The sequence below is a fragment of the Cupressus sempervirens genome, chromosome 3 (assembly GCF_028749045.1).
Source record: "Cupressus sempervirens isolate cs-2001-9-10 chromosome 3, ASM2874904v1, whole genome shotgun sequence".
Classification (NCBI taxonomy): Eukaryota; Viridiplantae; Streptophyta; class Pinopsida; order Cupressales; family Cupressaceae; genus Cupressus; species Cupressus sempervirens.
In genome coordinates this window covers 822,369,702-822,441,790 of record NC_143120.1, presented here as the reverse complement: position 1 = coordinate 822,441,790, position 72,089 = coordinate 822,369,702, and the positions used below count along the sequence as shown (strand labels likewise).

At 36.8% G+C, this 72,089-nt stretch overlaps 1 protein-coding gene across 1 annotated transcript; it reads left to right on the top strand.

Moving 5' to 3' along the window:
* Positions 1-33,383: 33,383 nt before the first annotated feature.
* LOC149569310 (protein STICHEL-like 1) lies at positions 33,384-68,898 on the top strand. Its single transcript, XM_089822027.1, has 6 exons — positions 33,384-35,654; positions 38,025-38,244; positions 41,791-42,441; positions 42,861-43,665; positions 68,087-68,156; positions 68,354-68,898. The coding sequence occupies exons 1-6, from the start codon at positions 33,519-33,521 to the stop codon at positions 68,432-68,434; spliced, it is 3,963 nt and encodes a 1,320-aa protein (XP_089678153.1). The 5' UTR covers positions 33,384-33,518; the 3' UTR covers positions 68,435-68,898.
* Positions 68,899-72,089: the final 3,191 nt, after the last annotated feature.

The following is a 72,089-nucleotide window of genomic DNA, read 5'->3' as shown; positions in this document are numbered from 1 at the left end:
AGAAAAATGGAGATTCATGCTACGAATCCAACAAGCCTATTCTAATAATAATTCAATGAGCCAATGTCTCATGATGACCAAAACTCTAAAATCTCCAAAAAGGTTTTGGAGCAAAATCTCAGTTTCACAATTCATCAAATAAGAAGTGAGTGTACAAACTAGCTTTTAGCTAATATAAGCACTTTAATTAAAAGTAACTTATAAATTATAATATTAACCACTTAACAAACTAATGGGCCCCTTTCCCAAATTAAATAAAATGATTCAATACATTTGGAAACCAACTACAATAAATTAGTCAGTAAATAAATAAACTAATTTAAATCATTAAAATTTCTCCTGCATATAACTAAATCAAAATTTATTTTAATATTTTCCGCCACGACTATGAAACCTAAATCCATAAACATGTTCAATGGTCTAGTCATAAAATACATTATGAATCTAAATTTACCAGTATTTACCAGAGGGATAATAATAACACAATAATATGGATAATTCACTCATACATAGGTGACATTGGCTCAACATAAATGGTCAAAGTCACTATCTCCTAGTGCACACTCATATCATGCACTCACAATGAATGTACCTATTACCTATTCAATAAACAAGAAAACATCAAGTGCAGATGCTCAGTATATAAATAACTTAAGTACAAACAAATACATAGTCACATTGAAGGAGAACACAATACCGTGTAGATTTCACAAGCAAGTGATTGCAACTCTGTTCCCACTTTGTACTTGTACCAACATGAAAACATTAATAGAAATGGTGTAGTATAATATAACAACCTATAATCACATGATAATTATTTAAATTAAAACATTTGATTAATCATTTACAACCATATGAAAATATATTTATCAAAGGTAAAAGATAGATATCAACAACACAAAAGCACAATAACAATGAATCTGATAAGATCCATTAGATATAATATGATCAAAGTCTAAATACAAAATAAACCAAGCATCATGTCACATCAATAGCATCATCAAACTGAATAGCAACACAATTTAGCACATACAACTATAATATTGGTACTCAAAATAATGTATAAACATTGAAGTATCTCATCATGGAGATAAAGAAGTAATAACCAAAGTATCTCCCAAGTCAAAAACATGGAATTAAATGCAGCCATAGGAGGCATTACATATAGTATCTCTTCTTGAAGAAAACAATGTTAGACCATAAAGTAGAACTTGTGTATGCACCTATGGAAAAGAAATTGCAGATATATTTATAAAATCTTTGTGTAAAGATACTTTTCAGTATTTGTAGGAGAGGTTGGGGGCATTACCCCTTACCCCTCCCTAGTTCAAACTACTAAGTTTTGGTAGCACTGCATTAGTCTAGGGAGCTTACTACAAATTCTTGGTTTGGACTAATGTATGGGGCTCTCAGGGGGGCAATGTGATTCTCGCCTTTTCCTTGATGTTGAAGGAAGAGAGAAAGTATGTGATGATAGTGTTTGGTTGTACATTTGTGTTGGTTGTTGATGGATGTCACCATTAACGATAAAGGGAGGAATTGCTGACAATTGAAGTTGGTTGTTGATATTGCATAATTGATGGAGTTGCAATGTTGATATCGCAGAGTTTTGATGTTATTGAGTTAATGAGGTTGTAGTGTTGTAGAATTTATTTTCTTTGATGTCAAATTGTTGTTGTTGTAATCTCAAGTATGGTTATCATTAATGATAACATATTGCTTTGGTGGATGGTATAATGATCAATATTCTATTTTGTTTCTATGCTTCTAAGGTTGTGTTGATCTAGAGGTTGGTACTTCAAAAGGATATTGCTTTAGTAAATGTGTTCTAGTGGTGTGTTTTATGATGTTCATGTGTGGACATGGTTTGATATTCCTTTTTGTTCTAGATATGGTTTGTGGTAGTATGGTTTCATTATCTTTCTATTTTTTATTGTGTTGATGTGATCTAGAGGCATAATTACTAGTGTAAATTATTTATTATTGAGCTCCAAATATTATGACATTTGAGCAATGTGTTATTTTGTCGAGGCAGTGTGTGATGTGGTCCACTTTTCGTTTCTCTGCATTGAGGGAATATTTAGCCTAGACCTATTTCAAATTGATGATGGTCGACTTGGTGATATCAACTTAGTATGAGTAAGAGATAATTTGTGATAGATTTGAGTGAGGTTGATTAAGAAGAAGATTTATTAAATACAACATGGAGCTTTGGCAAAAGTGTGAAGTGACATTGGGAGTGTTGTTGTTAGACACTAGAGGCAGTGAGCCAAGGGTTTCTTTTGGCAATTGCACTACAATAGTAGCTTTCTTTTTTCTCTTCTTTCTTAAGGAAATGAAGCCTTTTACCCATAATGACCATTCAGGCAATGACCCACCCTATATAGAAATCACCTTAACCAATGTTTTATTCATAAGAGTCAACATTCTTCATGGTTTTTCCTTTCCACATAAAAATCTTGTTTTCTTTATGTATGATTCATGTGTGTGCTCTTTCACGTTTACATCTGATTAAAAATAAATATTTGATTACTAGTTCATGCGCCCCCCCCCCCACGTAGATTAGGACATTCAACATCATGTTTATATCTTAGATATTATATTCTTTAATACTTATCTAACTTCATCATTACATTTAGCCTATACGATCTATTATAGAGTGTTTTTATCTCTAAATTTCTCAAAATCCCATTAATAGTTGTTAGATTATGGTGACTGATCAGGAAAGTACTGTACATAATTCATAATTAGTGGGGTTCAGGGCATCGCCTCGAAAAAAGTTTTTGGGCCGTGGTCGACGTTGTAGCTGACATATAGCTGACATGTTGTAACCCTAAAATGACATAAAATACTTGTATAAAATGGTTTAGGGTTAGGTATTTTTTATTATGGTGTGATGCAAAATTGGTTCTTGCAGTGGTGTTGAGCTGTAAGGGATTACAGATTGTAATCAGGTTGTAATCACTGGATTGTAATAAGATCGAACTTGTTGTTTGGTGGACGTAGCCCAGGGATTGGGTGAACCAAGTTAAATCTTGGTGCCTTGTGTTCATTTCTGTGTGATCTATTATTTTTCTGTTATTGGTTATATTTGCATGTAGTTTTTATTTTTGTCCGTAGTTTAATCTTAACAAGTGGTATCAGAGCGAGGTTGCCTTTCAGTTATCCTTTGCAGGAAAGTCTCACGATTAAGTGGGAGTCTCACGGTTGAGTGGGAGCGATGGAAGACGAGGGTAAGCTGAGGGTTGATAGGTTTAATGGGTAGAACTTCTAGTTATGGAAGATGCAAATGGAAGATTATCTTTATCAGAAGGATTTATGGAAGCCGTTGGAAGGCAAAGCCAAGAATCAGGGAACTATGTCAGATGCTGAATGGGATCTTTTGGACAGAAAGGCACTCAAAAGCATTCAGTTACATGCCTAGCACCATCGGTGGCATTTAATATTACAAAAGCAAAGACGACAGAAGAGTTGATGAAAACCCTAGCGACACTGTATGAAAAGCCCTCCGCTTCAAACAAGGTATTTCTCATGAAGCGTTTATTTAATATGAAAATGGCAGAAGGTAGATTTGTTGCAGATCATTTAAATGAGTTTAATACCATTACTAGTCAGTTATCTTTTGTGGGTATCAATTTTGATAAAGAAATTAGGGCTCTCTTGATTTTGTGTTCTTTGCCTGAAAGCTAGAATCGCTTGGTAATGGCAATGAGTAATTCTGTTCCTGGATCTAGTACCCTAAAATGGCATAAAATACTTGTATAAAAGGGTTTAGGGTTAGGTATTTTTCATTATGTTGTGATGTGAAATTGCTTCTTGCGGCGGTATTGAGCTATAAGGGATTACAGATTGTAATCAGGTTGTAATCACTGGATTGTAATAAGATCGAACTTGCTGTTTGGTGGACGTAGCCCAAGGATTGGATGAACCGCGTTAAATCTTGGTGCCTTGTGTTCATTTTTGTGTGATCTATTATTTTTCTGTTATTGGTTATATTTGCATGTAGTTTTTATTTCTATCTCTGATTTAATCCTAACAATAGTTAAGTCCACAGTTCCACATATAAAAAGCTTTACATACTAGTTTTCTTTTGAGTAGACATGTGAATAGAATTTGTTCTCACGTGTAAGAAATATATCATGTTCTTAATAAGACAAAAAAATATTAACATGATGATGACATTAAAAAAAATTAACTTGACTTATTGATTGTGATTATAACCATTCAAACATTATACTATAAGTGACTAGATAGTTAAAGAACTTTTTATATATCATCTGACATTTTCTAATATATAATTGTCCACTTTAAAGATACCTATAACTCTTTTGAAAATATATTATGATAGAAATAAATAAATAGTAAAATGTACGTTAACACACAAAAATAAATCCTAACAACAATGACAAATATCATTTTTATCTTTCTACTTTATTTCAATAATAAAAATAAGACAAGCCTATATATACCCAAACAATTCAGCTCAAATACCTACCTAACCCTATAAGCCTATATGACTACGTATCTTCTTGCCCTCTAGGATGGTCTAATTTAATTCATAAAAATCATGGAACACTTGACCCACCCTCACATTGTCCAACACAATTTTTCTAAATCTGGAAAGTCTCACTACCGGTCCTAGTTACAAGTTACAACCGATACAGATTTTATTTCGATGGATATTTTATTTTATTTATTTCTCCGTAAAACCAAATCCGATAGAAGTTATTAGGCAGCCATTATACATTTATGTTTTGTTGCAGACTTTTGTCATGTCTAACCTTTTTTAATTTCTTGTCAAACAAATATTGGTAATGTCGATGTTTTTATGGAGGGAACAATTTGAATGAGAAGTAGTGCAACTGCTACGTGTCTACTCGAAAGGTCAAGTAAAGCAAATAAAAACTATTTGTTCCCTGTCATTAGTTATGTTTTTCGTTCCTCGTGATACCTATGTTCGTTATAGTTCAGCCCTAAGCTCACTCGCTTTTTTCGGCATCGTATACCTAGTGGCTTCCCCCTCCCGACGACGCCATGTTCGAGCAACTCATTAACTCGAATTTTTTTTAGAAGAATTGAGAGTTTATTAATGTAATATTAAGAAGTCAACTATGTTCACTATTAAACGTTTGAAAGAGTAGGATGAAGATTTCAACATTTTGATCATATGGAGTCTACTATTTCTATTTATTGATACTATTCAAAGTAGTGTATTATGGTCTATGGTCTATAATGAAGATCAAATATTACTATTTTTATTTTTATTTTTATTTTGATAAAAAAATGACACGTGTCTATTTTGTAAACTCTTCATCAAATACCTTGAATATAGCATGCCTCTTATGGAAGGAGGCTTCTCTTGATCCCAGATCCATAGATGATGAGCAAAAAGAAAGATTGCTATTATCAAAAGTGAATTGGTCAATAATTACAAAGAGACATCTCCTTATAAAAGAGACCAAAACTCTAAAAAGGTCTAACCTAGGTTGATATCATAATATAATTGTTAATATGTTTACGAAATCTCTAAGATTGTTAATTCCATGCAACACCGCCTTTTCTTATCTAGTTTTAGTCTTTTCTTAACCTAGCTAGGTAGTCATGAAATTATTCTTATCTAAATATAGATCTAAATAATTTGTCATTGAATTTGCCAAGAAAACAAAAAAAATTGTCATTGAATCTCTGTTATCTTCTTTAGTGAGGATATTGTTATCTTCTTCTTTGGTTTTAGTCTTTTTCTTTTTGTAACATACCTATTATGGAATTCTTCTTTTCTAGATATGGTTCTGAATATTTTGTCATTCGACTTCTGCTGTCTTTTGTAGTGGGGATATTGTTTTGGTTTTCCAATACAAATTGGGGGATGAAACGAAACACATACGCATGCTCTATGTTTGTTTATGCTTTGCTTGTTTTCGTTGCCAAGCTATATATGTGGTTGGTTTGAAAGCCAACACGGTAGCCCTGATTTTTTTTAGATGTATGGATTATAACATAGGTTTTTTGGATAATTATTAATTTACTAACAATTTTTTTTATATGGCTATGTAAATAATAAATAATACTGTAATCTGAAATATTGATGTTAAAGTCCCACTTACAATCTAAACTACAAATTACTATATGTTAAAATTTTAATGGATTGGGGAAAATTGGTAAATCTATTGTGCATCTCTTGTTTTCTTGATCTTTTATATTTTGTTTACTTGATCTTTTTTTTGTTGTTGTTGTGCATCTCTTGTTTACGTGCATCCTCATCATGGATCACAAGTGTGATCTTAAATGTCAATGTTAAAAATTTGCAGTTAATCTGAACCTTAGACTACTATATTTTAATATTTTAATGGATTGTAGAAATCTAATAATACTTGAATAAACCTGTGGTTAGAAATGTAAGTGAAAAAACACTTTATCAAAATAGACAAAATGTTAAAATTTTACTTTCCATGCTTTCTTAGATTTTCAGTTTAATTCTTTAATAAATATTTCAAGCAATTAAGTCATCCCTTCACTTTTACTAACTAATCTATATTGATAGATATAATATATCTTATTTTACAGATATTGGTTAGTTTAATATTATTTTCTAATTAAAATTTTTAAGCCGATAGGCTTATATGTGCAGATTGTCCTCCATATTCCCAATTCAAATTATTCTATTATCTATATTTCTAATTCAAACTTTAGTTTCTATTTTGTGCCTCCACATTTAAAAGATTTTGTTTACACTTTTATTATAAAAAACATAGAATGCTAAGTTTTTTAACAAATGATTGCTAATATATAGTTGTTAATATGTTTGAGAAGTCTTTTAAGATTTCTCTATAAACATTAGTTTCATCTTTATTTTTCATCTGCACAAAATTGGAATTTTCCCTCTGCCAAGTGTCATCCCATCTCGCTTTTTGTTTTCCCAATATGCTGATGTGGTTTGGTTGTGACCTCAACATTCCCAAATATGGTGCTCTTTTCGGCTTTGGCAATCAAATTAGGTTTTGATCCGATTTTTTTTTCAATTAACTTCTTCTTCTTGGATGTGGCATCACCAAAATCTCTTACCTCGTGCCTTATGGTAGTTGAGAGTTATTTTATCGATAAGAATTTCTATTTTCTCTTCTTTTCATTGTACAAAGCCTTTGGACATTAATTTGCATGCGTCGTGGGTTTTGAACAACACATTATAATTTGGCAGAAGCATGACATAATTCATCCTTAAGAAGTAGTATATTAAGGTCTGATAGAGGCTCATTTGGGAGGAGTTGCTGGTACTTTCGCTAGGAAAGGCGTTAGAGCTAAGAGACTTTTGCTTTCAACAAGCTTTGAGAGAGAAAGAATTTGTTGATAATTTGTTAATGGCAGGGTTGTTGATTTCAAGAACATCTTCTCCCAGTTGTACACCCATAAATTGTAGCACCGTGAAGAGGAGTGGTGGTTTGTGTAAAGGCATGTTGAAAGGTGAAGACATCAAGCACTGGGGGCAGAAAGCATTGATTTCTCCAATCATTTTATACCTTTAAGAACTTAGATCTTTATAAGTCTTGTAAAAAATCATTGTTGGTTTTTAAATTGTTGAAATTTGGGAGTTTGTATTTTTATTTAACCACCGACCCTTTGTAATTTATTGTCTCTTTTGTTTTTTTTATAATTATAAGGGAAACTATATTTCTCTATTTACATTTTGGCTATGGAATGGAAACTCGATTGATGAACTTTTACCCATGCTTATTTGGAAATATGAACACATTTCTAATGTTTGGAGACGAATGCCTACAATTAGTTTGATTCTATGTACAATAATAAAAATTCTAATCTTTATAGTCTAAATGTTTAATCAATGTATGATCTCTTATGATACTCTATATTTGTAGGGTGTTACATATGTTTTTCTTTATTTGTGTGTCAATACAAGACTATACTTCCAAATAATTGTAGGTTTATGAGTATATTGATTGTGCTTCCATCGTGTATACTATAATATACTCTTTATCAACAAATAAAACTTCCAAAGACTATGATCTACTGTTTCGAAACTACTATCAGCTGATTGAAATTAGGAGAAATATTTGTTTAGTTTTAATAATTGGGTAAGTGCACAAAGTTGTGGTGCCAAAAAGGGGGTATAAGTGGACACCTTTTTCCTGAAATCTGCAAATTTTGAACTTCAACAAGAATTTGAAGATAGTTACGCTCAAAATTTTCAGATATGACAAAAAAAAAAGTCGTAGTCCCTTGAATCTAGTTTCTAAACTACTATTTTTTTTTTCAAAATGGTTTAGTTTTAGGTCCTCAAAAAAGGGGGCCACAAAAAGTGGTACTGTTTATTCCAAAAAAACATAGCACAGTACAAAGTGTGGCCCTCCTAAAATTTTAACTTTTTTTTTGAAATTTTTTAATCGCTCTAGTCAAAAGTTACTTAACACTATGTTGTTTATCCCAGATTTTTCGAGTAATTTTATAATGTCTATTTTTTTTTTAACGAATTTTTTAACTAGACACATCCCAAAAAGGTGAAATATCTAGGTGCTCCCCCTAGAAATAATTGAAAACTAATCTAAAATCAAAACTTTTTTTTTTTCAAAGTGTGTAGAATGGGGTCTAGTTTCTAAAAAACTAAGTTGTTACAAAATTCGGTGAACGAACTAAAATCTATAGCCCAATTAGTACGTGGTGGTTTTTGACAAAAAATGAACATACATTCAAAAGAAATTATAGATGAAAGGCTTGAAATAGTTCAAATTAAAAATAAATTATATGGTTAGATAGCTAACACAGAGACCTATAATGCTATGTAACCTGATCTTATTGATACCCAAGCACGAGAAATCTTGAAGGGGAGCACAGAAGAAAAAATAATCTTTTTTGTATGTTTGCTGGAAAACACGTCTTGGGCCTGTTCATCAAATCCAAACCTTTGGGTTGGATCTCCAAGGCAAAACCAAGCCTTAGGCTTGGGTTTGATTAAGGTTTAAATAGCATGTGCGCCCTATAGCGTGCACGCGCTATTTAGACCTCAACTCTTAATAGCGCGTGCGCACTATAGGGCGTAAGCACTATAGTGCGCACGCACTATTAAGATGTAAGTTGCAAAAGAGAACTAGGTGGGGGGGGATAGGGGAATGGCTATGTGTGTGCATGAAAGAGATAGAGAGAAAGTAGGGGATAGGAGAGGGGAGAGAGTACAGGATGGGAGAGAGAAAGTGAGAAAGAGTAGGGGTGGCAAAGAGAGTATAGGATGAGAGAGAGAGAGAGTAGGGGTGGCAAAGAGAGGAAGTGTGAGAGAGAGTACGGGTGGAAAAGAGAGAGTGCGGGATGGGGGAAAGAGATTTGAAGTAGGGTATGGGAGAGAGAGGAAGTGTGAGAGAGAGAGATTAAGAGTAGGGGATGGAGGAGAGAGAGAGTAGGTGATGGGAGACAGAGTGGGAGAGGAAGAACTTGAGAGAGAGGAGGATGGGAGTGCATGTGTGTGAAAGAGAGAGAGTATGGAATGGGAGAGGAGGAAGACAAAGTAGCTCAAGAGAGAGTAGGGGATGGAAGAGAGAGTAGGCGATGGGAGAGGGAGTGGGAGAGGGGGAGATTGGGGGGAATAGAAATGTGTGTGTGTGTGTGTGAGTGAGAGATAGAGAGAGAGAGTAGGGGATAGGAGAGAGTGTGAAAATTTAAGAGAGACTAGAGGGTAGCACAGAGAGAGAGAGTGGAAAGGGAGAGAGTGAGAGTGAGAGTGAGAGAGAGAGAGTAGGCAGTGGGAGAGGGAGTGGGAGAGGGAGTGGGAGAGGGAGAGCAAGTGAGAGAAAAAGTAGGGGATGGAAGAGGAGAGAGGGGGGATGGGTGTGTGTGTGTCAAAGAGAGAGAGTCAAGAATGAGAGAGGGGAGAGAGAGATAGAGAGAGTAGGCAATGGTAGAGGGATGAGAGAGAGAGGGAGAGAGAGAGAGAGAGAGAGAGAGAGAGAGAGAGAGAGAGATAGTAGGCGATGGGAGAGGGAGTGGGAGGGAGAGAGAGGTGGAATGGAAGCATTTAAGAGAGATAGAGTAGGGGATGGGAGAGAGTAGGCAGTGGGACAAGGACTGCGAGAGAGAGAGAGAGAGAGAGAGAGAGAGAGGGGGGGGGATGGGAATGTGTATTTATTTATAAGAGAGATAGAGTAAAGGATGGGAGAGAGAGTGAGAGTAAGGGATGGGAGAGAGAGAGAGAGAGAGAGAGAGAGAGAGAGAGAGAGTAGAGAGGAAGAAAGAGAACTTGAGAGAGATAGATAGTAGGCAGTAGGAGAGGGAGTGGGAGAGGGAGAGGGAGAGGGAGAGAAATAGGGGGGATGGGAGTGTGTGTGACAGATGTAGAGAGTAGGGGATGGGAGAGAAGAAGAAGAGTGGGGGGATAAGAGTGTGTGTATCTATGAAAGTGAGAGAGTAGGGGATGGGAGAGATTGTGAAAGTGTGAAAGTAGGGGGTGGCAGAGAGAGAGTACGATGATGGGGGAGAGAAAGTAGGCGATGGGAGAGGAAAAGAGAGAGGGGGGATGGAAGTATGTGTGTGTAAGAGAGATAGAGCAGGGGATGGGAGAGAGTGTGAGAGTGTGAGAGTAGGGGGTGGATGAGAGAGAGTACGACGATGGGGGAGAGAAAGTAGGCGGTGGGAGAGGGAAAGAGAGAGGGGGGATGGGGGTGTATGTGTAAGAGATATAGAGTAGGGGATGGGAGAGAGTGAGAGTGTGAGAGAGTAGGGGATGGGAGAGGATAGAGAGAGTAGGGGATGGGGGAGAGAGTGAGAGTGTGAGAGAGTAGGGGATGGGAGGCGAGAGAGAGAGCAAGGGATGGGGGAGAGAAAGTAGGCGGTGGGAGAGAGAGTGGGAGAGGCAGAGAGAGCTTGTACAAGATGGGAGAGAGAGAGAGAGTAGAGAGGGAGAGAGAGAACTTGAGAGAGAGAGAGAGATAGTAGGTAGTAGTAGTGTGAGGGTGAGAGAGAGTAGGGGTGGTAGAGAGAGTACGACGATGGGGGAGAGAAAGTAGGCAGTGGAAGAGGGAGAGAAAGGGGGAATGGGAATGTGTGTAAGAGTGACAAATTAGAGGATGGAAGAGAAGAGAGAGAGTAGGGGATGGGGGAGAGAAATTAGGTGGTAGGAGAGGGAGAGAGATAGGGGGGATAAGAGTGTGTGTGAGAGATCTAAAGAGTCAGGGATGGGAGAGGAGAGGGGGTGAGAGAGGTAGAGAGAGTAGGTGGTGGGAGAGGGAGAGTGAGAGAGAGTAAAGGATGGGAGAGAGTAGGAAGAGAGAGAGGGAGGGGATGGGAGAGAGAGTAGGGAGGATGGGGAGTGATGTGTTTTGAGAAAGTAGGGGGTGGCAGAGAGAGAGTACGACGACGGGGGAGAGAAAGTAGGTGGTGGGAGAGGAAAAGAGAGAGGGGGGATGGGAGTGTGTGTGTAAGAGAGACAAAGCAGGGGATGGGACAGAGTGTAAGAGTGTGAGAGTAGGGGGTGGAAGAGAGAGAGAGTACGACGATGGGGGAGAGAAAGTAGGTGGTGGGAGAGGGAAAGAGAGAGGGGGGATGGGGGTGTATGTGTAAGAGAGATAGAGTAGGAGATGGGAGAGAGTGAGCGTGTGAGAGAGTAGGGGATGGGAGAGAGTGAGAGTGTGAGAGAGTAGGGGATGGGAGAGAAGAGAGAGAGTAGGGGATGGGGGAGAGTGTGAGAGTGTGAGAGAGTATGGGATGGGAGACGAGAGAGAGAGAGAGAGAGAGAGAGCAGGGGATGGGGGAGAGAAAGTAGGCGATGGGAGAGAGAGTGGGAGAGGCAGAGAGAGCTTGTACAAGATGGGGGAGAGAGAGAACTTGAGAGAGAGAGATAGTAGGTAGTAGTAGTGTGAGGGTGAGAGAGAGTAGGGGGTGGTAGAGAGAGTACGACGATGGGGGATAGAAAGTAGGCGGCGGGAGAGGGAGAGAGAGGGGGAATGAGAATGTGTGTAAGAGAGACAAAGTAGGGGATGGGAGAGAAGAGAGAGAGTAGGGGATGGGGGAGAGAAATTAGGTGGTAGGAGAGGGAGAGGGAGAGAGATAGGGGGGATAAGAGTGTGTGTGAGAGATCTAAAGAGCCGGGGATGGGAGAGGAGAGGGGGTGAGAGAGGTAGAGAGAGTAGGTGGTGGGAGAGGGAGAGTGAGAGAGAGTAAAGGATGGGAGAGAGTAGGAAGAGAGAGAGGGAGGGGATGGGAGAGAGAGTAGGGAGGATAGAGAGTAGGGAGGATGGGGAGTGATGTGTTTTGAGAAAGTAGGGGGTGGCAGAGAGAGAGTACGACGATGGGGGAGAGAAAGTAGGTGGTGGGAGAGGAAAAGAGAGAGGGGGGATGGGAGTGTGTGTGTAAGAGAAACAGAGTAGGGGATGGGACAGAGTGTGAGAGTGTGAGAGTAGGGGGTGGCAGAGAGAGAGAGTACGACGATGGGGGAGAGAAAGTAGGCGGTGGGAGAGGGAAAGAGAGAGGGGGGGATGGGGGTGTATGTGTAAGAGAGATAGAGTAGGGGATGGGAGAGAGTGAGAGTGTGAGAGAGTAGGGGATGGGAAAGAAGAGAGAGAGTAGGGGATGGGGGAGAGTGTGAGAGTGTGAGAGAGTAGGGGATGGGAGACGAGAGAGAGAGAGAGAGAGCAGGGGATGGGGGAGAGAAAGTAGGCGATGGGAGAGAGAGTGGGAGAGGCAAAGAGAGCTTGTACAAGATGGGGGAGAGAGAGAACTTGAGAGAGAGAGATAGTAGGTAGTAGTAGTGTGAGGGTGAGAGAGAGTAGGGGGTGGTAGAGAGAGTACGACGATGGGGGAGAGAAAGTAGGCGGCAGGAGAGGGAGAGAGAGGGGGAATGGGAATGTGTGTAAGAGAGACAAAGTAGGGGATGGGAGAGAAGAGAGAGAGTAGGGAATGGGGGAGAGAAATTAGGTGGTAGGAGAGGGAGAGGGAGAGAGATAGGGGGATAAGAGTGTGTGTGAGAGATCTAAAGAGTCGGGGATGGGAGAGGAGAGGGGGTGAGAGAGGTAGAGAGAGTAGGTGGTGGGAGAGGGAGGGTGAGAGAGAGTAAAGGATGGGAGAGAGTAGGAAGAGAGAGAGGGAGGGGATGGGAGAGAGAGTAGGGAGGATGGGGAGTGATGTGTTTTGAGATAGTGCGTACTTGCTTTATAGTGCGTACGCACTATAGTGCGTACGCACTATCTCAAATCACCAAAAAATGGTTAAAAACCAACCTTGGGGCCCATTTCATCCATTTTTAACTTTTGGTCTGTTATGCTCTCTGTTATTCTGACAGAAAACATGGGTTTCAACATCTAGCAAACACTATTTCAACACTTTTGGAAGCTAGTAAACACCAAATTCAATCATTGGATACGTGATTTGAAGAATTTTTGAATATTCTTTTAATAGAAAAGGTTAGTGCAATCCATTTTAAATATTGTTTGTTGACATATAAATACAAATTTGATTATAATTTGATATGTTATGCAATATATAGTGAATTCATTAAAAATTGTATGTTTGAATGAAATGTTATTTCGAAATGGTTAGAAATTTGACAAGTTGTTTGATATATATTGTGTATTCATTCAAATAATTATAATTTTTATATGTAATTGAATAATTTGTAATTTACACATTTTAAGTAATTTGGATGTTTGAATAATTTGACATGTAGAAATCATCATCATGCCAAGGAAGAAACCAAAGATTCAAACAAATGCAGATAGGGAGAGAGATTTGACAATTAAAAGAGATAAAATGAAATTACTACATGAACAAAAAAAATTGCAAAGCAATGATGAAGAATTAACTTTTGAAGAGGATCAAGAACCACCAGTACAAAGAAACAAGGAGGAAGAATTAGAAAGACAAAGAGAACGAATGAGATTGTTACGCTCAAGAAGACAATTGAATTGTGAAGCTATGCCATCCTCCAATGTTGGAGTCATATCGTCCGCTACACCATCTTTGAATGTTGGAGTCATATCATCCACTACACCATCTTCCAATGTTGAAGTCATATCATCCTCTCATGTTGAAGAGACACTGATTTATAGATCCGACGATATACACACTCCATCATGTCATGTTGAAAGCACAACATCAACACATCAAGTAGGTGATATTCCATCTTTTACATCTTATTGCCAAGGCACATCATGTTCAGTTCAAGGTACACAATACACTCAACCTTATATTGATGTTCAAAATGTTTAGAGAATTGAAGAGATTAGAACACCTTCTAGAATTTGTTTTAGAAAACCAAAATATTTGATTGATATTGATACTAACATTTTGAAATCAATGCCTAACAAGATTAGCAAGCGTACTTGTCAAAGAAAAGTTAATCATATGTGGAGATTATTTTTTGAAGAATTAAATATTATAGGTCAATGCCAATTATTTGTTGAAATGATGAGGAATTTGAAATTTAGGCCTATCATGAAGATTCTTGGGCTAAGAACGATGGATGATTCAAATGAAAGAAATATTGTAAAGAATCTAATGAGTGGTTATGATGAAGTGGGTTCTAAATCACGCACCAAAGATAGTAATATCACAAGACGGGTACTCACATCGACAATAGTAAGTAGCCAAATGAAGAAAGCTCGACTCATGAGAAAGACAAGCAAAACATTAAAAATTGGTAGAGGTACCTTAAGGAGAGCCATGCTAAGGTGTGAGAGATTAGAAGATCCAACAAAAAATGAGTTATGGACATTTAGCGGTAGACTACCGTGAAAGGATAAAGAAATTAGTGAAGCCTTGAAATCATTGATCGAATTTTTTTGAAAAAATAACACATGTGTTTCTCCTAATCAAAGAGATGTTGTAAGGAGGATTGGTAGCCGAAATCGCGAGCCACATGCGAAACATTTTTTGGACTCAACTCAGACACAATTTTTTGCAAAATTTATTGGTATGTATCCTCAAATTTGAATAAGTCAAAGATTTTTTGAGATGGGTAAACCTTTTTATGTGAAAATAAATCACACACGCACAACTTGTTGTTGTAGGATATATATTGAATTTTCTAACCATTTTGATGTTTTTAGGCACATATGCGTAGTTTTGCATTCTTAGTTTGTTTTGCAGGATTGTGACATAAAAGAGCCACCAAGATCTTCAAAGGAATTCATATCCAACATTTTATGTGAAATAGGGGACGGCCAACAATTTTACAAGACATCATGCTTGGATGGTACGTGCTTATTTTGTGGTTCTTTGCAACTTTTATCAACTTGTCAACATATGGATAGTACACATGCAATTGGAAATGAAATAGTAGATTACAGAAAATTCAAGACAGTGACATATGCTCTAAAAGATGGGAAACATGGTAAAAGATGTGATCTAGTTATTGAAAAGATTCCAGTGTATGAGTTCATGAAGATTTTTCGTGAAAAGATTATGTACAAGTATGCAAGGCATACCCATAAAGCTCGATGGTTGGATTTGCAATTCAAGTTGTGCAAGGATACGTTTCCATTGGATACCATTGTTTCAATTGTAGATTTTACAGAGAACTACACACTACAACTACAAAATGAGGTACAAGCAAAGTATTATACATCTCAACAGGTTTCTATATTTGTTCACATAACATTCATGCATTCACCTACAAGTACAAAGGATGACAGGAAGATTTTGAGGGAGTACCATTTTTACATCAGTGATGATCGATCACATTCTACAGAGTTTATACATGGTTGTTTTCAACTATTTTATGGAGATTTGGCTAACAGGGGCATATCATATCGTCAACACATTATTTGCTCAGAAAATTGTGCATCTCAATTCAAGAATGCACGGATGTTCTATTGGTTGACCAGGATGCACAGGTTGTGTAGTATTCAATATATGTGGAATTTCACAGAGGCTGGTCATGGTAAGGGAGAGCACGATGGTGCAGGTGCATACATTAAAAGAGCCTTGGCTCGTGAAGAACTAAAGTACAAAGATGGAGCAATATTGATAGATGCAAAATCCATCGTCCAATGGTGTAACACTACAATGGGTCTAGGTAAGGAAGGTGAGTCTACAGTTCATAGATTTTTTTGGTTGATAGATAATACTAACATTGCACCATATCAAGATTGTTGCACACTAACAGGATCTAGTGAGTTACACTCTTTTAGAAGCTCTTATGTAGGTTCGTGGAGTATCCACACACGAAAAATGGCATGCTATTGTCCATCATGTGCAGAGGAAAATTGGGATGACTGTGAGTCAACTGAATGGGTGGACAAATGGGATAGATGGGTTTTGGACCCAATTGACACCTATCGTTCCCCACAAGCACTGGAAATGGTAGAGATGGATTCATCTATTGACTTTGACTGCTTGTCAGATTTAGTGCAACCTGGTAATATATATATATATATATATATATATATATATATATATATATATATATATCTTTGTAATTTCAATATTTAACTTTATAACTTTTACCCAAGTATTTTCTGAATTAATGACCGCATTTTGTACATTTGTCATTGCAGGCCATGTTTTTGCTGTTATTGCACCTAAAGACAATGAAGAAGGGACAGATTATTATTTGTGTCGTTGTGTTGAAGCCAAACAAAAATTGGATCACTCGGTTATAGATGGTGAAGGTTTAGAGTACCATGTCAGTGCAGTGGTTGTAATAGGCACATGGCTTAGACGATATCCTATGAAGAATCCTAACTTGTGGTTATTTGAGGATTGGCAAATAGAGAGGAAGATTCTTCATTATTCAAACCTTGTTGTCACATCAAATGTCCACTTGATAAAATATGGTGGAAAACCACATAATAAGATTCTGTGGAAAGTTCGCAAGTCAGACCATGAGGCAATACTTGAGACATTAAAATGTCGAGCAGATCCAGTTGGCTCATTAGATTGAATTGGGAGAGAGAGAACAAGTGATCAATTGGATCCAAATACAATGTTACAACCTCTTCCCCAAGACTATCACATGACTAAGGTGGACCGTATTGTTATGATGTGTAAGTGATGAGATTTAGTTTTGATTTTTTTAGAATATAGATACATTATTTGAATTTATATTAGATTCTTTAATAGGACCCTTTTTTTTAATCTTATCTTAGATTTGTTACTGTGCTAATTCTTCATTTGTAGGTCACCAAAGAAGAGGGCTAATAAAGTTGACGCACAAGTGATAAAGGGTGAGATGCCAAAATCATCTATGAAATGGTATTATCAATTCACATCCTCAATATTTATTAGTGTTCTTTGTTCAAGTACCATTGTATGCTAATCATCTTATGCTTGGAATTGCAGAGGTTAAATTATGTCAATACTAAGGTTTGTAGCATCAATACTAAGGTTTTTAGCATCAATTGGTCATGCTAAGTATAGTAGTTGTATCATGAATCCTTTTGAACCAATATGACTAAGATTCTCGAAAGAAGACTAAACCATATCATCTGTCTACTCCCTCTTTCTATAAGAGTTTGTCAAACAATGAGAATGAAACATTGATTATTACTCCCCCCTCAATGTAAAATTCTCATTGATTGCATTTTGTAAAGTTTTAAGTCACTATCAACCTCTATATCATTGTATTCTTCTTATCATCAAATTACACAACAATGAGAATATGAACGATGACTTCTTCACATGAACCTGACAATTATAAATGCTACACCTTAATAAATGTTTGGGCTTGGTCTTTACCATTCGAGCTTATAATACAATACATTTGCTTCATTTGTATTTGGAAGTATTTATTATGTTTGTTCCAAAAGTCATTCTTCATTTGCCAATATGAAAATGCGACTATCATGAAAGGCATAGTCTTATAATTTGTAATTTGTATAATGGTATAAAAACTTGGTTGTGGATTTGAATCCATTGCCCCCATGACCCTCCTTCTCATGCATTTATTCTATTTATTCTTCTACCTCCTCCTCCGCTTGGCCATTTTGCAACACCATCTGGATGGAACTCTAGCCTTCCTCAAAACCATTATACATGACCTCTCCTTCTTCAAGATATTCTATAAAAAGTTCCTCAACCCTTGAACCTTTCAAAACCCCAATCTCAATGGAAGGCTTCTAGACCAAAGGAACTAGTAGATCCGGTTCTTTAAGAGAAAGAGACAACAAATCCAATTTTCTAGTGACTAGATGGAAAATTGGGGAAATCATTTCAATTAGTTGTAAATCGAAAGGAATTATAAGTAAACTATATCAATATAATAAGTAACTTAGTAATTATATCGATATAATTTAATTACTAAGGAAATGAATTTATTACTCTAACATATAGTACATTATTTTGCAGACAAAGGTGTTGAATTTGATGCTTAACAGATTTACATACATGTGTAATAAATAATAAGTGTTGTAGCTTTGGGATCAACACTATAAAATGAAGGATGTCATACTACATTCACAGAGGTACCAAAATATTTTATTTGATACGGAGACAAAAGAAAATGTGTATTCTTCATAACTACATTTGAGTCTCATGTATTATCATTTTTAGCTATTGACATCAGAGATACCTTTACATCTTCATCATTGTATTGATCAACGAGTCCTTATTGCACTCACTAGTTCTAAGCCAATGACTAAGGTATTGTCATGTCCCCTTTTCAAATAATTAAAAAATAATAATCTTTGCTAAGGCAGGCAGGACCAAGAAAGTGAAGTTTCGGAAAAAAGGGGTTAATCTTTGGAAACCGTTGGACTAATAAATGAAAATTATTATTAAAATATGTTTCATTAACCTCTCTTGGACATGAGTTACAGTTATGCCCTCTTTTAAGGGGTTTGGAGGCATTTTGGGTGGAGGGGAGAACTTGATTTTTGCTCATTCTTTGTTATTCTTCAGAGGCTGCCAAACCTATGGAGAAGGAGACCCAAGAACGAGAGTTTGCAGGTTTCCAGGGAGACCCAAGAATGGGAGTTTGCAGGTTTCCAGGAAGGCTAAGAACGAGAGTTTGAAGCCATTCCATGTGCATGCTCATACAGAGTTTTCCTTTGTGCTGAACAGTGTAGATTTGTGGGTTTTTGGGTGTGTTTTTTGCATGAGTTTGGTGTTTTCAGTTGAGCATTTCATATCAGTTTTGGTTGCTACTGTATTTCAGACTTTAAGCTGTTAAAATAGAGCTGAATATATGTATTGGGATGTGATTAAACTTTTGAGATAGTTTATTAGTGTTGTGTGGTGTTTCCGGGCATTTTTGTGTTAATTTTGGGAGCCCGATGAGCATAGTTTTTGTCCTACATTTGAGGACCATTGTGTAAAGGTTATACGGATCTGAAAATGTCATTTTGTAGGCTGTTATGCTGCTAAAATTTCTGTAAAAATGTCCACTTTCAGATTTATTAATAATTGGTGAAGCTGTGAAGCTTTTGGCACAATTTCTGGCATACCCGATTTGGGGTTTCTTGAGAAATTTGGAGGATCTTTGTGATATTAGTTGTTTGATCTTAAAGATCTGATTAAAGGTTGGAAATATCATGTAAAATCAGAAAAGGGACATTTCAGTGGTATCAGAGCCATGATCTTGCCAGCCTGAGGGTTTGTAGAAGTTTGCATTTCAGTTTTGACAAGTACCCAGATCTTGCATGTCAATTTTGACAACTACCCAGATCTTGCATGTCATAATTTGGTGGTTGCATGTTGCTTCTAATCAGTTGCATGTCCAAATCTATGGTTTCATGCTACTTCTAATCATTTGCATGTTAGTTCTTGGTGAATTTTGTGGTTGTAGAAGTTTGCATGTCAGTTTTGACAACTACCCAGATCTTGCATGTCATAATTTGGTGGTTGCATGTTGCTTCTAATTAGTTGCATGTCAAAATCTATGGTTGCATGCTACTTCTAATCATTTGCATGTTAGTTCTCGGTGTTTGAAGAAGTTATATCCTATTGGGGTTACACTCTACTTTATCCAGAATGGACAGGTATAGTATAGAGTCTCAGAGGACATGATCTTGGACAATTGATATCCAGAGTCAAAATAGTAGAAAGGATGGTTATTTAGACATTCGAGATAAACTTATGAAAATAAGCCATGACATGTCTAAACAGCTGGTTGAGCACCACCGTATAATGAATGACATGTTATCTGACCCAGCTAAGGTGGATAAGTTGACTGGATTTCTATTTGGCAGATTTTCTCACAGGACAGATGACACAATTCCCAAGAACTTGCATGAGGAGTTTGAGAAACTAGCTGATAGCCAGGTAGAGGTCTCAGATTCTACTCTGCCACAGGAGGTGGTGGGAAAGGATATTACATAGATTGATAGTAACGGTCAACTTGATACTCAAATTGAGACAATTGTTTACAGGTTGTCAAAGGGTGATGCCACAAGTATTCAGGATGGTATAGTTACAACAGGCAGTGACTATAGTGTAGTGGGTTCAGATGATGATTATGAGGATGTTGTTGTGCAGGATGGTGAGATACCTGGTAGAGATGAGAAAACATTGAGCATTCATGACTTTGCTGAGAAAGAGTACCAGGCACAGTTAGATGCTTCATCACATGAGGTTGAGGCAGGTAGTACTTCACATGATTTATCCCGCCAGCTGAAGGTGAGTGAAGATAGTATTTTGACTTCATTATCTCATCATGATAGGTATGTGGAGTTAGTTGGTATTGGTCATATTACTCAAGTGAGGATTTTGATTGAGTTACCAGCTGATTCTAGTTTACAGATATGGACTCAAGATTGTTATATTGGCATTTGGGATTCAGTTGACAGGAGATCTTTAACACTTTTTGGTAGCAGTGTTTCTTTGGGTGCTATCATGGATTTGATTAGCAGATTACACGGTGTTGTCTTTTCTTGTGCTAGCAGCTTGTCCAATGTTGGTATTAGTTTTTATACACCGATGTTGGGCTTTGTTCATATATCCAGTCGACCATACTTGCTAGAATGTGTTGATGATATTTCATATTTGGCAGTGTGTATAGATGAGTCCCAGGATCATATTGGCATTGATGACATCCAGGAGGATGCAGTGGGCAATTTTGAAGACTTAGTTTCCTTGGGTATAGAGGAGTTGGACAGCAATGCTAATGTTTTTGATACTCTATATGTTGATATGAGTTTTAGATTTGATTCACAGGATATGGATGGTAATACTCTAGAGACTAGTAACTTTGAGGATACTCCTTTAGACAGTGCATCAGAGGAGGTTTGTAGGAGACAGTCAAGCCAGTGCCATCATGTGTCTAATCAGTTGAGAGTTAGTGACCAAGACATTGCTATCACTTGCCAGCATTTCGATGCTGCTCGTCAGTTGTTAGCAATTTATGGATGGGGTTCTCCTACTAGTGATGAGCAGGGAGGAAATTATCTTTCCTTGACAGAGTTCCACTCTTTATGGGAGGCTATCCAGATTCTGAGACAGGATTATATGCAGTTGGTAGCCGACAGAGATTATCTTATGAAGTGGGGCAGTACAGCATATGATGCATTGTTGGCCAAGGAAGATGAGGTGAGTGAGCTTACTGAGCAGCTTGTGGTGACTTCTGAGATTCTTGAGAGTACACAGTTGGCTTTCAAGGAGTCACAGTTTCATTTGGCTAAGGTGACCATGGAGTTAGAGCGACTACAGTCTTCACCTGATTTTATACAGTCACAAGCAGTGGTGTTTGGTGATCCGAGGATGTCCATGGCCGAGATTTTCAGAGACAGTGGAGATGGGGATGCATCCATTCTTGATACTAACATTGGAATATCAGGTTCATTCCCACTAGAGTTAGGTTCAGTTGAGTTGGGTGTTGTAGCAGATTGTTGTATGCCTGACATGGTGGTGGCCTCTAGTATTGATGGCACAGAGACTAGAGATTTATCAAAGATCATGTGTGATGTTGGTGAGTCGGTAGTTGGCATGGTTCCTACTAGTAACATTACTCCCTTGGTGATATCTTCGGAGGTAGTAGTTAGTTCCAATATGGTTAATGATCAATTGCAGTTAGTTTCATCCGGATTATAGTCTGAGCCACTGAATGAGATTGGTGCATTCTATCGGCATTACACTGTGAGGTATGCTCATCAATTTACCTTTGATGACCATGTTGATGAGATAATGATACAGAGATGTACTTTGGTTCCTAGTGCTTATCATCAGTTATGGGACAATTTGATGCCTCAAGATGAGAGTTGTGATGGGCATGACATGGCGATAGGTTCTACAGCTGACAGCTTGATAATACATGACTTAGAGCAGGAGTTTTAGAGTGATGCTTCAGCGGGTGTTGTTATTGATTCTACTCCTTTGGCTATGACATCTCCTGACTTAGCTGGTGATCAGTCACAGTGGGTTGTATCACTTGTTCATGGTGAGTTGTTGACTAAAGTTGGTTTTTTTTTTTATCAACATTATATTGCAAGGTATGTACATCAGTTAGCATTTGATCCTTGTGTTGAGGAGTTGATGGCAGGAAGATTTGGTTTGGGTTCCAATTCTTGCTATTTATCTTGTGATGGCTTTTCACCATCAGGGGTGCATGGTAGTTATGGTTATGAGATAGTGGCCGGTGATTTGCAAAGTTGTGTTGACTGCAGGAGTTGTACAGTGTGTGGATTCTCCATACTTGGTACAGTTTCATTCGAGAGCATTCACCATTGTTGCAGAGTTAGATTGTGCATTCCGTATAGGCCAGTGGGATGCGTTGATGGTATTTACTGTGTTGGTAGTCTGATTTGTCCACTTTGCTTGGGTTCTGATGTTCTAAGAGTTTGTGCCTCATGGGTTTTTGATTGTGGTAGTGGTGATTTCGGATTTTGGTTGAGCTATAATTGTCAGTTTGATTATGGATTCCTCTTGGTCATATTGTAGAGGATATTGCAGGAGCCTGTGTTAATTGGTAGTAGTATAGTTCATGACTACATTTGGGATCCAGGTGGATTGATTGGTTTATTGTTCAACCATTGCTTGAGGACAAGCAATTTTTGGGAGGGGAGGACTTGTCATGTCCCCTTTTCAAATAATTAAAAAATAATAATCTTTGCTAAGGCAGGCAGGCCCAAGAAAGTGAAGTTTCGGAAAAAGGGGGTTAATCTTTGGAAACCGTTGGACTAATAAATGAAAATTATTATTAAAATATGTTTCATTAACCTCTCTTGGATGTGAGTTACAGTTATGCCCTCTTTTAAGGGGTTTGGAGGCATTTTGGGTGGAGGGGAGAACTTGATTTTTGCTCATTCTTTGTTATTCTTTAGAGGCTGCCAAACCTGTGGAGAAGGAGACCCAAGAACGGGAGTTTGCAGGTTTCCAGGGAGACCCAAGAACGGGAGTTTGCAGGTTTTCAGGAAGGCTAAGAATGGGAGTTTGAAGCCATTCCATGTGCATGCTCATACAGAGTTTGCCTTTGTGCTGAACAGTGTAGATTTGTGGGTGTTTTTTGCATGAGTTTGGTGTTTTCAGTTGAGCATTTCATATCAGTTTTGGTTGCTGCTGTATTTCAGACTTTAAGCTGTTAAAATAGAGCTGAATATATGTATTGGGACGTGATTAAACTTTTGAGATAGTTTATTAGTGTTGTGTGGTGTTTTCGGGCATTTTTGTGTTAATTTCGGGAGCCCGATGAGCATAGTTTTTGTCCTACATTTGAGAACCGTTGTGTAAAGGTTATACGGATCTGGAAATGTCATTTTGTAGGCTGTTATGCTGCTAATTTTTTTGTAAAAATGTCCACTTTCAGATTTATTAATAATTGGTGAAGCTGTGAAGCTTTTGGCACAATTTCTGGCATACCCGATTTGGGGTTTCTTGAAAAATTTGGAGGATCTTTGTGATATTAGTTGTTTGATCTTAAAGATCTGATTAAAGGTTGGAAATATCATGTAAAATCAAAAAAGGGACATTTCAGGTATGAAAGAGTTTACATTAAAATTTCATTAGTACTAAAATTCAATATAAAATTCATAGGCACAATCGAGTGGTAACTTTGATGGTTTTTGTAGGGTCTTATTATTCCTGACCATCGGTGTATCCCTGAGGTGTATATACAGAGGAATTATCAGCTAGCTGTAAGAAAATATTAAGTTTTATGTGTAATTTTTTTTTTTATATATATAAAATAGTTATTTATTCATATATAATTTTGATTGTAACATGTCGAGTTACAAAAGATTCTAGATTAATGGACTAGTGAGCATGTTAGGAAGACCTCGTTATATACACTGGTCATCTCCCACTTGTTGGCAATTAAAGACAATTAGGGATTTATTTTGTTCCCCTAGTTGGAAAGAGTATATATCTAATGATGTACATTTTACACCTATATGGCATTATTGGGCATATGTTTTGTATAATTTTTTCTATGTATGTCATTTTTTACATATATTTCATGTATGACATTATTAGACATATGCTTATGATGTTTCAAATTATTGATAAATGAATTATATGATATTGTTAGACCTTATGGAATCAACTTTGATTTTTTGTTATCACATTGGTTTGATGCTTGTATTCAATCAATCAACATATTTTCCTTTTAATTCTTCCACATTTGGTATATCCATCTAACAATGAACTTATGATACTCCCATCAAGAAGTGCATGATTGCATGGTTTTATGGTGGATGTCCCTCTCTTTTTTAAATTCCAATTTTATTCATCTACACGAGTAAGGGAGATCAATTCCATTTCTTTCAATTGTATTTAAAGGTCATTAAAGTTTTTTCAAACAATGTGATTAAATAAATATTATTCAGCTTTTACCTCTATCATCAAGGTTGATTCATTCCTCCTCTTATTTTACCAAATAATTTGGATGAATCACCCATGGCTCCTTACATTTCTTGAAGAAAATTTTCAAAGACTTTGCAACATGTCTTCTCTTCTTCCATATAGTTCATGTTCATTGAAGACATTTGGTCAAACAATATATATGCTTTGTATATTCTCACAACACCAATAGTCATGGTACAATGCTTACAAGATCCATAGTTGAAGAGAAGCTATGTGAAGCTTCTAGAACCATTGACCTATACTTAATTTAGTATTATTGCATCCATGTTACTTATGAAAGTGGAACTTTCACATAGATAAGTAGGGAAACCAAAATTGAAAGCCAAACTTAACATAGAAAAGTAAAGCAAGCCTCAACTATATTCTCATTAAACACTGTGAATTCAAATATCTTTGACGGGGCATATATCGGAGCTCGTGCAAGATATGGATGAGGTTCTAGTTCCTACATGACCGTGTTGCAGAGACCTACAATAACTTCTCTCGCTTTTTGGAGATTGCATTCCATTTTCATTCTACAACGCCATCTCGGGTGATGTTGAAACTTGCAGTGTTGGCGAGTACAAAGTTGCCAACTGCCAAATCTCTCTCATCTTTCATCGTGGGATCAAACTATCTGCTCCATTAGCTCTGGGTGGTCGGGTAAACCCTATCCCCAACCTCATCTTGTCCCTTTCAGTGCTCGAACGTTCTCAGGCACGTTGAACCAGAATGTCCCTAAGGGTCACTAAATGCCACAGGGCTGCAATCTTTGACGGGGCATATCTCAGAGCTCGTGTGAGATATGGATGAGATTCTAGTTCCTACAGGACCGTGTTACAGAGACCTACAATAACCTCTCTCTCTTTTTGGAGATTGCATTCCGTTTTCATTCTACAACGCCATCTCGGGTGATGCTGAAACTTGCAGTGTTGGCTAGTACAAAGTTGCCAACTGCCAAATCTCTCTCATCTTTCATCATGGGATCAAACTGTCTGCTCCATTAGCTCCGGGTGTCTGGGTAAACCCTATCCCCAACCTCATCTTGTCCCCTTCAGTGCTTGAACGTTCTCAGGCACGCTGAACCGGAATGTCCCTAAGGGTCACTAAATGCCACAGGGCTGCAATCTTTGACGGGGCATATCTCGAAGATCGTGCGAGATATGGATGAGATTCCAGTTCCTACAAGACCGTGTTACAGATACCTACAATAACCTCTCTCTCTTTTTGGAGATCGCATTCCATTTTCATTCTACAACGCCATCTCGGGTGATGCTGAAACTTGCAGTGTTGGCCAGTACGAAGTTGCCAACTGCCAAATCTCTCTCATCTTTCGTCGTGGGATCAAACTGTTTCCTCCATTAGCTCCGGGTGGCCAGGTAAACCCTATCCCCAACTTTGTCTTGTCCCCTTTAGTGCTCGAAAGTTCTCAAGCACACTGAACCGGAATGTCCCTAAGGGTCACTAAATGCCATAGGGTTGCAATCTTTGACGAGGCATATCTCGAAGCTCGTGTGAGATATGGATGAGATTCCAGTTCCTACAGGACCGTGTTGTAGAGACCAGAGATCAGCCAAGGATAAGGATAGCATAGTAAGAAAATGATTATTTATTTGGTGGATATAAGTCTTTTATATAACAAACCATTTATATGCATAGTAAAAGAACTGAATATAGATTTGAGACATATTGATCACCTGCAGTCTGATCATCTTCACAAGTATGCAACTTTTGTTTCTTTATTTCATGCGGGTTTATTGAACTTTCTTTATGAGGTCATTTACAGATGGGATGTTCAAAGGTTGAGTTCCTATGGGTTGTCAATACTTTGACTATACTTTAAGTCAACGATTATCAATATGGGAAAAAATGGAACTTGTTGTATTTTCAAGTACTGAGAAGATGGCCTTGCCCTTCCCCAGGAGTTTCAGAAATGGGAGACATTAGGTAAAAGAGTGAAAATGTTACTATCGCTTCAACGCACATGACACAATTGGAAATGCAAATTTTGATGGTAATCATTTTGTGATGAGGGAGAGACTAGGGATGATCATTGTTACTATCTCTTTAGTAGTGGATTTTTGTTTTCTCTTGAATTTGGTGGTGGGGGATCAATGGTAATTCTCCTTGGATATTCCTTCTTATGATGTTAGTGACAAGTGTTGCTCTTTGAAAACACTTGTACAATCTTTTTTAAATTATTAGATAAAAACAAAGAATTGTAAGTATTAAACATGATTAGCCTTTAGTTCCTAGCAAATCTTTATTTTCCCATCAATGCATTTAGAAAGTTAAGTTTTAAAAAGATCATAAATAGAAAAAATTAGAGAAGCGATTTAAACATTTATATTGATTGGAAACATGTGAGTCTTGAGTTTCCTCTGCCTTTTAAAGAACGTTCCTTAGCTAGCATACCTAATTCCACATTCCATTAGAGTGTCATTGCGCTAAAGATTTAAAAAACCAACTGCTCTAAGATAAAGCTTCCCGGTCAATAATAATCTAACCTGTTGAGGTACATAATACTTCTCAATTAAACTTGTGTTAATTCAGTATTAATTTTGTAATTAACTACAATTTCAGTATCTGTGTACAGGGGGTGACTGAGAAAACTATTTGAGGTCCAATTTGAAAATATATTTGTAAGGATCTCGACCAAGGTTCACAACTTCGATGATTAATACATTCATTCAGGCTAGAACCTCACTACAAAAAAATAATATATAAAAAAGGTAGTGAATAACATCATGTCTAGACCCAAATTAACCAATGAAAGTCAAATCAGCACAATGTGGAACAACAATATATGCATTAAGTGGGTTGTCATAGAAAAGCTTCAGAATAAAATTCATGTCTAGAATTAAAAGACCTTGAAGAAAATTTATGCTTGTAACACAAATGGCCATTCAAAATTGAATATGATTACAATATGTGAAATAGCATTACAAGAACTTGTAATGCTCTTGTGAACATCGTGTTAATTCTTGTAAGAATCCCTAAGATGCTTGTTATACTCAAAATTTTGTTGAAATTGAATTAATTTTTATCTTGTCGGTTAATTGGCTTAGGGTGATATATGCTTCTTGGATGGAATAATGAGTTCGCGATTAACTCTGTATTAAGATTCATAGCATCTTCTAGTTATTTGCAAAGGAAATTTATAAATTAAGCTAATGTCATATGGCTTGCTTGAGAAAGATGTTCGTGTTCTTATTGATGGGTACTAATGACTGTCCACATTTAGTTCTTCAATATCCTATTTGACAAGCTTTCCATAGACATTTCTTTGCCATGCTAAGTATTTTTGAAAACATATTTGAGTAGAAGCACTATAGTAGATACTACATGATGTTTTAACAAATAAAGTAATGGGTTAAAGACTATTATTTCCAAGGTATTATGTAATAGTATTTTAATTGTAATGATCTTAGACTAATGATATTCTTGAAGGTAACTTTGACATGCAACAAGAAAGACAACCTACAGCCAAGGCTATATTGTGCCTACAACCAAAGCCATAAATGCTCACAGGCAAAGCCACTAGTGCACATAGCCAAAGCCATGGATGCTTATAGCCAAAGTTACAAGTGTTCGCAGCCAAAGCCATGAGTACATGAAGTCGATGATCACAATTGTTTACAACTATTCACCAGAAAAAGCTTATTTGCAGTTTTTGAGAAATACTAATAAAGCAAAAAATAACATCTACTAGTTGGTAGACATAATGACAACTCTCTAGCAATTGAATTTAATTTTATACATGCACATATCTAATTTAATGTCATAAACGAAAATATCTAATTTAACGTCATACATGAACAAACATATAATATAAAATGATAACCAATAATGTCATATACATTAACAAACACATAATATATTATGATAACCAATAATGTCGTATATGAACAAAAATATCATATATTAACCAATAATGTCATACATCAAATATAGAATGTCATATGTACATAAAATGTATGTTGAATATGTCTCTCTGATGCCTATATATATACATGGGGAAGGAAATAAGTCTCTCTCTCTCTCTCTCTCTCTATATATATATATATATATATATATATATGTATCAAATATCTCAACTACATCTTTTCCTTCCCACGAGGGGAAGGAAACAAGTCTCTCAACGTCCTCTGCCGTCGTGTGGAGGGAGACAGTGGAGATGATGGGGCCCTCTTGACACGCTCACTTGACCTCTTGTTGAGGCTCTTCTCCAGGTCCAACTAATACAAAGAAATTAGATATGAATCAATAATTATACGTTGAAATCAAATATATGTACACAAAAAATCAATTATTTTCTTACCGCCAACAAATAGTCACTCTGTAAGTCCACCTCAAATGCTCGTGGACAATTAGGCATGACAAGACCCTACAAAAATTCAATAAATATAATCACTTATAAATAACATTAGAAATGTTGAGATTAACTATTATAAACAACAACTAAAATGAAGAAAATTCTTTCATACCTCCGTCAGTGGCTGTGAGCTAGCCACAGCTGCGGCCACTCCACTATCAACAGACTGTCGCAGATGAGGAGGTGTGTTCGACATCATGAGATGCATGTCATACAATACACGTTATATCTAACATGAAACATAAAATAAATATAATCAAATGAATTAAATTAACATGAAACAACTGTACTTGTGTGAAGCTCATATGATGTCTCTGCTCTGTGTCTATGGTAAAGGTTGAGGGTCTTGTGGAGAACTGATGCACATGCATAATTTTTTTTGTCAATCCTTAATATGATTACATAATAAATATATGTATTAATTAAAATGATTAAATTGATACATACCTCAGGACTCGTCAAAGGGACAAAAAATGGGCCTGGAGGATCGCTGCTAGGCCCAACAACACTTTGACCCTAAATTTTGAACAATGTCAATAAATGCTAATTAATTAATCATTCACTATACATATGAAATGTGATCAAATTAGTAATTTACTTGTGTGTCAATGCCAAATGTCTCGTTCAGGAACTCATCGGTGACAAGCCCATCATCCGCAGCATCTCCGGCATGAGTGCCAAATGTGCATAGGGATCTGCATGAAGTGCTCATGTGACCACGACACATAGAAGGCTCCCCCTCAACTAATGGGCTCGTGGAATGGATGAGGGTCTGTGTCAAAGCATTAATGGTCCCTAGAGTGCTGGCCTCTACATGTTCCTTCACAACTGAAGGAATAATCACATGCTTGTGCTGTGGATGGACCACAGGTGCCCTAACTACATTAGGGTCACGACGTGCTCCTGACCTCTCAAATGATGACCCCCCACCTCTACCCTGGGAGTCTAACATATCAAAATAATTGGGGATCTCCCCAAGGACAAACTCACAATATAATTTCTTCAAAAAATACATGGGGACCTTGTGATTGTTGCAAGGAAGGGCATCAAAAACCATCCACCATCTATCCCAAAAATTATTTCTAATAGCATCGTGTATGCACCAATGGATGGGGAATCGTTTATTACCCTCTCTAACAGTATTTGACTCACCGGATTTTCTAAATAATGCACATATACTACCTTTTGATATTTCTTTTTTTTAACATCTTCATATGACAATTTATTTGCATAAAATCTTTTTTGTTCATCCCTCTTAGCTCGCCAAATATCTAATTGACCACTAACTGAGGCTATCTGAGTGTTAATGGATTCGAGGGATGATGCCAATTGAGCCCTCATTGGATTGGTTTCTCCGAATTCTTTCAACTGAGCAATGAGTCTTTCTAATTCAGTTTTGCCTCTCTGTATTTCATTTCTTATATTTTCTTGTGTGCCTGGCGAAGGTCTTGCAATTGGTTCGGGTTGTGGAATTTGTTGTTCTTCTTGAGGAGGGTTTTGATTTTGAGGTTCTTGAGGGTTTTGTGGATTTTCCGGTTGATTATGGACATTTTCTGATAAAAAATCAATTGAAATCCAACTAAATAAACAAATCTAAATGAAATTTGTAAAAACCCTACAAAAGAATATCAAAAATCAATAAAACAATATAGAAAACATATTAAACAATGCAAAGTTAATTTTATATCACTTACTTCGTCGTCATGGGTGTGCTCGTTGTCTTGGATTTCATCGGTGAGGAGGCATTTTGGCAAATAGTGATGAATTTTTGCTGTCAAACCCGCGTACGCGTTGTTGGAGAGCAAAAAAACAAAATGAAAATGATGGGCCGCGGGTCTGCAGCCCATCATATAGCTTTTTGGACATCAGAATAGCGCGTACGCACTATGGCTTGGGTGACCCAAGCCATAGCGCGTACGCGCTATTGAAAATTAAAAAAAAAAAAAAACTTGTCATCTTTTTGGCACCACAACTCGGTGCATATGCCCAGTTATTTATTAAAAAAATTGCATTTACAAAACAAATCACTCCTATTGATACTTTTATTATATTTATGCATTCATGTCACTCCTAATATGACATTAATACTGACCAATCAAATCAAAGAATTTAAAACTTATATGAAACTTCAAATATTTATATTATTTTCTAATTTTTCATTATTTTATAAATTACATTTTTTATCCATTCTATTGGTCCATATTATTTTTGGTGGGGAAAAAAATTAATTTTCTTCCACAAAAATACAAATATTTTCTAACTTCATCTTGTTGCATTAATGAATGCATTAATTACAACTTTATCTTTTCCACATTTGTTGATAGGAAAAAAATTTCAATCATTTTATTTTCCATCTCACACAACATGTCTAATGTCTAAGCAATATTAGTTCTCAACAATATAATTTCAATATATTATATCTTTGTATTTGAATTTCTAATTTTTTTAAAACTTCGATTTTTATAAAACTAAATATTCAGGCTCGTCAACTATCTCATAGAATATCAGTAGCTCCTTAAATCTTTAATGTCGGCGACCTTTAAATTTCCCACGTGAAATCGACACTCATTTTGCCTCTGGTTTAATCGAACACCGGCACGCAGATATTTTCACGTGTAAGCATACTCCGCTATCCACGTCAGCAGCTCCACAAAGCAGTAACTTTCATTGCTGTTCGCCACGTCAGCGCGCAAACAGCAAGAGAGCACAATAACGCCTGTACGAGAAGTAGCAGCCTCTGCACTGCGCATGCTCTGTCAGCAAGCATGCCACGAACAGGTTATGGAAGCGCATCTCTGAACAATGCTGAATAGTAATAGTTATAGTAATAGCTCGCCTTCCCACGCGGTCACATGCACCAATTTGTCATGGAAATCGAGGCGCCAAAGAAGCAGAAGAGCCAAAATAGATGATGCATTTTCCCTCTGCATGGGAGCTCCACTGCATTGTGTTATCCCCGAAAAGAAAAATACTTCGTACTTTGCAGTTTTGCTGCCATGTGGTCCTGCCGTTGAATGCGCTGTTGTTGAGAATTTAATGCACTGTGCAGAAGCATATAAGACGAGCTGAAAATAGCGTAATTTCGGCATCTGGAACAGTCGGAGGAAAACACTTCGAATCTCTGTTTAATTTAAGCTGCTCAGAATGATTCGCTGCTTCCTTTCTTTCTGTCTACTCGCGGTTTGTTGAAATTTTCGTGCAGAGCGTGAAATTTTCCATTATCTGACTTTTGTTAGGGTAAGTAAATTTAAAGGCTTTTAATTGCTTTTAAACCTTGTTCTTGACGGATGCGTAAAGTTCTGTTCAGGGTTGTAAATTATGCTTATGGATGATGTCTTTTCAACGATATTTTAAGGTTATTTAACGCATCTTCACGTTTTATGTTGTAAGTTCGTATGACAAAATGTCAACGCAATGTTTGGTCGATTTAAAATGACTCTTCCACTGTGTAAAAAGTTATCTTTTAGCTTTGCACTTTTTTGCTTGTTTTTACGGAACGTTAGATTCTATTTTGGTTTGGTGTAATTATAGACATGAGCGTTTAATCATGTGTCCGACTGTCGCAAAAGGGAATCTTGAGCGCTTTTTATATTTAATTAATGGTGGAGAATGTACACGGACTGTGTCAATCTGTAAAATGAAGGCTCGATTGGCGTTAAAGAAGCTACCAGTCAATGTTATATGAGTTTCAAGAATATTTTTTGGAGTCTTTTCAGTGTTTTTTCTGGTAGTTTTACAGAGTGGCTTGACATTTGGTTTTTAGGCCATGTTGCGTTCAGACGCTTGTAAATCCGTTGTGTAAAATGACGCGGTTCGGTTGTGTTTATATAATGTCAGAAACACAGTTTGAAAACATAGTTTAACAGTGACTTAAGCTTTGTCGGTGAGGCGTTTATCAACTGTGATCTGTTTCGTGATAACGGCGTTGTTAATTGGTTTTTAAATAATTATATCTGGAAGAGTTATAGAAGATTTTCACATTCTTGCTGAATTTCCTCCACAGAAGATACAGTTGCTCACTCTTATTGCGCGCCATTGTTTTTGCAAACATTTCGAAGTTCATTTTGTTGTACTTTTCTGCTAACTTTGTCTTCTGTTGCTTATCTTGTCAGTTTGGTCATAAAGTTCAAGTAAATTTTTAAATATTTGGCGCCTTTATGCAGTCAATAAGTTGAAAGCGAACTTCGCCGTATCCTGCTTCAGCAAATTATAGTGCTTGTGCTCTTGCTAGGTTATTTCTTTGTCAAGGATTATGCCTTGTGATGATTTGAAAGGCACTCCAGGGAAATCCTTGTCTGGAAAATGTTTCGGATTTAGCTGTTATTTTGTATTTTCACAGTCTTCTGTTTGTTCATTTTTCTGGATAGTTCTCTGTTTTAAGCGATAAAATCCTAGAAAGTTCAGGCAATATGTTTAAAGACCAGTGCTAGTGTGCAGGGTGACAATGTTGGATGTAGGTCAGCCTTTGACAAGGCGCCTTACTGCTCTGAGAAGAGCCCGGTCTTTAAGGGACCCTACAACTTCTTTGCTCAAATTCAGCCCCCCTGCCGCACGTTCTACTTGGGATTTGCCAAATGATACTGAAGATGAAGAAGAAGAAGTTGAATGTGAGAGTAGTCATGATGGTTTTGTTTATTCAAAGAGGGATTCTAAGAAATTTACAAGTACTCGGGGAGCAGAGAAAAACAGCGTGTCTTGCAAGATGAATGGTAGATTAAGTGGTGATTTTAAGAACTTGAGGCAAGCTCTAGACCAAGAAAACAGCACAGAGGAGAAAGGCATAAATAGGAGTGACATTGGGGTCAGTCTTGAAAATGGCTTGAAGAGAAGAGATGAAGGAGAAAGGGCCGTGCTTCATAATTGGCCAAATGAATGCTTTGATGATGAGTGTAGAGATCCTGTTAGAAATGATAGAGACTTCCAACCAAGGAGATCTGTTGATGAGTCAAAACTTAGTAGTTCAAGGAGAGAAATAGAGCACGGCAATGGGGAAAGAACAGCAACTAAACAAGGCAGGAGAGATAGGCTATTTAAGGGTGGCAAAAAGGATTCTGTATCAAGATCTGCCAATGTTTCCCCTTCTCTTCATAATTCTGCAGAGGCCTTTTCACTTTTCTTATTAGATCAGGAGGATCGATGTGAAGATGGAGATGACACAGGTGGTTTGTCTTGGATGCATAGAAGTAGAGCTTCAGCTGTAGATTGTGATTCTCGCTCAGGTTCTCCCTTGTTAACAAAAGGTGATGTGAAATGTAGAGAGTGGACAGGTAAGAACAACAAAAAGATATGCTCCAACATTTCAAAATATATTGGGAAGCAAAAGGAGGATTCACAGACCCCAACATCGGTGCGTTCTGTCAACAATGATGGCAGATCCAGCATTCGTGGGTCTTGTGACGGAACAGCTTTTTCTGGTGATGACGAAATGGACGGTTTGGATCTACCACGACATGGATGTGGAATTCCCTGTTACTGGCCCAGAACTCCTAGACATAGAAGTAAAAACTTCATGGCTTGTAGAGGAAGGAATCTCTCTTGTGGACCAGCCAACTCTGCGAGGAGGAAAAGTAGCAGTATTCTTCCCCGAAGTAAGATTGCAGCGCAAAAAGACTTAATAACATCTGTTTATGACTCCAAGAGGTCAGAAGAATTGAGTCTTGACATGGAAGTTTTACCATTGCTGACTGATGTGGGTGAAACTGCTGCATCCTCAGCAGAGGATGACTGTGATGGATTCTCTAATGACTCTAGAGATCTTTTCTCGGAGGAGGCTAGTCTTAATAGGAAAAGATCTAGGCAGAAAGGTCGAGAAAAACTGGAGCTTGCTCTAACATCTGAAAGTAGGGAATTGACAGTCTACACAGACATGCACAGAAGTTTGAGTCAGAAATATAGGCCAAGGTCCTTCGATGAATTGGTGGGACCGAACATGGTTGTGCAATCTTTGGTTAATGCTGTTTTAAAAGGGAAAGTTGCCCCTGTCTACCTTTTCCAAGGTCCTCGTGGTACAGGAAAGACATCAACAGCTAGAATATTTGCTACAGCTCTGAATTGCATCTCTCTTGAGGAACTAAGGCCTTGTGGACTCTGTAGAGAATGTACTGCATTTACATCTGGTAAGAGTGGAGATGTGAGAGAAGTGGATGCTACAAATAGCAATGGGCTAGAGAAAGTCAAATCTCTGCTCAAGAATGTTGCTTCAGCTCCATCTTTCTCCCGGTTCAAGATCTTTATCATTGATGAATGCCATATGCTGGTATCTGAAACATGGACAGCACTTCTGAAGTGTCTAGAGGAACCACCAGCTCATGCTGTCTTCATACTTGTTACTACAGACCCAGATAAACTACCTGACACTGCTGTTTCAAGGTGTCAAAAATATCTGTTTCCAAAGATTAAGGAGTCAGAAATAGTAAGTAGGTTGCAGAAACTTGCAATTGAAGAAAACTTGGATGTTGACACTGACGCGTTGGATTTCATAGCCATTAAGGCTGATGGTTCTCTTCGAGATGCCGAAACAATGCTTGATCAATTGAGCTTGCTGGGACAAAGAATAACTCTATCCATGGTGCATGACCTTGTAAGTTGTTTCAAAAGTTTCTTCTTTACGCTGATGTGTATCTGTCCAAGGACATTATGTGGCTATCATTAGATGAATGTGAGTTATATCAAATAATATTAATCACATAATTTACAATGTCCAAAATATTTCCTCTCTAATTTATTGAAATACCTATTTACCAACAAGTAAAATGGTATGTTAAAATAGTTCCTTTTCTGCACCATTTATGCTTTCTGAAACTTATATTGCCAACTCTTTGTTGAAAGGATGTTTGTTTATTGACTGGATTTCACAAAGAAATTATATGAGCTCCTTAGTTATAATTTTATTTCATCAGGAAATAGAAGGGAATGCTAGTAATTGAGACTATTATAGAAGAAAGACATTTTTTGCATTCTTCTCGATTTTTAAACACAATGGAGCGCACGACTTCACCAGGATGAAACAGATGGAATTAACTTTATCAATATTTGCATGAAGTAGAATTATTGTTGATGAAAACTTAAATAGATACAGATTGATCCTTCTGCAGGCTGGATAGTTTATTTATGCAGAAAATTGAGAAAATGAACTATGATTAACAAATAAAGGGTAAAGGGGATGGACATTTTTATTCTTCTTGATATATATATATATATATACATAGTCATTCTGATCCTCAACCCCAATGCTTATCAGGTCTGTAACTTGGGCTGTTTTATTTGAATTGTTTGAGACCTCTATGATTCATGATCTTTTTGTTTCTTGTTTAGCTCCAACCTTCTCCTTCATGCATTTTTTGAGCTACAGTTTCAAATTGCTATTTTTTATTGTTGTGCTGAAGATGATGGAGGCTTTTACAGCTGTCTTATTGATCCCTGAATGTGCATGGTTTAAATTGTGGCATAGCATAAGACCTAGTTCTTTCCATTAATTTTCTGCAAAAGAGAATCTTCTTGGTGAAATATATTCCTGTATATGCTCTGCTATCTGTCTCTCATTCCTCCACATTTTACTATTTGAAATTTTGAAGTGTAGAAAAAGTGCTCTTTGAAATGTTCACTAATTTCTGATTGAAAATTATACGAATTCAAGCTGAACCATAAGATTTCAGTAATAGCTTCTTACAATAAATGATTTAACTGGAACCCCCAATTCTCTCAAAAATTCCTTTTGGTAGTTGGTCATTTAGTAAATATAACACATCATCCTGACTTTGCATGTGTAATTGTTCCTTGCTTTCAACTAATTTCAATATTATAGAATGTATATTCCACATTGCAAGGATATTGAGTCCTTTGTTTAGGCATGCAAACTTGACCCATGGATAATTTAGTCTGTGTTTGATTCACCATCTATTGACTTCATCAATCAATCTCTATGTGCACTATGTTAATGAGGCATACAAAATCTGAGATTAACTAGTGCCACTCTTCCTCAGCTTAACTCTGACTGAGAAAAATGGCCTCAGGATGTGTTATAATATTATGTTAACTATTACTGAAAATCAATCTTTCAAATTTTGTTCACCTGGGTAACTGTATTGGCTATTGGAGGACATTAGTGTAAACTGTAAACGATAAAACAAGCATGCTTCGCAGCTTTGTTTATAGAGCCCAAGATGGAACATTCTTTTAAACCACATAATTGGAATAAGTTTTGACTTTCCAGTAACATAGTGAACTTTCATTTTTTTATGATGTCTGACGTTGGCATGTAAGTTTTTTGTCCTCAACGAGGTGTCATGGATTTGAGACAACAATCATCATTTGGCTGGGGGAAAGAGTCTTCAAAATTTTGGCAAATGCCAAGTAATAAATACTAGAATGGAATATAGCAAGCAATTTCTGACTATATGCATGAAATAAACCAATAGCAACAAGAAGGGACAAAACATTTTGAATTACGATTTATAATTAAACCTGTGAATTAGCCAAAACCACAGCTTTGATGAATGCTGGCCTGTATTTATTGCTTTGATGAATTAGCCAAAACCACATATAGGGAGTTGTGAAACTTTCACTTAGGCATCATTTTTATGGGGAGCATTCTTTTATTGTGAAAACATGCCGGAAACATACTTATGCAGTCAATTTAAAGATTTAGCTTTGTACATTCTGATGTACCAGAACGTGAAGTCCATAAAAACTGAAAATCTGGGGCTTCAGCTCTCTGAAAGGATGAAATATAATGAATCCTTTAAATTACAAATTGCATTTTTTTCATTGTGTGGGCTCATACCAAATCATCTGTGCTATCCCAAAAAGTTGTTTTGCATTTTCAATGTGGATGCTATCATTCCTGAAATGGATGGATGGATAATGACTACATAATTTTATTATTGATTTCTAAGCTACACTTTTTGTTCATTGTTCTGGATTATGATATTTTTTATTTGATTTTTCATAGGTTGGAGTTGTATCAGATGAAAAGTTGTTAGATCTATTAGATTTGGCTTTGTCAGCTGATGCAGCCAGCACAGTAAGAAAGGCCAGAGATTTGATAGGTTCTGGAATTGAACCTATGGTTCTAATGTCACAATTGGCAAACCTTATTATGGATATTCTGGCTGGCAGCTGTAAGACAAGTGATAATAAACACAAAGGAATATTCTTTCACAGACATGCTTGTAAGTTCTACTTTCACTTATTTTTATGGACATGAAATCCTTGCTGGAAAATACATTTTACCACACTGTTTATGCAGGCCTTTGTATTACTAGCTCGTGTCTGGTGCTATAACTCTTGTGAAACATGAATCTTATATTGTTGCTGTTGGAGCAAATGAGTTTTTACCATTTACTCATGCTTAAGTTTACTTAGGCATAGTTTATTAAATTTTTGGTGCATTTAGTTTTTTAGTAGTTGTACAGTTACTTCTGCCTACTGGTTCTTTCCTTGCCTTTATAAGAAAGGCATATATGTACATTATTTTGCATCTCAACACATTTTTCATCTTCTCATGAAATATTTCTCCATGAAGGTTATAATGCTGGTTGATGCTCCTGGGAGGTTGATTTCTCCCACATGTCTTTTGTTAATTCAATGCAATGGTCCTGTTGTTTGGTTTTAGCAGTAAACTTGCTTTCTATCATTTCATTTCTCATATCAGTTTAGTAAAGATATTCAAATTTTGTAGCACAGATATTGTAGAGTTTGAAAATCAACATATATTAATGTTTGTGATGCTGCTATCAGGATTCAACTGTGTAGTTTGACTTGAAAACTGCACAGTTGAATCCTGATAGCAATATCACAATTTGACTTTCTGTGGAAAATATCTCCTCATATATTAAATTTTTTTTTTTATAACACAGAATTTCACCAAACTGTGTTTGTATTTTCAAGGTGAGGTTATTTCGCTAGTAATATTTGTTTTATGAAAAGCAAAACTTAAGAAGATCCAAACATTTTATTCAAATGCTATCTGAAATACATCCACCCATACCTTTTCCCATGTATTTTAAAGCTCAGGTTGTTTCACTAGTAATAGTTGTTTCACGAAATGCGGAAATCAAGATGACTCCAAGCATTTTTTATAAAAATGTCAGACTGAACTGCAACCATCAATACCTTTTTTCAATTTAATTGGGATTTTTGGAATTCATCCGTTGTTTTGAGTCACTTCTTGTAATCCAGAGTTTATGAAATATGTGTCACAAGAACCACCTTACATGAGCTCAAATGATCCACTTGGCATCCACTGCACCTTCGTAAGTGCAAGTCCGGGTCAAGAGCTGTGTGTTTATGCTACAATCAGGGCCATTTAATTTGTTAGTATATTTGCAAAACCTTAAGCAAGCATGATAACAAGTACATGATGACCTCCATTGCTTGAGCCCAGTCACTTTAGGCATGGTAGTCCATCACACTTTTTCTATTTTGCAATACAGAAACATCAATTGCACATATATGAAAGATTTAGGCAGTTCCACAATTAATAATTTATAAGGAACAATATTTGTTGGAGGTTTTGCAAATAGGGTGGCAAATTTTACAGTCTGATTATGGAGGAAATGCCACAGTCAATCCCACATAAGCTCGAGTAGTACTGAGAAATACATCTCCCAAGAAGTCAATGATGCTTTATGTTTATAAGCTGTCAGCATCAGCTAGATGGACCAGGTGCCAAGTACACCATTCATGCTTCTGACAGGAGGGTTCTTCTGAACCACTGCTTGTGAAAGTTGACATTAATGTTAAAACTATTCAACTGAATCCTGAAAAATCTGAGTCAATGATGCATGGAAGAAGCACCAATGTATAAAAGTGAAAGAGTTAGTGAGCTCTGTAATTAATGATTTATAATTAACAATTCTTGAAAACTTTGCAAAATGGTGTAAAAAAATGCCCGACTGTGGGGGAAACACCATAAGTGAAGTGAACTGGAGCTAGACTAGTATTGGGATGGGGTATTATGTGGGAAGTCTCAATGCTTTACCTATGTGAGCATTACTTTGACACATTTAGTGTTAACTAAGTGTGCATTCATGGTCATGAGAGATGGGATATTGTGAACCACCATTCACGAAATATGGTTCATAAAGATTGGTAGAAACAATGTTGCCAGATCCTTTAAAATCAGATTTCTAACGATGCATTCTTGAAACACCGACTTTTGCATCTGCTGACATGTCTTCCTTTGCCGAAGCAAAACACTCAAGAGTATGGCAACTGCATGTCACCATATGAGCAGCTGTGCAAACAAAGATTGTGATTGCAGAAGAGGACAATATAGCCTTGGCAATTGTTCAGTCAATCATTAACTTCAGCATCAATTGAAATGTGTCAGCCTCCTTCTGTTATTTTCTATTGTTATTTTGATGTAGTCAATTCATTCTCCTAGCTCTTAACTGCTGCCCAACTCCATGTCACTATATGAGCAGCTGTGCAAACAAAGATTGTGATTGCAGAAGAGGACAATATAGCCTTGGAAATTGTTCAGTCAATCATTAACTTCAGCATCAATTGAAATGTGTCAGCCTCCCTCTGTTATTTTCTATTGTTATTTTGATGTAGTCAATTCATTCTCCTAGCTCTTAACTGCATAACTCCAAAATGCAATCTCTTTCGACATGGATTCAGGACTTTGATTCAATGAATCTTCTAGCATTTCAGCTCAATGCTACACAAAATAGAGCTGACATTTATCTGAAATTGCAGTGCCATATGTACCATATTTACTCACCATAAATCTCTTAAGACATTGTTATTCCATTCATCTTTCAGAACATCACTTCTTCCACTTACCACATGGTTAGCCCCTCAATAGATATGTAGCAACTTAGATTAAGAGAATCAGACTTATGACTTCCTCCAACCAGCTTCTTAAATTTTTTCACTTGTTCTACTGTTGTGAAACCTTAGTCAAGAAATATTTCAACAGCTCATACTATATGGGAATAAAAACTTCTTATATCTCGTGCACATTCCAGAGGTAAAATCAACTACAATGAAGGTTAAAAATGTTGATCAACTTCAAATCTGAACTTTATAGCATTGCTTATCCAATTGACAACTCATTTCAATGATTTGAAAACAAGTATAATGACAATTTGAAGCTTCAAATCTCACTGGATGACCATCTCAAGGCCTCTGTAATCATTGCATTTACTACAGCGAAGGATAATTGCTAAAACCCAATTAAATCGGAACCTTTGTTGCTTCTTTTTCACCATATTTGGCTTTAATACCATAATAGAAATCTTCACACTTTATTGCTGTAGCATGCATATGTAATCATACATATAGCAGCTTATTGGGAGCAGTTAGCATGGTTGTCTTCTTCCCCAAACAAACATATCACAAGATACTCACAGGAACCTTGAGGATGAGCAAACTAACAAACAGACCTAAACATGGGCTAAGATGATGTAATATTCCAATCACTCATGTGGTTTTTTTCATGTTCAAATATTCATTGTCTCTTATTCTCTAATGCTTTTAACAGAAATAATAAGACCAGTCTATTCTTGTTGAATCTTGACTAGCTGATACCAGATGCATTCATGTGGTCTGCTTGGACAGATATAAGAAACAAAATAAAATTCTCCATTGCCGAGTGCCTTTCTAGATGTGCTTTATAAATTTCAAATGTACTGTTTCACTGGACATGCATTGAGAGTAGCTGTTGTTTAAATTATTTTTCCCATTGTAATCTTTGTGCATTTTTGCAGTCACAGATGATGACCTTGATAAACTGCGGAGGGCATTGAGGATTCTCTCTGAAGCAGAGAAACAGCTAAGGGCTTCAAATGACCGGACAACATGGCTCACAGCCGCACTTTTGCAATTTGCTCCAAGTCGGTCTCTCCTATTTCCCAATTCTACTGGTACTAGTGTCATTCAAAGCCCAATAACTTTAAGAAACACAAATGAAAGAGGAGTGATCTATTTTGATTCCCCTACAAGGCAAAAGCGGGATAAGGAGAAGAACTATGATGCCCATCTTGAACAGTTGGATCTGACAACTTTGACAAAGTCTAGAATATCGAAGTTAAATGGTAGCATGAAGACTTTAAGTTTCACTAATTGCCACGAGGAGAACAAGGGAAGACTGGTCTCCAACTCGAATGTTTGCAGTCAAGCATCAGAATATTCACCTAGATCAAGTGGATTTATGGGTGGAGTAGCCACATGTGAGAGAGAAGCGGGGTCACCCATTAACAAGGATGATTGTTGTGAGTCGGGTCAAACAGAAATGAAGTGTATTGATAAAAGAAAGTTGGATGTCATCTGGAGGATGACTATAGAAGAGTGTCACTCGGATACTCTGAAGCAGCTCCTGCAATCAGAAGGAAAGCTGGTTTCTGTTTCTGCAGCAGAAGGTACACATACAGTTTTTAGTTAAAACACATTTATTCCATGATGCTTGACTGAGTTTATTGAATTAGTTTGCTTGCTATACAACACTTAAAGAATGAATAAGCTATAAGTTTTATAAAATACACGACTTATATAATACGTACTTGTGAAATGTTAGTAAAATGAAGAACTTCAAACAGATGAATGCTATTTATTTGCTTTAAATGATCGATAGAACAAAAGTACTTTGAAGCTGGCTTAGTGTTCATTTTCAGTGGGTTGCACATTCATTTCTTTTCATTATAATCATGGAAGTTACTTCAGTCTTCAGATCTCTGTGTTAATACTGCAGTGCATTTCATTTAGATAAATTAATAAACTTCTTAATGTGCTTTAATTAATAGAGAAATATAACACTTGACTAATATGGGCCAATTTGCAGGTTTAGCTATTGCTCAGTTAGAATTCAGGCATCCAGATCATAAGTCTAGAGCTGAAAGATCCTGGAAGAGCATTGCAAATTCACTTCAACATGTATTAGGTTGCAATGTAGAAGTTAGATTCTGTCTTGCTTCTCAGGAAGCTGAAGCAGATTACAGCAAATGCAGAAAAGATGTCCTTGATTTGCCAAATTCTTCAGCCAACAGACAAAGGAAAAAGGCTAGCACTATGTCTGAAGAATGCATGCATCAATCTGTAGCAATTGATTCTGGTGAAATCACATGTGGAGAAACAATAAGGAATGCCCAGTCATTTGCAGAAACACCTCAATTGGCTCATGGACAATCACTCATGCCAGTGCAACATTTTCAACCAGGGACTATGTCTACAGTAAACATGATTGAAAGGAACGATCTAAATACCACCTCTTGCAATAACCAGGAAGGTTCAAGGACATCAAAAGGTGTAATCTCAAATGAACATAGACTTGAGAGAGCTTGGTCAAGAGAAGAAGAAAAGTGCATATCTGAGCAATTAGACTTACCAAGTCCTGAAAAGCAGCAAGTACATCCCCATGTTCTTGCTGATCTTCAAAATGGTATAATATCATCTGAGCCCCCTGTTGTAATACCATTCAGGGTTACATTGCAGCACAAAGAAGGAATTCTGAATTGTAAGACAAAGACCATGCAACTGAATATCCAAAATGATGTCCAGAACAGGCAAAATGTGAAACTGGATGAATTTAAGAATGCATATTCAACTTCGCAGAACCCATTTGTTGCCTGTTTGGAGGACAAAAATCTGTAAGTATAGCTTTTTTCTACATACCATGACTAATGCCATTTCCTTTTTCCTAGCTTATTAAGCAGTAGAGGGTTAAGCAGAAAGCGAGTAAAACAGATTGCTTTACATTTAGTTTTCTCAACTAATAATTTTTAGACCTGGCTTAGGTAGTCCATGGAAAGGGAGCTCCCAAAGTTTTGTGGACGTTGCTGAACAATATTAGGAGTAACTTGCCTGAACATGTTCTCATGCAAAATAGAATTCATTGCTGCCCTTGCAATCTTTTAGGACACAAAATGATTTTATGAGAAGTACCCAAAGTTATTTTAGCAAGAAAAGGAAGCCATCTGGCAGAAGTGAGTCCTTAAATTTCTCTACAGATATGGTGAACCTCCACCTCCTCTTTTAAGAATCAGCACAAGTTTCTCTCCAAACAAAATGGCCACTTAGGTTTTTGGAGTGAAAATTCTTGTTTCTCTTGTTTGCACAAATCAAATCTTGCATGGAACCACCAGTGCATTTGAATTAGAAGCTGTAGCTCCCTTCATGGGGCCCTCTCTATTCATTTCAAGTTAAAGCGTCACATTGGTTTAATATGGTTTGCAGTTTGGAATATATATTACTGAGTCTTTGCTTGTCTATTTAAAAACTGTGGGGAATCTGCATTGGTCTTGAGATACTATTGATGGCATTATCGATCCGATTCCCGTGTTGAGTTGGTGAAGGATCTTGCAATTAGTTAGCAATGCAACAAGATCATATTAAGGAAAACAGATATGCTAGCTAAGATACACTTTGATGTGGAGGACTTATGGCAAATATGTCACATTTTTAACATGAGCAGATGAATGATGAGACTTTGTTATGCGTCTTCAACTTATCAAAGTGTAAAAAGTAGGTATTCATACAAGTAGGGCATCAGCTAGGTTCCATAGATATGTTAATTGTCACACATTTATGGCGCATTCCCATTGTGTACATGACTTTGATAAATGTCAAACCATATTGTGCTAGTTGTATGTAGGATTGTGGTACAAAAGCCACTGCGAGTAAAATGTGTATGGTGCAAGCTAGATGACCATGTTATCAGCATGTTTTATGGTATAGATGCAGCTAGGTGGTGTTTATTGGGAAACACAACATGTGGATATGGATACTCGACATGTCTTACATGCATGGTTTAATGGGACATTAGTATGTGCAATCATGTGCATTGTGACTACAAAATGCATGTGAGTAGTGTTGTGCATGGATGTGAGTACGATATTGTACTTGTTGAGTGAATTTGATTGTGTAGATGATGCTTGTTATGAGGATGTGTGAAGGTATGTTAAGACAATTGTCGCCTCTTGAGGAGCGGTGGTTCCAATCTTGACTACACAAAAGAGTTGATGTTCGCTAGAATTAGTATGAGTGAAGATGGTTTTAGCGATGTCTCTCTTGGCTGGTTGCAAATGTGTTAGGTGCAATTATGCGGAGTGGACAATTGCAAGCTCCAATAGAGAAGTAAAATATGGCTTAAGGAGTTGTCAATTGAGTTTTGGGTGCAAGCCTAAGTATTGCGGAAGATTGAGAATAAAGACATTCTCATTGTTTACATGACAGGAGATGTTAAGGAACATGGTGCTAACCTTCAGATGTGGCCCCTTAAAATATTCTTTTAGAAAATACAACCAGACTTTGTCACTAAAATAAAAATGTGTTATTGGTATTCTTTTTTCTATTCTTTGCATGTGAGCATATTCTAAGCTTATTAGTGAATAGTTTGAACATATTGCAAAAACTTGTGCACCTCATCAACTTCTTGTTCGCGTGCATGCATCTTTGTTGTGGAAGGTTTGTGATAGGATATGTCAAGGGGTGTTGTAGGTTTGAACTGAAGACATGTCTAGAAAGAACTAACCCTTATAGGATTCCGAAGATCTCTATTGTACTTATGCTAGATGTAGAGGATATTGTCATCCCAATTGTGTGCGTGTGCATGCTAGTAGGTGCATTCAATACATAAGAATGTAGTTGCCCAATTCTATTTGGCCCTCTATCTATGGATGCAAGTGTAGACAACATCCAGGACAATCAACTTCCCAACTGTCATTACTAAAGTATGTGGCCGCATCCTTGTATCATTTTGGTTTGGCATTGTGCAAAGGCCAATCATGTGTCAACACAACATTTAATCCCAAGTGCACACCGGACTAACTCCCAAGACCATCTGTCGTCTTGCCATGAGTTGCCATCGTGCATCCTCAACCCAACTTCAAGTGGGGAACCACAAAGGTTCTCACCCATGCAACACGCGTCCAAGTTGAGCCACACCCTTTGAAGATATGATGGGGTCACATCTCTTGAAACCAAGTGCTATGTGTCGATCCCGTGGGATATCTTGATGAAGATTTTAGCCAATTTGGAAAACCTTGCCATGCAAAAAAAAAAATCATGGCGAGCGGAAGCAACAAGTTCTCCCCCATAATGTTAAGGCAGTTTTGAAGAAGACACAACTAGCGTTAATGCTTAGAGACAATAATAATGAATGAGGCTTAAATCCTTAGCATGGGAATGCTAGTAAGGCCACCATCATTGAAGATCATGATGTTATGATGCGAAAAATAAGGGAATGATCTAGAAAGACGCTAGATCTATTGTAAAAGAGGAGGGTACAAAATTTGCAAGGGTTTTCTTCTTGGTTGAGGAATGTAGAGCAATGTATTTTATTATGAAAATTGTAATGTCTGCTATGTGTTTAAGATTTAGCACGTTTCCTCTTAATACAATATAGAGACTCTGCTTTCGCTGCCTACCTTCATTTTAATATAAATGTGTTATGTGCTAGTTATTTTATATCAGGTCCTACATACAAATGTCGGTCTCTTTGTCTTCTACTTATCTTGAAAAATTGTGGATCATGTTTTAGTTTTACTCTTCCTCATGTCTTTAAAATAGAAGATGAATTGTACCATTTATAGAGAATTTCCTAGAATGGTCAACTCTTGTGAAGCCAAGGATGTAGGTAGTATTACTAGACACATGTAGGAACTATATTTGTTGAGGAATTGAACATTGCACTTTATGTCTTTGCTACTTTGTGTGCCTTGTTCTATATCCAACCTAGAAGGGTTTGCATCTTGTTTTTAATTTTGGCAAGTGATACATACCTAGCTCGAAGAATTTTAATGATCTAAAAGATTTTAGGAAGGTTTAAAGTGTTGTAAAAGATTTGCATTGGCACGCCACTTTCAAGTCTTTCTTTTGTTTAAGGAAATCTCTCTTTCCTTTTTTCCAAACCCATTAGAAGAAAGAGTTGGCTTATAAAATTTTGGATGTTGTTTTATAGGCTGGAATGGGCCCCATACCTATAAAACTTCTTGATTACCCTTATTTAGGCTCAAGCCTCTTAAGGATCTATAGTGTGTATGAAATGTGAACTACGATCCACGAAGCTTGGTAGAAATCACATTGGTTCATATTTAGCAATAATGAATGTTAATAAGCCGAAGTGGACCCAAACATGGGCGAAGAAAAGGCGCGCAACATTAGTTGTAGTGATGGTATTCTCAAACATAATCATATTGATCATCTTGAAGAATTCAGCTACGACAACGAATATCTAGCGTTTTGATGCTTGGTTCTATGTATTTTCTCAAAAAATACAGAACCTTGTTGGAATTGAGAGGGGTTATGAAGCCCAAGCTTCTTATATGTAGGCTTGCAATGTTGCAAAGAATACAAGACTTGATTTGGTGCTTGATGCTTATGTGCATGTGAAAATAGTAAAAGTGATGTTGAAGTGTTGCTAGTGTTCTAGTAATGCTTAAATGTTTAGTTGTTTAGTGTAATGTGCTTCCTAGGCGAGTCTCTAGTGTGGCACATAGTCTGAAACATGGAGATTTCCAAGCTTGTAGAGAAGCTTGTTGAACAAGTAGAATTTACCAACTTGTTTACTTTCCAAGAGTTCCCTAGATCTTTGTGAAGGTTACATTTTCTAGGTGGGGCGACTCCTAATTAGGGAAGTTGTGGTTGCATTTGTCTAGGACTATGATGAACGTATGAAAGGTAGTTTTTCGAGGCAGGCAATTGCTTGTAGCCTTTTCTCTTTCTATGCTTGATAGCTAGATGATGTCCACTTCGTGTGGCCCACAATTTCCAATATGTTTTGAGTGTCCATGAATTGGAACAACATGATCAAAATTGATGTTTATCTCCTTTCCTAGGATGATGTAGGACACCATTGCTCGATATCTTGTATGATTGTGCCACGATCCCTAGTAAAAATATGCATATAGGCTATCTAGACTTTGACAAATCCAATGTAAATCAACCAAAACATTCATGGAAATACTTGGATTTGAATAACCCACGAGAAATAAATGAATTCGTGCATGTAAATAGGTATGAAATGGATATTTCATACAAATGGTCAAATAGGTCTACCACTGCAATTATTTGTTGCTAATTAAGACTACAATGGTTACATAGATATTATCAAAATTACTAAGTTGCTGATATACCCAAAATCCATTATAGTCCTGTTGAAGCATGGTTACATGCTCTATATAAAGTTGCCTTTTGAAAACTAAAAGGTTTTCATCCTTAGATCCAATAGATGAACAAAAGTGCTCAAACTAGGTTTGGGATTTTGTTGATGTGATGATAAAGGATAATTCAAATTAATGATTTTTTTGGACTTATATAAAGGTTGAACACCTAACGTGGGTACACGTGCGCTAAGTACAATATTGAATGCATAGTTACATGCATAAATATGGATTTTTAAGGGGTGTTGCAATGTGCAACATTGTGGGAACAATCCTATTCCTTATATAGAGGCATTACTAGAGCTCAACAAAAGCACGTTCAACATTTTTCCATGAGAATAGTGTCATCATGTTCATAATTTGGTTCTGTGATTAGGAAAAATGCATTAAGCCAAGTGCAAGAAAGTTGTGTAAGTTAGTGAGACATTGTGGCATTGAGTCAATCCTACAGTTCTTCGATCTTGTTGGGGTCTAAATGTGTAATATTGGTTTTTAAGTGTGTAAAGTGCACTTGTTGAGGTTGGTTTGCAACTTGTATTGGTGAAGTTTATACCACTTGTGCAAGACTTTCTTGATACACTCTTCTTGAGTTTTGTTGTAGATGAGAATGGCATCCAAGTAAATAATAACAAAGGAGTTTGTGAATGGTTATAAAATGTCCATTCGGAACATGAATATGGTTGGGCTATTGGTTAGCTAACAAGCATACACATATATCCGTATAATCCTTGAGTTTTAAAAGCACATTTCCAAATAATTTGAGTTTGATCCTGGTGAAGTTTGATGCACCTTGAAGCTGGTTGAGCAAGTTGATGTGTGACAAAAGACACTTATCTTTAACCATGATCTTATTGAGTGTGTAATAGTCAATGCATAGTTGGTAAGAGCTATGTTTTTTATGTAGGTTAATTCTTGACTTGATCAAATGACTAGGATTTTTCATTAAACCTCATTGTTCTCCAAAATAGACTAGTGATTTAGGGAAATTTGAGAACCAAGTCAATTTGCTATTGTATTTTGTAGTGAGTTGGAAGTCCTTCATGTGATACAAAGATATACCTCTATAGTAATACCTTGTCAAGGATCTACAATTGTAATGGATTAGGGGCATGGTTGCACAATGTTAGCACTTGTGAGCTTTGCTAGTGTAGTTGCCTCTAAGTTGACCATGAGTAGCACAAAATTCTTCATATAGGCAATGATTTTACAACATCGTTTAGTAGTGATTGAACCCAATTTGGCAAGTGATTTAGACTCATAGAGGTTGAAGTATATTTGGAAAATTTAATGAATACTCGTCTGATTTGTGAGTAATTTTGAGCTTGTTAGAGGGTAGAGTAATTTGAAGCATTACTTGGGGTCAAACAATGTAAATTTTTTATGGTGAGTTATTTATGAAAAAACACTAGTATTGTAGGTAAACTTGGTAAAACTCTTACAACTTGAGGGTTTAACTAGCTAGTGTTTAAAAGTTAAATTAGTATGTGTGCACCTTAGTGCTTCCTTTTTTGTGACTTGCAAATAGAATTGAAGGTTGCAACTTTGAAACGCATTTCATGTAAAGATTGTGTTGTGAATTGCAAACATTCATGCTTGTGTTGGCATGATGCCACAAATGTGATTGTAAAAAAAATCAAATGTCCCACAACTCTTTCAGATATTTTTAATTTTTTCTTTACACCCACAATTCATGATTTTCCTTTGCCCTAGTTATGACTTTCTCTACATGTCGTGACCTCTAGCTCATGATTTGTTTCATCAACATAATCTGGGGATTTCAACCGACAAGTCAATGTGATGAACTTAGTTTTGGGCTTTCATGTGCACCAAACTCTGATTTTGATTTATTCATGAAGGAGATCGATAATATGCTGAATTTATAAATATAGTAATATGCAGTTATTTGAAAAATATTTTCCAAATCTATGCATTTTTTAATGTTTGAGAAACTCATCGAGTTATTTCCTAGGCCATTAGTTATAGTTTTTGTGTCAACCAAGTTATTTTCAAGCCTAAGTTTTTCAACTATGGGTTGAAGTTTTGTTTGTCAACATGATTTGTCCACTATTGTTGTTTGTAATGGTAGATTCCATTCCAATCGTATATATATATGTATGTATGTATGTATACTTCCAAGCGATGTCATAGACTTCTAGAGGTATGCCATTATAGGGGACATTGTCTTGCATAGGTTTGGTTGCATACTTGAAAGTTTATTTCCCGGATACATTAATGTATTTATCATGTTGTGACCATTATTACAGAGAAGGGTTTGAATGCTTGTTGGTAAAGAGGCCTAGGCATTGGACCACATAAGGCACAATGATATTCTTTGGACTATTATCATCAGTGGTGTAGACATGTTGGTTATTGACCCAACTGTTAATATAGGCCTAATTATTGAGAGGGTGGGGCGGGGAGGTGGGGGTGGGTGAATCAATATCACTAAATCAAACTAAATCTCACCAAGTTAAATTGATAAACACTTCTTCAAAACTTTAACCTTTTAAACATTCAATCAACTTCAAATGAAAGGTAAACTTAAACAACATGCAACCACAATTAAATCAACCATGGTTAAATCAACCACAAAATGTGGACACCATATTTATCTTGCGGAAACCCAATTTGGGTGAAAGCCACGGTATGAGATGATGCTCACAAATGTGCACTCTTTTGGAATACGTCCTATGAGAGCTTGCCCAATTAAGGGTTACAAAAAGCACGGTTAGGTGCTACTTGGTTAAGGAATTTACTATAGACCTATTAAAGTCTTTGACTTGTCAGGAGAAACCTGCTTAGAGGATTTTGAATACTCTTTCGAATGCTACCCTGTTAGAGGATTTTACAATAAGGATCTGTTAGGATCCACCCTGTTAAGGGATTTTGATGTTACAATTGTTAGAGAGTAACAAAAAGAAAATGATCTGTAATTTGCACTACGTTTGCATTATCAGATCCCATTAAGTACTTTAACTCTTCTCAGTCTTGATTGCACTTGATTCCTTGTCTTACTTAGCTACCAAATCCTTCCCTAATTTCGCAACGAGCAATTATCTCTTTCTTCATTTTCCCCTTAAGTAGAGTTCCTTCCACTGCCTTAAGAGAACCTAATTCTAACAATCCAAATTAATTTGATAAGATGCAACACATCTAACCATCCATAAATGAATTTCCCTCTAAGTGGGTCGACTCACAATTGAAATTCACCTTGGAAACTATTCCATCTCATAAACTATTTTGACCAAAAATAAACTTCTTGAACAATCTTCCTCAAACACATACCTCGATCAATATGTAGTCAAATACTTTCCACAAATCACTCAAATACCTTCCTACTTCTCAAATATCATCACCGATCCCAATAACAATTTGAATTTCATGACTGCTCTACAAATCTTAATCCTCTGTTCATGAACTATTCTCGTTTACCTATTCATCCTGTCAGCATCACTTCTAGATCAACCAACTAACTTTCCTTGTACTCGCTATCAGTTATGCTCACCAACATATCTGAGCATTGTAATCTATCATATCCTACGATTTGTCCAACCAATAGTTTACCAATCTGAAATAACATTCATAATTTCTTGTCATTGACTACTTTAGCAATTACCCAGTTTGAGTTCATCAAGCATAGCTTACTTAATTCATCATTCCAGAAGTTGTGCTCATAAACATAACATCACAACACATACCTTTGTTGACAATTTGGCTAAGGAGGTTTGTTAGGGTTGTTATTTCTGGCAACATATACCTTTTGTGAAGAGGGCAAAACATATTATGAAGTTTTGTAAGCTAAGACTTAGAAAATTGACTAAATATCACCAAGGGAAATTGTGAAGAAACATTTTATTTTGTTCAGCGCGGATCACTGTAGGCACTTGAGCATGTGTGCTCTTAGAGGAAGATAGTACGTATATTGAAGAACATGTGGTAACACCGCTTAAGTTTTGGATATGTATGGACAAAGTTATAATCATTTTACTAGTTACAGGACTGAACAGACAAAATAGAGTAAAGGAATAACAAAGGCGTTTTGGTTAAGGGATTGTTTTGGTTCACCAAAACAATGGCTTAACAATGTTAGGATGACATCCTAGATGTTAACCTACACACGACAAAAGATAATTCAAAAGATTTAGCAAGGTATCAAGTAGCAAGGTCGATAGGATGAAACATTTTGATAAAAAGGAAGACCTTTTTGTTTAATGAAGTGTGGCACTGTGATGTAATGTTATAATGTTTGAATGTGCACTATCTATGATCATTATTGATACGAATTTAATGCTAGTACAGAGTGGTACAATTGGATGATTAGTTTTGAAGACAAAGCTACAAGGATAGATCAAATATTGAAGATATCAACATTATTCAAAAGGCTTTTGTATCTATCTTTTTGATAGCATTGTAAAGATATTATTGCTTGTTTGAGCAGTGGGCTCTTCTTGCATACTTTTGTATTGTAATACCAAATCTTAACAGGGTTGAGGCTTCTAACAAGGCCTAGTCCTCTAACAAGGACAGATACACTATACATATGTAATAGACTCTTAACAGGGTCAAGATTTTTCAGAAGATATTTTTATTAGTGGATAATTTTGTGTGTACCATCCCCACCAGGGTTTCCCCATGGCTAGGGTTTCCCTAGTTAACAAATAACAGTGTTATAAGTTGCATTGTGTTATGGTTATGTTTACTTTTAAGTTTGATCTTATGTGCCAGTTTAAAGATAGTTATTGATATCCATAGTTGGGAAAAAGATCGTGGAACATTGATTCAACCTACCCTCTCTCAATATTGCCCATTTCTAATGGCCTTAATCTTTTTGTAGAATAGCAACTCCGGAATCACACTACAATTCATTCTTTACTCAATCAATATATGGTAACATGCTAAAAACCATAGTCAAATAGTTGACATCAATGACAACCACATAATTGATTCACTTGATATCAAATTTGTATCAATCTTTCATCAACTCATCATGTAGCATCACTGCAACAATATCATCATCAATTATACCAACAATCTTATCACAATTAGTTATGCCAACACCAAAACTTCATGTGGAGAGACTTGCATTTCTCTTAAGCATCCGTGGTCATACTTTTGGCATGGAGACATTGTACCTCTTGATTAGTATTCTCCATGGGATTTGAATTTGATGTAGTTTCCGCATAAAAGGATTGTTGTGTGCAACATTGAACATTGCTATGCAAGCTTCTGTGGTGATGATGACATCACATATCTACCCTTGCCTTGGCATTAGTAAGTTGGGGAAAACATTTTAGAGACATTGTACCTCTTGATTAGCATTCTCCATGGAAGTTGAATTTGATGTAGTTTATACATTAAAAGATTGTTGTGTGCAATATTCAATATTGCTATGAGAGCTCGTGTGATGATGATGACATCACATATCTACGCTTTTCTTGATATGAGTAAGTTGGTGAAGACGTTTTAGGACTTGGCGATATTGTTTTAGAGTATCATGGTCGTGTAGAAGGTTTTGTCTCTTTGTAAAAGGCTTGTAGCTAGTTTTGTATGCGGATTTCGTTAGAATATATAGTCCACCAATATAAGTGAGAGGGGGGGGGGGGGGGGGGTGAATCAGTTCTCCAACTATTATCACAATTATCAACCTTATTAAATCTTAACCATACGAGCAATATAATCAGAAATTATAACAAGATACTCATGCACAATAACACCAGATATGTTAACTAGGGAAACCCTTGATCAGAGGGAAAACCCTAGTGGGGATGGTACCCACAAGATGATGTACTAACATAAATATTCCTTGTTAGAGGATAGACCTTTTTAGGAGTCTATGAAAACATTCAGTACATATCAGTCCCTATTAGGAGACTTTGAATCTCTGTTAGGAGATTCCAACCTTGTTAGGAGTTGTAGAAGGTAGATGGACCCACTGTCCAAACAACTTCGAGGGCAAGACCAATGAACCCACTCTCCAAATGATCTCTGTATTATTCCTTCCAGAATAATAGAATTGAACTGTACTTCTCCTTCCTCTTTCTCTATCTTGTTAACCGAACTTCTGGTCTTTCTGATCTTGATTCTAGATCACAAAACTTCACATCCAATAATCCCTTGGATCGCTTACTCACATTTACTAAATACTCTGCTCTTGTTCGCACCTCCTTGATCACTTCGCATACCTCATACATCCTCACAAACAAGGAAAGTACTTTCCTTTGTACCAAGTCCTCAAAATAATTCCTTGAGTTGGCCTTGAGGCTTTCCCAATTAATTATAATAGGACCACAATAAGATAATTAATTATTTCGCAACCATATAGCATTGTCGGCTCATGGCCTATACAATTTCTCACACATGCGACTCTAGGACTTGTGTACTCCTTGACGTCATCATCAGATTGCCCTCTATCACTGTCTAACTTCACATCTCCAAATTATATCTCTGTTAGAAGATATAATATGATCATTAGAAATTGCTTTTCAGGTACTTTGTTTCTGTGTTGCTCTCTGTAAATCACTTATAACTTCTGTATGTGTTTGACTTAGGTTACACAAACTTAACCTTGTCATTAGGACACATTGTGGAACATGTCCTTAACTGTGTGTCACCTAATCATTAAAACTTTGTCCATACGACCATGATCTCTGTCTGTTTCTCTACCAGTCTTTATAGAATTATTGCTATGTTGACATCAATGACAAACACAATCATAAATGCAACATGTTAATACTGTCACATGCTCTCCAATGCTAAGGATACTCCCCCAAAGGAATACCATCAGCATTCATGCTAACATATTTGCACTTGCATGTGGAAATTATTTGCTTAATCTTCACAGTGGTCTCAATCTTAGATTCATTTTGAAATGTTTGTAGCTCCCTTTTATAATGGACAAAAATTGATAGTTTCTCTAAAACATTCTTGAGCAAGCATGGAGTAGTTGTGGTTGTGATCATCACTATGTATTCTTTTAGAGATTGTGTTAATGTTTTTTCCCAGAAGTGAAGATAAACAACAATAAAGAAGAACATAAACAATACACAAAAGACTCAAGACATTTATCTTGGGAAATCCCTCCAATTAGAGGGAAAAACCCAGCCACACCAGCAAAACATGTCTTTTATTGATAATGAAATATTCAAGTACAAGGCTTTCACTTAATTTATTTACAATAAACCAAGCAATCACATAAATAGATTGCACAAGACTCTTCATCTTTCACATGAAGGTCTCTTTGAGTCTCAAAAATAAGACCTTTCATATTTCCACACATTCAACACTTCGCATTTCCATATGCATGCCTCTTCGCATGACATATGACACATGCCTTTTTATATAATATTAACTTAAATATTCTCATAGATGTCTCTTTCAGCTAAAGGTGACCATAATAGTCATAACAAACATATTTTAATTTTATAAGAGTAGGATAAAGATCTCTATCACAGCTACAAACTTCAACACTCCCTCTTACCAAGATAGAGATCTTAAATGAGGCAGGCACACATAGCTGCAACCAAAGATGTCAATGATATATTCTCATATGTTATCTCAGCATAACATAACTTACCATAGTTACTTCATAAGCACATAAATTAGAGTCATGGAGTCACACACATTACTTTCACCATGCCTACTCGTAGAGGGCTATCTATCATACCTACTTGTAGAGGGTAGAATAAGGGTTTTTTTTTCTCAAAAATTGTCCTTGAAAAGGATACAGTTCCAACATGCCTACTGGTAGAGGGTGATCCACCATACCTACTCCCAAAGGGTGGAACATTCTTACCAGAGAAGAATACATTTCCACCATGCCTATTTGCAGAGGGTGGTCCACTATACCTACTTGCAGAAGGTGGAATGAGGGCTTTCACCTTATACTTCTCCCAGAGAAGAATACATTTCCACCATGCCTACTTGCAGAGGGTGGTCCATCGTACCTACTCGTAAAGGGTGGAATGAGGGCTTTCACCTCAAACTTCTCCTAGAGAAGAATGCATTAATAATTGAGATTTTCTCTTAACATAGACTCCCTCTCAGCAGGAACAACTTTAATAATTGAGATTCTGTCTTAACAGAGACTCCCTCTCAGTAGGGACAACTTTAATAACTAAGATTTTCTCTTAACAAAGACTCCTTCTCAACAAGGACAACTTTAATAACTGAGATTTTCTCTTAAAAGAGACTCGTTCTCAACATGGACAACTTTAATAATTGAGATTGTCTCTTAAGAGAGATTCCCTCTCAGTAGGGACAACTTTAATAACTCAGATTTTCTCTTATTAAAGACTCCCTCTCAGCAGGGACAACTTCAATAACTGAGATTTTCTCTTAATAGAGACTTCCTCTCAGTAGGAACAACTTTAATCACCATAATAAAATAGCTGACTATTGCATAAACTTGCAAAGGGTTGGACATCTTCCTCTATCACATAACCTCCCTCTGAAGTTGAATAGTCTCCCTTTGAATATGTATATTCATCTCACCGCTTCTTTGTTGCTCCTTGCAACAATGCGAGATATTAATAACTTACACTTATCAATGCTAAAAGCAATCACTATTTATAATCAATATTCAAGAGATATAATCATAAATACCTATCTCTTAATGCACACAAATATACACACAAAAGAGATTTTGTCTTGTGTCTGTACAGTCAATGCAATGCTCAGGGCATCAATATAAATTTTACTATCGAAAACCCGATCCTTATCATCAAATCTTCCTCACAACCCACATGTAGGCTTATTCACAACACCTCACCACAACCTCTAATGTTGTGGTTTATCTCTGTAATACCAAGACACGATTAGAAACACATTTAGCAACTTCTGTATGTATTGTCACCTCCAACCATTTCCAAACACTTGCACAAATTGCAACCAAGGTTACTTCTTTTTCACAAAGTAGATTTTAATCAATCATAATAGAAAGGATCATGTGCTACTGGTATATAAAAGATAATTTGCAACAGATTTAGGGAAGAAGCCAGATATATCCTGTTGACCAATAACTGTAGATTTCACTGACACTAGTCAAAATAATTAGAAAACAACAACAATAACAATTCATTCTCAATGTCAAGCCATCAATTGATAATATTGACTCAGTCCACAAAAATGTTTAACAGTCTCTTCAAGACTAAGCTGAATATCAGCAAATGAAAGCAACATAATCAATGTGTTATCTTTATATGATAATTAATTTCTGGAGAAGGTAATGATCACTATTCCTAGTAAGATAACATAGAATACTTATCTCATAGCCTTCCATTTAGATATTCAGACCTAAAATTTCAAGGGAAATCCAGAACTTGGTCCTTTTACTAGACTTTTGAAAATAATAAACCCGTCACTTCGCATAGTTCAGAAATAACATATTGACTTTCCAAAATTTGTTTGCTTTTCAATATCACAAATTTGCTTACCTTTCAGCCAGCCAAGAACTTGAATTTATAGAACATTTAAAAATAGCTTATCCCGCAAAAATATAATTTATAAATTTATAAAACTAAGAGCATTCAGAACAAGTATGCCTGCCAATCCTTTCTTTCATCAGATCAATTAGATGAGCAATAGAAGAATGAAGTATAGGGAAATCAGAATGACTCCTGTACAAAGACATGCTACAATCTCCTGTACTCTCGATAACGAAGACTCCGAGCTTGGTCGAAATCACGGATGATATTGAGACCATTTCCCACATTGCATGACACCAATTCATTTTTCGGGCAGCATCAAATATGTTCAGCACATCATGGATCTTCCATGTGTGAATCACAATTCCAGGTTGTCACTGGCTCCAAAATTCCAATCAGTTAACACCTAATATAATTCCACAATTCAGCTCCCAATTTTTTTTATCTACCTGCAGCAAGCCTTACGCGCAATGTTTTCAATGGCTTTCAACTTCAACACTTGTATCAATTTCCTACCAAGGAGACTGACATGGTAACTTGTGGGGCAGCATTCACTTTCCTCAGTTCCAAGTATTACAAGACAAACAATAGTCAAGGGCCGACGCGATAATCATAGAGAGGGAGAATAGAAACATCTAGAGATTTGACAGTCTTGACCAGTGTTTTGAGACTGTGCGAGTCCAAGTAGGACTCTGTGAGTCTAAGGCAGAGGCAGCCTTTCCGAGGCAAATGGCCTCTAGACTCTGACTCGGCCGAGTCCTGGCAAAGTCCATGTGGACTAGCTGAGTCCAAGGACTTTGCCGAGTCTCGAGCTGAGGACTCTCCTGAATTTTTTTCTTTTAAAAAAAAAAAATTAATTTTTTTTAAAAAATATAAAAAGATAGCGATTTTTGGAAGCTGTTTTTTTTTCAGTGTATATTAATTCTGAAAATGATGTTGTGGTATGTCAGGATTTTATTAAGGATTGAATCTTAAATCTTAAATCTTCAACTTTATATTATGTTATTTAGTTTTTTTCCTTCAGAAATTCGCTGTTATACTTATGTGCTCTATGTAAAATTGTGTATAAGCGTTAAGTAGCTTCTATTTATCTCAATTATTGTGTATTTGATGTTAATTGACTAAATGATGCATGAAAAAATTGTTAAATCCTTAAAAGTCTTTGAATTTCATGGGTTTTTTGATTTTCCGAGTCCTGGCTGAGTTCGGTCGCCGAGTTTGAGTCGGATTTTGACTTTTCGAGTATAAGGCAAGTCCAAGTCCCATAACTATGGTCTTGAAAGAGACAAACAAGTAGGTTCACTACGCACATAATGCACATCCAAACATCCATGAAATTGTTATGACAAAAGAAATAAAAAAGATTGACAATTTTCTTTCCAACTCTAGAGAAATTGACATGGCAAAAACATTTGTGACTTGACCTAGTCACCCCCAAAACTAAAACCAAAAAAATCCACTTGATAACAAAGCTTGAAAACACAAATCAAGCTGCCTTGCACGGGCCACACAGGAATCATGCTTAGGATGCACGGGAAACACACACACCAAATGAAATGCACAGAATCACAAAACAACGTACATGGCATGAATCAAATATCATAAAGAAGGAAACTCATAACTGTTGACCATGGCAGCTGAGACACATGACAACCGACATGAGATTTCATAAAAAAAACTTTCTGACCAAGATTTTTGTTATAGAGTGAACTGTCTTAAATATTCTTCAAGGGTCTCGATAGATGAAGATGCATGAACCAAGGCAAGAACATTGCATCATCAAGAAAACTACGGATACATGTTACCAACAATGTTCATTTCATCCTATGCCATTTCACGATGAACAAAACCGCTTTGGTAAGTGAACTTGCTCTCGAATATATTATAACGCGATCATCATATAATCTCTATTGATTGAGCTCGCAGTGATCAAGGTGCTGAAATGCATGTTGTTGCCAGCAGAGCATAATAATAGGAACGACTTCCATGTAGATGCCTCTTGCAAAGGACAATGTGTGGCTTCTGTGCCGTTCAAATTCCCTTGGAGAATCAAAGTTAGATTCGGCACCAAAACTGATCTTTCCAGTCATGCTCTTGTCAGCTTTTTGTTGTAGAGGGAAGAATCAAAAGTTGATCCATTTTGACAAACTTCCTTCCAATTGGTTGGGATTGGTCCAATTTCATCAACATGGAAACATTGATTCTTTGGCTAAATTCTAGTATGCAGCATGCTCAAGATTACGTGTTCTTCGACTGAGTCAGATTTGCGCTGAAGCAATGCACATAGTGCCAATGCAAACTTTGACTGAAGTATATTGAATATTGTTGAGACGACTTCATCCCTTCAGCTTTTGCCTTCTTCATTCGATTTCTACCTCTATTTTGTCATTAGTTTCACTGCCAAAGCCATGTTAAAACAAATTCCATAGAGATTTAAAATGGAGATAGAAAGAATCAACACAAGAAGAACTCCCTTATCGCTGATAACTTGGCTTTGATACCATGTTAATGTTTTTTCCCAGAAATGAAGATAAAGAACATTACACAAAAGACGCAAGACATTTACCTTGGGAAATCCCTCCAACTAAAGAGAAAAACCCAACCACACCAGCAAAACATGTCTTTTATTGATAACAAAATGTTCAAATACAAGGCTTTCACTTAATTTATTTACAATAAACCAAGCAATCACATAAATAGATTGCATAAGACTCTTCATCTTTCACACACGTCTCTAAGTCCCAAAAATAAGACCCTTCATATTTCCACACATTCAACACTTCACATTTCCATAGGCATGCCTCTTTGCATGATGTATGATACGTCTTTTTATATAATATTAACTTAAATATTCTCATAGATGTCTCTCTCAGCTGAAGGTGATCATAACAGTCATAACAAACATATTTCCATTTTATAAGAGCGGAGATAAAAATCTCTATCGCAGCTACAAACTTCAACAGATTGACCCACTCATTGGCATAGTTGTTGGAACTTCTATTCATCTCACATGTTTGATAATCTCTTGTAGAGAATCAATAAAGTCTACCCATGTAAGGCTCAATGCATGATATCCTTTTTTGCACTGTGCTTTGAGTGCTTGCCAATAATGTTTACTGTATTGGGTAAACGAATCAATGCACACAGACAATAGATAACATACTGGGTAAAGAAATTAATGCGTACAGGCAATAGATAAGAACAACAAAACTTCTTATATTATTCGCATATGCCAAAGATATTACATTATGCTTATGATGATGATTTACAATGACCCAAGAGGGTGTATAAATACTTTCCAAAGAATCTTCCCGAAGGGGTCCGTCAGCTACATGACAATTAACCGAAGGGCCCGTCGGCTACATAAAAAGAACCTTTCCGAAGGGACCCGTCGGCTACATAACAAGAACCTTCCCGAAGGGACCTGTCGGCTACACAATATTTACCTACGACAAATAGTTTGACACTAAATGGTCATTTTCAACATTTTGAAGATCTTGTTGACATTAGTAGCATTGTTGATGGGTAAGTTTTGAGGCATTTAATCCATACATCTAGTATCATGACATCAATGTTTTCTTTGGTTGTAGATATATCTAGATTGATTTGAACTTTGAAAGGATTTTGGTGTTGCATGAGCCATGTAGGATGCTGTAGTGGCTGCCCAAGGTAGTATGTGAAGTTGTGGAATCACTCAAAAGTTCCTAGTATTGTGTTTTTAAAGCATTTATTGAATGTCAAATAAGACTTTGTGAGTGTATTTGATGGCCACTTTCTTAAATGCTTATATGAACTTCCATGATTTGAACTAGGTGTGTTGAGTCCTCTTAGCTATTGTGTGCAGCTTTGCATTGACATGAAACAAAAACTTTATCTTGAGTATCAATCATCTGATTTCTAGGGTGAATTAGCGGATGATTTTGCAGATTAGATAGTAATGCAGCAAGGTCATAGAATGTATAGAGAAAAACATGCATGTTAACCATGTTAGACTTAGGTTTGGAAGTTTTATGGATGAGAGGCCATTTCTATTCAAGACTGAACAAGATGAATATACAAAGAAGTCGGAAGAGAACCTTTTATGCCTTGACTATTTCAGAAAATGTATAAAGTAGGTCATTAGACAATTGGGTTGTCAACTAGGCTCCAAATATGTGGATATGGGGTGTTGAGTGTGTGGGCTTATTGATGATAGATGTCAAATTTGTATGATGTTGTACTGTAGGGACTTGCTGTCAATGTTTTTTTTGTGTTAAATTTGTATGATTCTAGGTGGAGGATAATGTTCTATAGCACATAGGTCTCTAGGTGGTGCACTCATACAAAAGTATTGCATATTTATGCACATGCGCCATATGTTGTGCACATATGATCCAACTAGAAACTATAATCAATGTGTAAGTTTGCAAAATGTATGAGTGGTGCTGCACGAGAATTTTATACAACTTAACAAGGAAACTGTTGTGTGTGGATTCTCGAGTATTGTGTGGTGCATTCTTTATGAAGTTAATTGAGCAGATGATGTTGCTAATGAGAATGTGTTGCGCTCATATCAATCAGAGTTATTCATTTCTTTTTGGAGCTTGGATTTGTTGGAGTTGAGGAAAGCCAACTCCGAAGACGCCAAGATCACCTGCATGCGAACCTGTCAAAGAGAAGCCATAGAAGGGGAGGAGCATGGAGCACGGGCAAAAACCCTAAACGAACATGAGAGACACCATGAATGCAAACACAATGAGAAATGTATTTACAATAAGAAATGATATATGATGATTTGTTACAATGAGAGAGAGCCCGAATATAAAGAGCTCATGGAAGCTTGTAGAACAAGCTGGAAGGTGGTAGAAGATAAGTGTGACAACTCAGCACACATCCACAAAAAGTGGAATATGCTAAAAAAAGGAACAAACTCCCGAGTTGTCAACAACTAACCACTACATGCATTAAATATAAAATATTAAATAAATGCATGACCTAAGTAAGCTTAAGCAATAGAATAAATAATTAAATATTAATTATTTACTCTAACATCCCCCCTTAAGTGCAACTTAGGGAAATGCCTTAAGCTCACAAAACAAAGATGAAATGCATAATGGGTCCCAGCAACGAGGCCATGTTAGGTACCCATGTACAATGCAAGAAGAATGCAACCTCTGTAAGCAGGGAAAGAGAGAAAACCACATGGGAAAAACCCTCCCCCAGAAAGAGGTAAGAACCCAGTGAAGAGCTGAAGAAGTCTCCAACTAGGGAAATTGTCCCCTAAAACAGGAACAAAGAGTGATCATGAAGAAGCAGCATCACTGAAGCATGAAGAAGTCGCAAATCTGCCAAACTGCTGATCTGAAGAAACCTCCATGGAAGAAGAAGGCACGAACTGAGCATGTCTATATGGTAGATGATCCATCTCACCGAAATGCATAGGTAGCCAGCTACTGCAATCGCCTTGTATATAGGATCAACCACTAAATACATAGTTCACACTATCGAACCATCGAACCATGGATGCATTAGAACACAACATAACCCCCGCTTAATGCAGACGGGGTGGGATGACAGGCAACTGAGAAGGTGAGCCAAAATCTCCTGCAAACGAACCAAGAACGAGGAGAGAGGGAAAGAGGTACAGACACCGATAAAGACACGGTCTAACTGACTCTGCATGGGGCTAATGTTGTGGAAGGGAAACTCACTTGACAAAGGGAGAATGCCTAAAACAACAAACAAATAATCCCCCCCATGGTGCTTTATGAAAATAGTGCAAGTACACCTGACTCAAAACAACGTTCATGACTCCCGGAATGCAAAAGTGACACTTTATCTCAGTGTGAAACAAAAAAGTGCTTCAAAAAGATAGCTACAATGATCAGAACTGAAAAAGAGCTGAACCAAAAGAAAGTACAGCCGAAAAGAAAGCAAACCATGCCAGGAAAACGATCCTTGGGCCTAAAATACTCAAAATATCCACCATAGAGCAAAAATGCCAAAACTATGATAGAAAGAGCAGAGGCCAAAAAAGAAGAAAAAAGACTACAGTTCTGAAAAGTACACAGAACCAGCTTTCCAGAAATATAAAGTTTTCAAAAAACAGGCATGGGACGCAAAAGATATGCATGCCGGAGTCAAAAACAGGACTTCGGACTTCAATAGAAAAAACAGGACTTCGGACTTCAATAGAAAAAACAGGCAATAAAAAAGCATCAAAACCTAAAAATACTTGCACCAAAATCTCCGTCTCGGAACCAGCTTTCCGGCGCTTCTTTCGGATTGGAAAAATACCTCCGTATGCAAAAGTTATGGCCAAAAAACCAAAGGTAGGTCCAAAAGCAATCGGGAGAGGTGCATGCAAGGGCTGATGCAGTGCTGACGTCAGCAAGTCAGCCGATTAAATTTGACGGTTTGATGGCCGTCGCAGCAAAAAAAAAAAGAGTGCCACGTGGCAGTGCTGACGTGGCAGGGGTGACGTGGCGGGTCCACGTGGCAAGGTGCCACGTGGCGCCTAGGCCACGTGTCACCCCCGCAGTGGCTGACTCGGCTGCAGATGTGGCGCAGAGTTGTCAGGCGGAGCTGTCGGAGCGGCGGGCGGAGAACTGGCGGAGGTGGCCGTAGGGGCGGCGGAGGCAGAGGAGCCGCCGGCGGAGGGCGGCGGCTGGGAGGAGGCCGGGCCGCGGCGGAGTGCGGGCGGCGCTGCCTGCTGCGGCCGCTGCGGGCTGCGCGCAGGTGGCGCGGTGGTGGCCTGGCGGTGGCGCCCGAAAAATATATATATATATTTTTAAAAAAAATCCGTCGCTGCGTCCGTACGACCGTATGGCAGACTCCTGGAGGCCTCAAAAAATCGCCAAAATTGCCCTGTCTCCAAAAACGACAAGTTTTATATGATTCCTGACTGCAAACGGCCTTCCGGATCCAATGGTGATGTCCGTTTGGGCTGAAAGTGCTCCGAAAAAATGCTGATCCCCTGATTTGAAGAAAAATTGCACAAACAAACTAGGGTTTGTGACTCCAAATCACGGCTTCAAAATTTCTTCAACGAAGCAGCAGCAGGAAGGCTCTGATACCATGTTGGAGTTGAGGAAAGCCAACTCCGAAGACGCCAAGATCACCTGCATGCGAACCTGTCAAAGAGAAGCCATAGAAGGGGAGGAGCATGGAGCACGGGCAAAAACCCTAAACGGACATGAGAGACACCATGAATGCAAACACAATGAGAAATGTATTTACAATAAGAAATGATATATGATGATTTGTTACAATGAGAGAGAGCCCGAATATAAAGAGCTCATGGAAGCTTGTAGAACAAGCTGGAAGGTGGTAGAAGATAAGTGTGACAACTCAGCACACATCCACAAAAAGTGGAATATGCTAAAAAAAAGAACAAACTCCCGAGTTGTCAACAACTAACCACTACATGCATTAAATATAAAATATTAAATAAATGCATGACCTAAGTAAGCTTAAGCAATAGAATAAATAATTAAATATTAATTATTTACTCTAACAGGATTTGGATCCAAATTCCTTTATTTGACCAACTTATCTCTTGCCTCAGCTTGTTTTATTCTTGTTTCTGTGCCATCCTTATTTGAGATTTTAGCTCCCTTCATTCAATCGTCACCTATTGCAGATCTACTAGGACATCCTAAATATTTGAGTAAACGATCTCACGAGTATCAATGTATTTTGTTGTTGCTTCAACTATCTATTTTTCCTTACTTTGTCATTAATCCTACAAGACAACTTTGTCATTAATCCTACAAGACAACTTTTTGATTACATGTCTTTTTCATGCTTTGTAAGACTAATAGAGATTCCTCAACCCTTTGTACATGAGCACTTGATTTTTTTTCTACTTCACCAGAAACCATTTTCTCTATGTTTGGCATTTCTATTGTGAGGTTTTTGTCTACCACTTCAGCTTTTCCAAGAATATTTTCTTATATTTCTAATATGCTACTAATTAGTGCACTTATTATTCTAGTAGGTGAAGAATTGAATGAGAAAAATCATTTAGCTAGCTTTTTTCTTAATGTTTGCTTCTGGTTAGGCTTCTTTGGAGTTGGGGTTCTATTAGATGGTGCATTGTTTTTCTCAAGTTGCACAATTGTCATTCCTGCTATTTCTGTGATGGTTTTGCAGACACTTTTGTTCTTCCTTCTTGTGTATGATATCCTTGTCGTTTGACCGTTCTCCCAAATTCAACTTCTCTCTCATATTCTAACTAGTTTATTAGTCTGCACCTTTTCTTGCAGTTCCTTCTTGATGAATACTTATCTAGGAGACAACCAATTTTGGGGACTGAATTAAGAGTCAATGGCTTCAAGCTGGAAGTCATTGTATAAAACAAAACTAGGCTTCAACACAACTTACAAGACATCAGAAAAAACATAACAGTTCTTAAACTAATCAGGTCCAGTTGCTTTCAGCTTGAAAAACAAAAATAGTATGAGTATGCATGTAGGACTTCCCAAGTAGTTGTTTTGTGAAAAAACTTGCCAATACCTGCGGAATCTGTGAGTACTCACTGGGTATGTAAAGTATGCCTAAGACATTCAAAGTGATTTGTAGGATTCTTTGAGATAGTGGGCAAGAAATTGTGTTGTCATGCTTAAGAGACGTGGGGTTCATTTTTCTTATCTAGCCTGCCATTATTATCGCCAAATCTTTGAGATTAGGTGAATGGATAGATAGGGTGCTTCTCCCATATGTCATACATATCAAAATTTACCTTCGTTTTTATGCATGTGAAATCTACCTTTGCTCTGACTAACTCTCTTATAGGCAATCTAGGATCTGCTTTAACTATTTAACAATTTGTTGGTTGCAGCATGGTTGTGGCTCTATCCATTACTTCCCATGTTCCTCTAGGAGAATTTATTATCTTTGCCCTAAATCTATTTTTTTTCTTTCTGGTCTCTTGATTATTGATAGGCTATGGCTTTTAAAGGAGCTGGGCAATACTTTGTGCCACTTATGCTTATCTTTGTAGTGATTGTGTTTGTACATGTTTCATTTTCCTATTATCTAGTTATGCCATCTTTGTAGTGTTTCTCGGCTTTTAATTATTTGCTGATATTCCCTTCTTATGCCTGGATAAAAATAATTAAATCTAAACTAGATGTATTCCTAGAGTTGTGTGAAAGCAGGGCTTATTGGTCGAGTCCTCAAAAACATTGGCTTCCAGAGGTGTTCAGATTTACTGATGGTGTTTATATTTCTTTTTCGATCTCTTTATTATTGATGGGAGTCATACAACACCTTCAGATGTAATTTTGGGCTTCCTCCGACTCCAAGATTCTTGGAGGGTCTATTTTTAGTGAGTTGCCTAAACTGTGACCTGACCAAAGAGAGCTTGCGAGGTCTGGTCAATCCTCACCTCTTTCTGATATTTAGAGAATTATTTTTGCACTGCCTACGTTTTGTAGGTAAATTCCTTCTATGCAATCCTTATCACATTATGAATTATACAAAACTTGTATTGCTTGGATGAAGAAGGTGCAGTATATTAGAAAGATTTCTAATGCATCCACTTTATGTAGAAAATTGCATTCAATAATTTGAATATTTTAATTTAAATTTGTGAATTCCACCTGAGTTACCTGTGAGGTGCAGTGTATTAGAAGGGGTTTTAAAGCATGCACACAATTCACTTAGAATTTTGTACCGAAATTTGATTATAAAGAAAATAAAATTATTGAAGTTCCCATACACCCATCAAGTTGGATATGGTATTTTACCAAAATTCAAAACTTTGTCATATTTCCTAGGGATGCAGACCTGAGGCCCAGCTTTGGAAGCCCTACTTTTTCACCACCTGAGCTCATCTTATTTGACAGACAGAAATTTGAATATTATTCCTTAGTTGGGTTCTTTCACAGCTCGTAGGATTCTATACAGTTTTCAAGGTCTCAAACATTTGGAAATGAAATTTTGTGACAGTCTTGAAATAAAATAGATACAAAGGCAAATCATGTGTCACACATCTACTCAAATTTGAAACTATTAGTTGCATGAATTTACATCTATGCTTAAAGTCTTAAAAGCCTTACATCACAATTTGGATAGAGGGTCAAATTTAAATGAATAGATCCTATATAGTGGAATGGATCAAATGATAACCTAGCAGTCTCTATGGATAAGCTTTACAAGAGTTGACACTATTATCTTGGAATGTATAACATGGACATGACTCCAGCATTTACACGCGCATTTAAATTCTATGGAGCTGCCCGCATGATAGGGATCCATGAGACCTTTCTATACTGGTTCCAATGATATTGTTCTCGCGAAGAAAATATTTTATGTAAGAAAGGCCCAAACATTTTCTTTTTTGATATATTTCCCACGGTTAGTGTATGATTGAAGTATTTGTACATGACATTAACCACCTGAGTTACGACCTTTCTTTAAGTCTTGACACTCTTTAGTTGTGATGAACTGCAACAAATCACTAAATTTCAGCGAACTTAACCTTTTTCCTTTGATAATTGCAGGGAGTGTGGATCTAGCTCTGAATCTGGTAGTATTCTTTGTTGGAAACTTCACAAAACTGATCAATCAAAGGTTGCTACTTCACTCTTGCAGACCATATTGGTTCACCTTTCTAAAAAGATCAAATCAATTCCTCAGAATTATATTGCCTCCTAAGTTCTGTTTTTCCTTGCAGTTTATACATGCAATTTGAGCTTTTCTTAATTATGTGATTTTTTTGATATATTAAATGACCATTTTGTTCCTTATTTGCATGTTACTATGGCCAGGCATCAAAACTAAAAAGACGGCCCCTGAGAAAATCTGGCTTGCTAACATGGGCTGTACCTTGTGCCAAGGCTAAAAGATGAATACAACGATCTATTCCTTATGCCAAAGAAAGCATCATACCAGCTCAACTAAATAAATGGGATGCATGCTTGAGTTACGTTTCTGGTTACATCTTGTACAGAATCCAAATACAAGCCCACAATAATAATAGCAGTTGTACAAAATACAAAAATGCAAAGAGAAGGAATCGGGCAATTTAATTCATCTACATTGTTTAGAGGTAGGATGTAGTCATCATTCAAGGTAAAGGAGCTTTCTCAGGTCCCCACTGAGCCGGTATATTGGATATGTGTGGGGACTCTCCTTGCACCAACAAGATGGACTTTCACCTTACCTTTATATTGTTTTATTTTTTAACACCTCATGTTTCAATGGGATCCTAGAATTCATCATTTGAATTATAATTCCTGCTGTCTATTTCAAATTTATTTAACTGTACATTGTATTTGGATCATGTATGGGATACTAGACAAAAAAAAAGCAATACTTCGTGTCATGTGTAAATTGATAATTTTCTGTGCTCTTAAGACCATGAAAACTTTAGGAAGCAAAACATATTACTGACATATGGTTGGTTAATCTTCATGCAATGACAAGTAGATCTTTCATAATCATCAAAATATTTATTGCAGATTCCTTCTGAGAAAAGACATGGGAACAGCTATTGTATATATGTTTGGCAGGTTCAATAAACTAATGCAAATTCTTTTTGAAATGAAGGTAACTAAAAATTTAAAAATGCCAGTTGGAAAAACTTACAATAAAAAAAGATACTCTGAAAACTTGCCAACTCACTAAAATAGCCTATAGCTATCCGGCCTGGGGGAAGTAGGTACCATCTTGAGCACAGAATACACGATCAACTTGTTTTTAAGCGTTGATAGAAAATGCATCTTGTGAGGAGGCCAAGCATTCTTGTTATTAAATTTTTGATAGTAATGTTGCCAAGGTTCAATTGGAAGTTGATCCTTGCTTTTGTAGTGATTAAAAATAGTTTTGCTTCATTGTACACTAAAGGAAATAAGTTATTAACTTTTAGAGATAAGCGGACAGAGCTTTGCTTGTAGCCACTGATAATTATCAATTGAATACATGTAAATGCACTTGCATACTATAAGATCACCCTTTTGCAACTAGAACACATTAACAAGAACCTTTGTTGCCATTAAAACCTCCCATGCAGTATGCCTTTTCATTAGTCTCCTAAAGTCATCATGTTTCTCTCCATAAGTGCATGGAGATCAGTTTCAATAGATAGCTGAAGGTATCCCTATTTGCCTCCATATATCTGAGTAATTTTGTTATATTGATATTGCTGTCATCTAGCGAAAACTTCAAATCATCCAACACTAGCACCTTAGTACCTCGTAGCACAGAAGAAATAAAACGTTTGACATATAGTGACAATTCCATCAACCTACCTTGAGTAAGTTATTTTGTTATATTGATATTGCTGTCATCTAGCGAAAACTTCAAATTGTCCAACTCTAGCACCTTAGTACCTCTTAGCACAGAAGAAAAAAAACGTTAAGTTTGACATATAGTGACAATTCCATCAACCTACCTTGAGTAAGTAATTTTGTTGTATTGATATTGCTGTCATCTAGTGAAAACTTCAAATCGTCCAGCTCTAGCACCTTAAATCCTCTTAGCACAGAAAAAACAAAACATTAAGTTTGACATATAGTGACAATTCCATAAGCCTACCTTGAAATCTCAATGTTTTTGGATTCGACACAAATACAATTCATATTAAAAGAAATGATGTTAATATAGACAATGTTTTTCCATATTTTGAGTCTTCTCTTGGTAGCTTAACAAAAAATGTATGAGACAACATTGCTTGCCTCCATGACTAAAATCTGATGCTTCTAAAGGGAAGGTGTCAGTTTCTACCAATAAAATCATATATGAGAACAATTTTAGTTTTGCGACTGCATATGATCATATGATTTTGAGCTCTTTTAACTTTGCCTCCATTTGTTATCTAACATGCTGCTGCCCCAAATTTCACACCCATATAGGATTGCTGGAGTAACCAACAAAACAAAAAGCTCTCCTAGTTTTCCAATTCCATAAATGTGCTTTCTTCTATTGATTTTGTAGGCAATATAACGCTTTCTATCATCGAATTCTTTTTACTCTACTTGTTTCCCAATTGAATTTGTTGAGAAAATTGATTCCAAGCTACTTGTATTTATTTACCATCTTTAAAGGATTGCCTTAAAAAAGAAAGTTAGTTTAGTCTTTGTATTTCTTATTAGAGAGACGATCATCACAATAGTTGTATTTATTTACTGCCTTTAAAGGATTGCCTTAAAAAAGGAAGTTTAGTCCTTTTATTTCTTATTAGAGAGAAGATCATCACGTAGTTCACTTATTGCTAATGTTCACTTACATCCACATGTCACAAAAGTTTTCAGTGTTCTCCAAAGCCATGAACTATTATAGCAATTAAATTGAGATCATCCACATGAAAAAGTAATTTCATAACATGATTAGTCAGTTGAACTCACTCTCCACTAGCCTTGATTAGCCATTCTTCTAACTTATCAATTTATATCTCAAATAGAGCTGGGGTAAGCAAACACCCTTGTTTGACATCACTATCATTGCCAAACACAAAATCATTCTAAGACATATCACTAGTGCTTGCATCAAAAGGAGGTGCAATGGTTGCTTCGACAATAATACATATTCCATGATTTTTTGTAGAAGAAAAAAAGGAAATTGAATTATGAATCTTAGTAGGGTGACTTGAATATGTTCATTTTGGAGTGAACATCTTGAGGGTAAATGAAACTTTGAGACATGAAACCACCAAATTCCAAGCTTAAAAGCAATTTGTGATTAGGCATTGAGCAAATACAATGTTAACTTTCAGTAGTACTTGTAAATTAATTTGCAAAGTAAAAATAATTTAGATTCTAAGGTTTGGAAAACTTATTTTTAAAAATTAATTTTTGTATAATTAATTTCTATTTTCTTATTAGTCAATGATAGTTTTCATGGGGTTTAATTTATTTTCCTGTCAAAAAATTCAAAAAATAAAATTTGAGAACTTTTTCTTGTTTCTTCTTATCAACAATGAAATTCCATAACTTTCTTCTATTCCACGAATGGGCTTCACTTGGGACAGTTGTTACGGTTACCTAGTGCTTCGTTCACACAAGCATGGTTTTAGGTGTAAGATGGTATTGCCCTTGCTTGTTGTAGTTGTTCTACAAGGGCTATAAGGATGTCAATATTTTGTATCTGGTCCTCAACTATCCAAGTGAATGCAAATATTAACATTGTGTGAATATGTGAAATATTAATAAGTGTTTGCTATAATGGGATTGATGGTCTAATTGTGTAAGAAATTGGGGCATATCTCTTGCCAAATATGATAATTTCCACCCAAACTCTTCTTGAATCCCTCCTCCAGTTGTTGAAGGGATAAACCCAATTGCTTTTGGCAAAACAAAAACGAATACTTGTCCAAATGTTGGGTTTGTGATCTAATTGTGATCCGATTTGCAAAAGATAGATGGAAGGTTTTGGAAAAAGATCAAATAAGCGACTTCCATACTTAGAATCCCAAAGCCCTAGCTATTGGAGCCAACATTGTTCGTTTGGGACAAATATGTTGATTTGCACATTGAAATTCCAAAGCCCTAGCTATTGGAGCCAACA

Excerpts from the sequence above, each read along its gene's own strand:
- LOC149569310 (XM_089822027.1), top strand. The coding sequence starts at position 33,519 with ATGTTGGATGTAGGTCAGCCTTTGACAAGGCGCCTTACTGCTCTGAGA. Across the intron at positions 38,245-41,790 it reads ATTCTTTCACAGACATGCTT|TCACAGATGATGACCTTGAT; the intron begins GTAAGTTCTACT and ends GCATTTTTGCAG. Across the intron at positions 68,157-68,353 it reads ACAAAACTGATCAATCAAAG|GCATCAAAACTAAAAAGACG; the intron begins GTTGCTACTTCA and ends TACTATGGCCAG.